This window comes from Peromyscus maniculatus, chromosome 1 (assembly GCF_049852395.1).
Source record: "Peromyscus maniculatus bairdii isolate BWxNUB_F1_BW_parent chromosome 1, HU_Pman_BW_mat_3.1, whole genome shotgun sequence".
Lineage (NCBI taxonomy): Eukaryota > Metazoa > Chordata > Mammalia > Rodentia > Cricetidae > Peromyscus > Peromyscus maniculatus.
This window is the reverse complement of record NC_134852.1, coordinates 96,178,010-96,245,979: the sequence shown is the minus strand read 5'-3', so window position 1 is coordinate 96,245,979 and position 67,970 is coordinate 96,178,010. Positions and strand designations below refer to the sequence as shown.

The 67,970-nt window shown below is 38.5% G+C and overlaps 2 protein-coding genes and 1 pseudogene across 2 annotated transcripts; 2 read left to right on the top strand and 1 right to left on the bottom strand.

Moving 5' to 3' along the window:
- Positions 1–39,361: 39,361 nt before the first annotated feature.
- LOC102917367 (vomeronasal type-2 receptor 116-like) lies at positions 39,362–54,340 on the top strand. Its single transcript, XM_006990771.2, has 6 exons — positions 39,362–39,819; positions 46,836–47,115; positions 48,027–48,824; positions 50,737–50,961; positions 51,329–51,452; positions 53,439–54,340. The coding sequence occupies exons 1-6, from the start codon at positions 39,581–39,583 to the stop codon at positions 54,338–54,340; spliced, it is 2,568 nt and encodes an 855-aa protein (XP_006990833.2). The 5' UTR covers positions 39,362–39,580.
- Positions 45,160–46,032, top strand: LOC107402928 (small ribosomal subunit protein uS2 pseudogene; annotated as a pseudogene).
- Positions 54,341–65,858: 11,518 nt separating the features above from the next.
- LOC102915811 (olfactory receptor 5V1-like) lies at positions 65,859–66,903 on the bottom strand. The gene has a single exon (XM_006990769.4). It carries the CDS (start codon positions 66,890–66,892, stop codon positions 65,945–65,947), a length of 948 nt encoding a protein of 315 aa, XP_006990831.3. The 5' UTR covers positions 66,893–66,903; the 3' UTR covers positions 65,859–65,944.
- Between the last annotated feature and the right edge of the window lie 1,067 nt (positions 66,904–67,970).

Below are 67,970 nucleotides of genomic sequence, written 5' to 3'. Positions count from 1 at the left end.
CCTTCTGTTCAACTAGAATCCTGAAACTCGGCCCAGTGCTTGACTGTGGATCTCTGTATTTGCTTCCATCAGTTACTGGATGAAGTTTCTATCATGACAATTAGGATAGTCACCAATCTGATTACAGGAAAAGGCTAGTTCAGGCATCTTCTCCACTATTGCTAGGAGTCATAGCTGGAGTCATCCTTGTGGATTCCTGGGAGTTTTCCTGGCACCAGGTTTCTACCTAACCCCATAATGGCTGCCTCTACCATGATATCTCTTTTGTTGCCCTCCCCCAACTTGACTATCCTGATCTCTCATGTTCACATTCCTCACCCCCTTTTTCTACCCCTCCACCCCCAGTTTACCCAGGAGGTCTCATTTATTTCTTCTTCCCAGAGTGATCCATGCACCCCTTTTAGTGTTCTCCTTGTAACCTAGCTTCCCTAAGGCTGTGCGTTGTAGCCTGGTTATCCTTTGCTTTACATCTACTATCCACCTATGAGTGAATATGTTTATGTTTCTGATTATCAGTTACCTCACTCAGGATGATTTTTTTTACAGTTCCATTCATTTGCCTTCAAATTTCATGATGACATTGTTTTTTTTTAACCACTGAGTAATACTCCATTGTGTAAGTGTATTACATTTTCTTTTTCCATTCTTTGGTTGAGGGGCATTTGGGTTGTTTCCAGGTAATGGCTATTAGGAATGATGCTGCTATGAACATAGATGACCAAGTTGCCTTGTGGTATGATTGAGCATTCCTTGGGTATATGCCCAACAGTGGTATCATTGGGTCTTGAGGTACATTGATTCTCAATTTTCGGAGAAACAGCCATATTGACTTCCATAGTGGCTGTAGAAGTTTGCACTACCACCAGCAGTGGAGGATTGTTCTCCTTATTCCACATGCTTTCCAACATAAGCTGTCATCAGTGGTTTTGATCTTAGCCACTCTGACAGGTATAAACTGGTATCTCAGAGTTGTTTTGATTTGCATTTCCCAGATAGCTAAGGATGTTAAGCAATTCTTTAAATGTGTTTTGACCATATGAAATTCTTCTATTGAGAATTCTCTGTTTAGATCTGTAGCCCATTTTTAATTGGATTATTTGGTGTTTTGATGTCTAGTTTCGTAAGTTCTTTATATATTTTGGAGATCAGCCCCCTGACAGATGTGAGATTGAAGAAGATATTTTCCCATTCTGTAGGATGCCATTTTGTCTTATTGAACATGTTCTTTGCCTTACACAAGATTTTCAGTTTTTATTAATTGTTATTAATTGTTGCTCTCAGTGACTGTACTACTAGTCTCATATTCAGGAAGTAGTGTCCTGTGCCAATGTGGTCAAGGCTGCTTCCCACTTACTCTTCTATCAAGTTCAGTGTAATTGGAGATCATTCCATTTTCTGATATCTTCAATTTTTCCTTCAAAGACTTAGAGTTCTTGTCATACATGTCTTTTACTTGCTTGCTTCGATTTATCTCAAGATATTTTATGTTATTTGTGGCTATTATAAAGGATGTTACCTCTCTGATTTCTTTCTTAGGCCATTTATCATTTGTATATAGGTAAGCTACTGATTTTTTTGAATTAATCTTTTATCCTGCCACATTACTGAAGGTGTTTATCAGCTGTAGGAGTTCCCTGGTCAAATTTTTGGGGACACTGATGTACAATATCATATCATCTGCAAATAGTGAAAGTTTGACTTCTTCCTTTTCAATTTGTATCCCCTTGTTCTCCTTTTGCTATCTTATTGCTCTGGCTAGAACTTCAAGTACTATATTGAATAAATATGGGAGGAGGGACAGCCTTGTCTTGTTCCTGATTTTAGTGGAATCACTTTGAGTTTCTCTCCACTTAATTTGATGTTGGCTGTTGACTTGCTGTAAATTGCCTTTATTATGTTTAGGTATGTTCCTTGCATTCTTGATCTCTCCCAAGACCTTTATCATGAAGGGGTGTTGGGTTTTGTCAAAGGCTTTTTCAGCATATAATGAGATGATCATGTAGGTTTTCTTTTCTTTCAGTTTGTTTTAGCTGCTGTCGTGAAAAGATAGGACTAAAAGTGAGCTTAGAAGCCTCCTGAGCCTGTAGGAAGGCTGCTGCTAGTGCCCATAAGGAAGGATCCCATCCCCAAAGTGTTATATATAGCTGTCTGGAAATGTAGGCCACAAAGACAAATGTGGGTCCTCTCATTTGTTCCAAAACCCCTTGAGGCATTCCCTATTTTTCAGTAGTATACAGAATAAAGAGTTGATCAAGGTCAAGAGGAGTCAGAGCAGGGGCCTGTAGGAGTGCATCTTTGAGGCAAGAGAAAGCATGCATGACAAGCTTAGTAAGATCTAGAGGCTCAGTAAGAGGGCCCTTAACTACTTCAGATAGGGGGTGAGAAAGAAGAGCACAGTTAGGAATCTAGGCTCTAAGGCACCCCACCAGGCCAAAGAAAGGGAGAATCTCCTCCTTGATGGTTAGAAGTGTGAGGAACCGGGGTGGAAAGGGGGAGAATAGGGGAACCTGTGGCTGATATGTAGACCTGAATGGTATTGTAAAATAAAATAAATAAAATTTTTAAAAAATGGCAATTTTACCAAAAAAAAAGAAGTGTGAGGGACCACAGGTACTATCTGTAGTTAAGAGTGGGTTCACAGCTGTTAGTGGATAGCAGAAAGCCTGAGTATTTGACATGAGAGACAGAAAGTTGAGCTTTGGAGGGGAGTATGTATCCTTTGTGTCCTAGAAAGTTAAGAAGCTGAACAGTACACTGTTGTGACAGCAAGAATGAGAGGCTGCAGAGTAGAAGTTCATCTACATATTAGATTAAGGAGCTGGGAACAGGTCTAGGGAGAAGAGATCAGTGGCCAGTGTCTAGCCAAATAATAGGGACTGTCTCAGAACCCCTGGTGAAGGACAGTCCAAGTAAGCTGGGATGCTGTACCAATGCCAGGATCTTTCTAGGTGAAAGCAAAGAGATTGTGTGAATCTGAGTATAAAGGAATCATGAAGAAAGCATCCTTAAAATCTAGGCCTTAGTTTTAAAGTCTTTGTACTTCAGCTATGTTTGAAGATTCGGGACTTGCTGTTGTAGGACAACTTGGCTCTGGTGGTGACATGTTGATCTGGCTGTTATTGACTATGTTCTTAAGCTGGTATCTAGGTATCTGGGTTTGGGATGATTATAGGTCTAGATGCTGATTTCTGGGTTTGTCTTGGTCGAAGTGTGTTTTGTTCCTTGGTTTTAATTTCCTCTCTGAATTTTCAGAGAGTGTGCTGGCTGATTGCTGCCTTTTCTGGTATGCTAGGCTGGTGTGTTCATGGGAAATGTTTGCTGGTGTTGTAGGCTGAGGAAGGGGAGGCCAGGGGTGATGATCCAAGATATCCACAGGAGGTATGTAGAGGGTTTCAGAAAAACTGCTCCTGGTTGTAGTTGGTTCTTTTTTTTTTACTCTTTGTTCTTTGCTCTTAGTTCTTTGGGGGCCTACCACCCAGCTTCCAAATAATCACATGGAGACTTATTCTTTCTTGAAAATGCTTGGCCTTATTTTGGCTTGTTTCTAGTCATCTTTTTTATAAATATTTTTTATTTTATAATTAATTTAATTCTACATATCAGCCATGGATTCCCCTGTCCTCCCTCCTCCCACTCCCCAGCCTTCCCCCCAAAGCACCCCCCATTCCCACCTCCTCCAAGGCAAGGTCTCCCCTGGGGATTCAGCCCAGCCTGATAGATTCAGTTGAGGCATATCCAGTCCTCTCCTCCCTGCACCAAGGCTGAGCAAAGTGTCTTAGCATAGGCCCTAGGTTCCAAAAAGCCAGCTCATACAACAAAGACAGGTCTCAGTCCCACTGCCTGGAGGCCTCCTAAACTGTTCAAGCTCATCAACTGTCTCACTTAACCAAAGGGCCTGGTCCAGTTCCATGGGAGCTCCTCAGTTATTAGTTCAAAGTTCATGTGTTTCTGCCAGTTTGGCTATTTGTCCCTGTGCTTTTTCCATCATGGTCTTGATATCTCTTGCTCATATAATCCCTCCTCTCTCTTGCCGATTGGACTCCTGGAGCTCCACCTGGGGCTTGGCCATGGATCGCTGCATCTGCTTTCACCAATCACTGGATGAGAGTTCTATCATGTCAGTTAGGGTGTTCGGCCATCCAATCACCAGAGTAGGTCAGCTCAGGCACTCTCTTGACCATTGACAGTAGTCTATAGTGGAGGTATCTTTGTGGGTTTCTCGGGACCTCTCTAGCACTCTGCTTCTTCCTATTCCCATGGGGTCTTCATTTATCATGGTGTCTCTTTCCTTGTTCTCCCACTATGTTCCTGATCCAGCTTGGATCTTCGCTCCCCTAAGCTCTCTTTTCCCCGACCCTTGCCCTCTATTAACCCCCCTCACCCCCAGTTTGCTCATGTAGATCTCATCCATTTCTTTGTCACTGGGTGATCCCTGTGTCTTTCTTAGGGTCCTCTTTACTTGGTAGCCTGCCTAGAGTTGTGAGTTGCAATCTGGTTATCCTTTTCTTTACATCTAGTATCCACTTATGAGTACATACCATGCTTTTTTTAACTTAAATTATAACTTTTGCCTTTGGGCTTTTACCTTCTTTCTATTTCTGTATATCTTTTCTTCTTATTCTGTGTCTGGCTGTGTTGTTATGTGGCTGCCCCTGTCATCCTCCTCTTCTCCTTTTCTTGTTCATTCTACTTATTCTCTCTGCATGTCAGCCCCACCTATTCCTATCTCCTGTCTAGCTATTGGCCATTCAGATCTTTATTAGGTGCTTTAGGCAGGCAAAATAACACAGCTTCACAGAGTTAAAAAAATGCAACATAAAAGAATGTAACACATCTTTGCATCATTAAACAAATATTCCAGAGTATAAACAAATGTAACACATCATCAACTAATAATCCACAACACCTGGTATTCTGTTTCAGTGTAAGAGGTCACCCTGAAATTTGTGTCTCAGGTAACAGAGAGAGAGGAAAGGTCTATGGACAGTCTAACTGGTCCCCCAGCAGGAATGGCCTGTGGTTAAGGAAAGGCTATTGGCCCAAGTTGGTGGCTGGGACAGAGAGATGAGGCAGAAAGGGAAAGGCAACAGGGGTGGTCTGTGGAATCCACAGACCTTGAAAATTGGTTCTGGGTTAGCAAAGCATGGGGAAAGTCTATAGGCAGCATACCTGGTCTTCTGGAAAGCATTGCTTGTGGTTGAGCAGGGGTTGTACCTCTTATGCATACTTATAAAAGCTTGAAAATACAGCTTTTTATAACTTAATTTTTAACTGGATAGAAGAAATTGAAGTATTTGAATAGTTCTAATCACCAGTTTAGATAACACTGTTCAGCAAAAGCAGAATATAAAAACTGAAACAATATACATCCTTCAATGGAGAGACTTAGTACTTGGAAGACATTATCACTTCTCAGTTTGACCCATTGGCTCAGTGCATTTGAAAGAAAACAATATATTGTTGTATAAATTACAAAAAAACAGGTGGAAGGAAGTCTTCAGCGTCATCCAGTGCTATCTTTGAAAATTATGTCCTTGAAATATGGAACATTACCTTGAGTATCATGTTTCTCAATGAATACTAAACTGAAAGCATTGGGCACTAGAATCTTACAGAAATTGTAATTGGCAAATGATATACCCCACCAGAATACATACATTGAAACATAAACCAAAGGTGATATTTTTGACATGTAGAGAAATTGGGTGGTAATTTGTTCAAATTGTCTCTACTTTCCATGACATTATTAGTGCTTTTTATTTGCTTGTGTGGTTTTTTTTAATTATAACACAAATAATTCTTTTCCTCTTTCCTTATTCTTCCTTGAAATTTTCCCATATACCCCTCCTTGCTCTTTTTCAAATCCATGGCTTCTTTTCTTATCAATTGCTGTTACATGCAAATAGTTTGTATATATATATATATATATATATATATATATATATATATATATATATATATATGTGTGTGTGTGTGTGTGTGTGTGTGTGTGTGTGTGTGTGTGTGTGTGTGTGTGTTGTGTAGATAGATAGATAGATAGATAGATAGATAGATAGATAGATAGATAGATATCACCTGTTCATGTAATATATCAAGTAATGTATGTTTTCATGATTGACCATTTTGTTACCCAAAGATAATCAGTTGGTGTGCACTTATCTGGAGGAGACAAGTTCTCACATTCTTGATATTCCTTAGTTGTCTACAGTTCTCTGTGTAGGGTTGCTTCCTGATGGTCTTTTAGTCATTGACTTTGCAATGTCTATTGTTTTTGTTCTTGTTCAGTTCATGTTTAAGCAGTCATTTGGTGAAATTTTATGGATATTGCTAGTGACTTTCCTAGGAGATGCAGACTCATATTAAACTCCCTAATCCTATAACTCTTACAGTCTTTAAACCTCCTCTTCTGCAATTTTCTGAGCCTTAACTGAGGGGTTGGTTTTGTAGATGTATCCATATGACACGGATCTAAAAATTCTAAAATTTCATTGGTTGTGGTTTTCCCTAATTGTCTGTGTGTTTCAAAGATAAGTTTCCCTAGTGATGGTGGAGAACCTGTATATGTAAGGACACATATCGAGAATGGAGCTAGGGATTATACTGGTTGAGTAAAGTTTTGGTTGTAGGTTCTCTTCCAAATATGGAGTGGGTGGAGTTTATATGTCCAAGGACCCATATGAGGCCATATGTGTGACCAAACTTGTGACTGACTAATAGACCATAAGATGCAAGGAAGCAGCTCATTCTTAGTTCTTGTTCTGCATAATATACAAAACCAGGAAAAACAAAAGTGTGCTTCCATGAATGATCCAATCCAAGTTATGCTGTTGTGGAAACCTGAATATTATGTGGCAGTACACTATTGTTTTTGAAAAATACTAAACAGTTTATAAGTACATAAAATAAATATGAACAAGGGCTTTCATAAAAATTATAAGCATTGGGAACTTGGATTAAATCCTGTGAATCAACCACACTTAAATTCCCATATACCACAAGAGGTAAGGCTAATCTAACTAAGATTTTTCCAATGCATTAATTTAAATTAGATAGTAAATAATAGAGAAAATCTGATAATAATGCTTTCCTTCCTAGATATGAGTGAATGTGAGAAGTGTCCACATGATCAGTCTACCTACACAGATCAAACTCACTGCTTCAAAAAAGTTGTGACCTTGCTGACTTATGAAGATCCTTTAGGATTGTCTCTGGCCTACTTGACTCTGTGCTTCTTTGCTCTTACAGACGTTGTATTGTGTCTTCTTGAAGCACCAAGATATTTCCACAGTCAAGGCCAATAACTGAACTCTCAGCTATTTCCTGTTCATTCCCTCATCTTTTGCTTTCTCTGTTCCTTGCTCACAATGGCCATACCCACATAGCCAGCTGCATCCTGCAACAGAGCACAATTGCAATTACATTCACTGTGGCTGCCTCTACTGTCTGGCCAAGACAATTACTGAAATACAGGCATTCAAGGTCACTGTTTCAGGGAGGATGAGGTGGCTACTGATGTCAGGGGCACCTATCTTTATCATTCCAATATGCACCACAATCCAACTGATTCTCTGTAGAATTTGACTGGGAACTCCTCTTCCATTTGTTGATGCTGATGTTTATATGGTACATGGCCACATCGTTGCTGTTTGCAACAAAGATTGTGTTATTACCTTCTGCTGTGTCCTAGGATACATGGGCTCTGTTGCCTTAGTAAGTTTCATTGAGGCTTTCTTGGCCAGGAATCTGCCTGACACATTCAATGAAGCCAAGCTACTGATATTAAGTATAATGGTGTTTTGCAATGTCTAGATCACTTTCCTGCCTACCATACCACGAAAGACAAAACTATGGTTGCTGTGGAAGTCTTCAGCATCTTGCCCTCAGGTGTGGGGCTTCTTCTTTGTATCTTTTCCCCAAAGCGCTACATTATTTTGTGAAGACCACAGGTAAATACTTTTCACAAGTTCAGGAATGCACATGCTAAAGCTAAAAATATTCATTAAACTTAACAACTGATTTAATTTACCAAACATATCCACAAGATCACAAAACTGCTTTCTACTCATCAAATATTATGTCAAAATATGAGGCATTTACCATGAAAAATGTAGAAAATAAGCTGTATAATATAGTTCTAACACATGAACCGACCTTAATTCTATTGGATCAAACCTTGTGAACAGGCACTTTTGTACCTCTAGTGCTGGTTTGTTTTTACTGTTGAATCATGTGGTATCTGAACATGGGCACTGGCCTTTATAAATTATTTCATTTGATATCAGTTTCCCAGTATAATTTGTGTGTTACTGTTATATTTCAGAAAAAAATATAGCCATAGAGAGAGTATATACAGATAACATTAATAATAAAACCCTTTATATTGATCTAAGACTGCAAAGAAAGCTACAAAAAAAGGTAATGAAATCATTCTCTGTGTGAGGTGATATACAAGACCTTGGGATGATGCAAATAATTATGCTATGAGATAACTAAAAGCTTTCTAGTTTCATTTGAAGACTGTTCAACAGGAAGATATTTCATGCTTTATATTGTAATGCTATTGAAAAATCTCATGGCTGAGGATAGAAGAGACCATAATATAAAATGCTGTTCTTATTTTGCTAAGTGGTCATAGTATCAACTGTCTTTCTAAATATTTATGCATACTCTATGACATAGGCTGTTTTCAAACTTAGTCATAAAAGATTACCTATGCAGTAGAAAGAAGCCAGTGGATAAATGGATAATGATTTGAAGTACTGAGCATAACAGACCAAGTGCTCCACCCTAAATAGGAATTCTCATCATTGTGGTTTAGAGAACATCTTAGAACATGAGACAGAAGAATGTAAGAGCCAGCAACTAGGAAGTGCTATGAAATATTATCTTTATGACATGATGTTGCTATTGCAGTTCTGATTACTTGACAAAATTCCCATAACAAACTCAAAGAAAAAAAAACATGATCATCTCACTAGATGCAGAAAAGGCATTTGACAAAATCCAACACCCCTTCATGATAAAATTCTTGGAGCGATCAGTAATACAGCAAACATACCTAAACATAATAAAAGCAATTTACAGCAAGCCAACAGCCAACATCAAATTAAATGGAGAGAAACTCAAAGCAATTCCACTAAAATCAGGAACAAGGCAAGGCTGTCTGCTCTCCCCATACTTATTCAATATACTACTTGAAGTTCTAGCCAGAGCAATAAGACAACATAAGGAGATTAAGGGGATACAAATTGGAAAGGAAGAAATTAAGCTTTCCCTATTTGCAAAGGACATGATAGTATACTTGAGTGACCCCAAAGATTCAACCAAGGAACTGATACAGCTTATAAACACCTTCAGCAACATAGCAGGATACAAGATCAACTCAAAAAAATCAGTAGCCCTCCTATATACAATGGACAAAGAAGCTGAGAAGAAAATTAGAGAAACATTACCCTTTACAATAGCCACAAATAATATAAAATACCTTGGGATAGCACTAATTAAGCAAGTGAAGGACCTATATGACGAGAACTTTAAGTCCCTGAAAAAAGAAATTGAAGAAGATGTCAGAAAATGGAAAGATCTCTTGTAGCTAGAAAGTTTTCACTCCAGGTCCCACCAATCCCCGACAGTCCGACAGCCCACTTATAAAATAAACACACAGACACTTATATTGTTTAAACTGTTTTGCCTAATGGCTCAGGCTTCTTGCTAACTATTCTTATATCTTAAATCAACCCATTTCTATTAATCTATAAGTTCCCACATGGCTTGTGGCTTCCCGGTATCTTTTCAAGTTGCTTGTCACGGCAGCGGCTGTCAGCATCTCTCCCCCCTTCCTGTTCTCTCAATTCTCCTCTCTGTTACTCCTGCCTATACTTCCTGCCTGGCTATTGGCCAATCAGTGTTTTATTTATTGAACAATCAGAGCAACACATGTGACATACAGACCATCCCATAGCACTTCCCCTTTTCTTTTATTTTAAAGGAAGTTTTTAACTGTTACATAGTAAAATTACAGATAACAAAACATATATCAAGCAAGAATTACAGTTACAATATCTAGTCTATTTATAATATCTAGTTTATTTGTATTTGGCAAAATTAAAGAAGATATCCTATCTGTCCTATAATTGTGAGTCTAAGGTTTTATATCTAACTTATCTTTTATCATAACTAAGGAAAATTATAACTATCTAGTATTCAACTACATCAAAGACCTCAGAAAGTTATAATATTACCTGAGAAATGGGAGAAGGATGCAAGCAACTTTCGAGAGTCTTGTGAGAGTAGACAGAGACAACGGGCAGCCTGGACAGTCATCCAAAGTTCCTTTGTAAAGTTGGGGCACCTGTCTTCAGCCCACAGACCTAGAGTCTCTCAGTCACTTTTCTCAGTGTCCTGTAGAAAGTCTGACACTTTCCTCTCCAAAACAGGAACCTCAAGGACCATTTCGCAAAGCAAAGTTCAGTGGTCACCTTCCCATGGGTCCTGAATGTCCAGTTGATCAAGCAGTCCAGGCAAGAACAGTTTCTTGCCCAAATGGCTATTTTTGCCAAGAAGAAGATAAACTCCATATAGAGTGTCTTCGATGCCCATCCTCCTCTTCGAAGTAAATCAGTGCTGCCAGGAGCAGACATGTCTCATTGTCTAGAAAGTCTACATTTTTTAAAACATTTTAAAAGCCATATTCTGTAGGTCTTTGAAGTGATTGAAGATTACCTATCTGAATTATATCTATGTATACCTAGAAACTTAACATGACTATAAGTTTGACTATCATAGAAGACTAATTGTTCTGTATTTTTAAATTATCTACTACAATCTAAATCTCTTACATAAACATAATACCTCAAAAGAGAGTAGAAATATACACAGTATAACAAAATTAAGTTTAAACTTGTATCAATAAACAAAAATCCATACCAATGTAATACATTTCAAACAGTTGTTGCTCTTTAAAAGTAGGTTCATTAATCTACCCTTTCATCCTATCATATCTAAACTATCTCCTTTTGTTCTTTTGAAAGAGATTGCATTTATAATCAACGTGTTTTAAATAAAAATATTGTTTTTCTCTGTCCTACACCAGAGGGCTCTTCTGATTTGGGACACAAGAATCCCTTAACCTTTTCTTTTAGCAATATGCCTGGGTTTATAGAAGGGGTGAGCCAATTCCATCTCCAAAGCCAGCTTGGTATTATTTGGGAATTTGGGAGTAGATTCTCTTACTATTTCCTTCTGGAAGGGGGCGCTGTATCTTATGGGGACACAAAGAAAATTTTAGAATTATGGAGTAGGATGTGAGGGTGTATCGTCTGAGCCAGTTGCCTTGAAACAATTCTGGATGTTGGATCATCTGGGCCATGGTGTCATCAAGACCTTTCAGGTGGTCTTGATTGGTCAAACCTGATGTATCTTAATCTGGAACAAAACCATAGCCTCTTGCTTTCTGTGAAAAGAAAAACAGAGGCTCCTTTCCAAAGCAACATATCCTTACATCCAAATTTTGAAGTCAAGGTACCTTTAAAATATCCATATTGGTTTAATTCAGCAGCTTTTATGATCAAATGTTTTTCTGCAGTTAAAAATCCCAAAGAGAACACAATCCAGATTCTCTGTGTAATATCGATCTTTACATGGCTTATTTTTTATACTACATTTACTGTCTCTTTAAAAACTTTATTTAAAAAAAAAACTATGTATTTCTTTATATAAATGTATATATTCTTTTTCTCTCTCTTCCAAGCCTACGTACATTTTTATACACATTGTAAAGCATTTAAAGTATTGTTTCATCTGAATCTGCCTTATTGTGTAACTATTGCTTTATACTGCAGCATTTGTGTGACCAAAATGGCCACTGTGGCTGGTAGCTCCACCCACCTCAGTTTCCCAACATGGTGGTGGTACAGTTTACTGCCAGCTCTGGGAGTCAACTCTCAGAAGCAGCATGTAGCCCAGAAACCTTTTTTTTTCTTGTACTAGAAAAGGCTAAGTCCACCACACAACAGTAGGATAATGTGCCACGTGCCTCATTCCCGCCACACTGCTGGTCAAGCAAGCACATCAGGAACCCGCCATATAGTAGCTCAGACCCAAGGGCTGCAGCTGACTTGAGAGAGATAACTAGGAAGCTGTTTTTAGCTCCATTTTAGAATCTTCTTTTTGTGCTTCCTTGGGTTTTAAGTGGAAATTCTTGCCAACCCATTGGGCGCCATTTGTAGCTAGAGAGTTTTCTCTCCAGGTCCTCCTAAGCCCCAGCAGTCTGACAGCCCACTTATAAAACAAACTCACAGACACTTACATTATTTAAACTGTTTGGCCTAATGGCTCAGGCTTCTTGTTAACTGTTCTTATATCTTAAATTAACACATTTCTATTAATCTATAAGTTCCCACATGGCTTGTGGCTTACCGATATCTTTACATGTTGCTTGTCATAGCAGCAGCTGTCAGCATCTCTCCCCGCCTTCCTGTTCTCTCAATTCTCCTCTCTGTTAGTCCCACCTATACTTCCTGACTGGCTACTGGCCAATCAGTGTTTTATTTATTGAACGATCAGAGCAACACATTTGACATATAGACCATCCCACAGCAATCTCCCATGCTCATGGATAGGCAGGATTAACATAGTAAAAATGGCAATCTTACCAAAAGCAATCTACAGATTCAATGCAATCCCCATCAAAATACCAACACAATTCTTCACAGACCTGGAAAGAATAATACTCAACTTCATATGGAAAAACAAAAAACCCAGGATAGCCAAAAGAATCCTGTACAATAAAACAACCTTTATCGTACAATAAAACGATCCCTGACCTCAAGCTCTACTATAGAGCTACAATAATAAAAACAGCTTGGAACTGGCATAAAAAAAACCGACGTGTGGACCAATGGAATCAAATTGAAGACCCTGACATTAATCCGCACACCTATGAACATATAATTTTTGACAAAGAAGTCAAAACTGTACAATGGAAAAAAGAAAGCATCTTCAACAAATGGTGCTAGCATAACTGGATATCAATATGGAGAAGGCTACAAATAGATTCATATCTGTCACAGTGCACAAAACTTAAGTCCAAATAGATCAAAGACTTCATAAATCCAGTTACTCTGAACCTAATAGAAGAGAAAGTAGGAAGTAGTCTTGAATGCCTTGGCATAGGAGATCACTTCCTAAATATAACACCAGTAGCACAGACACTGAGACAAACAATCAATAAATGGGACCTCTTAAAACTGAGAAACTTTTGTAGAGCAAAGGATACGGTCAACAAGGCAAAGCGACAGCCTACAGAATGGGAAAAGGTCTTCACCAACTCCTCTTCTGACAGAAGGCTGATATCCAGAATATATAAAGAATTCAAGAAATTAGACATCAAAATGCCCAACAGTCCAATTAAGAAATGGGCTTTAGAACTAAACAGAGAATTCTCAACAGAAAAAATTCAAATGGCTTAAAGACATTTAAGGAATTGCTCAACATCCCTAATTATCAGGGAAATGCAAATCAAAATGACTCTGAGATACCACTTTACGCCTGTCAGAGTGGCTAAGATCAAAAACACTGAAGACACTTTATGCTGGAGAGGATGTTGAACTAGGGGAATTCTCCTTCATTGCTGGTGAGAATGCAAGCTTGTACAACCCCTTTGGAAATCAATGTGGCACTTTCTCAGAAAATTGGGAATCAATCTCCCCCAAGATCCAGCTATACCACTCTTGGGCATATACCCAAGGAATGTTCAATCATACCACAAGAGCACTTGCTCAGCTATGTTCATAGCAGCATTATTTGTAATAGCCAGAACCTGGAAAAAACCTAGATGCCCTTCAACTGAAGAATGGATAAATAAAATGTGGGACATATACACAATGGAATACTACTCAGCAGAGAAAAACAATGACATCATGAGGCTTGCGGGCAAATGGATGAATCTAAAAAAAAAAATCACCCTGAGTGAGGTAACCCAGACTCAGAAAGTCAAACATGGTGTGTACTCACTCATAGGAGGATACTAGTTATAAAACAAAGATGACTAGACTGTTACTCACAACTCCAGGGAGGCTACCTAGAAAACAGGATCCTAAGAAAGACACAGAGATCGCCCAATGACAGAGAAATGGATGAGATCTACATGAACAACATGGGTGTGAGTGGGGGTAATGAAGGGCAAGGGTTGAGGGAAAAAGAGCTTAGGGGAGCGAGAGATCCCAGCTGGATCAAGAACAGTGAAGGAGAACAAGGAAAAAGAGAGCATGATAAGTAGAGACCACATGAGAATGGGAAGATGCAAAGTGCTAGAGAGGTCCCCAGAAATCCACAAATACACCTCCACAATAGACTACTGGCAATGGGTGAGAGAAAGCCCGAACTGACCTACTCTGGTGATAGGATGGCCAAACATCCTAAATGTCATGCTAGAAATTTCATCCAATGACTGAGGGAACCAGATGCAGAGATCCATGGTCAGGCCCCAGGTGGAATTCCAGGAGTCCAGTTGATGAGAAAGAGGATGGTTTGTATGAGCAAGAATTGTTGAGACCAAGGTTGGAAAAAGCACAGGGACAAATAGCCAAACTGATGGAAACACATGTATTATGAACCAATAGCTGAGGAGCCCCCAACTGGATCAGGCCCTCTGGATAAGTGAGACAGTTGATTAGCTTGAACTGTTTGGGAGGCACCCAGGTAGTGGGACCAGGACCTGTCCTCAGTGCATGAGCTGGCTGTTTGGAACCTGGGGTTTATGCAGGGACACTTTGCTCAGCCTGGGAGGAGGGGACTGAACCTGCCTGGACTGAATCTACCAGGTTGAACTCAACCCCCAGGGGAGTCTTTGCCCTAGAGGAGATGGGAATGGGGGGTGGGCCAGGGAGAAGGGGGAGCGAATGGGGGAGGAAAAGGGAATCCATAGCTGATATGTAAAATTAAATCAAATTATAAAATAAAAAGAAAAAATGCCATAAGAACAAATAAGTAAAAATCCTGGCACAGACTCAGGAGATCTCCTTGAATACCCTCCAAAATACTAATAAGCTATAGGCAGTAGAGAGTACCTATGGGAGGAAAACTCATTCTTTTTTGAGGGTGTGGTTTTTATTAGGAATATCAGTCTCTTGTAGATGCCCCAAATCAATGCACAGTTTAGCATCACATACTGAGTTATCAAAAACCAAAGCCAATAAGTTGGGAGAAGGGTGTGTTAAGATGTGGGGAAGTTGCATGAGGAAACAATAGATATGACTGTGTTACATTGATTAATACATGAAATTCACAAAAAAAAAAAAAAAACGTGTTTAAGTTTAAAATGTTGTCTAGGCTATAATTCACCTGTCATGTATATATTGAATCTGACTATTCCCCGTATTAAATTTAAGGAAACATAGGCCTTCCATAAAGCTTTGTGTTAAATGTTGGGGCATTCTAGAAATTCTTAAGATCAGATACTCTAGATGATCTATTACATGATTTGAATGGAAAGACCCTGCTTCTCAAATGTTAATAGGAACTGGGGGTACAGTTTTAAAAGAGGCAAAATGAGGGATGATTAAGGAATAAAATTTAAATGAGGTAGTACTTTACTCATCTTTCTAAACAACATGTAAGGTTAACAACTACAGTGTAGGCTGGGACCATTGTATCATTTACAATCCTCCAAGATAGTTCTATAAGCTTATTGTGTCATTTTCATGGAAAAGATATGGGTTGGTCATGAATTGTTCAATGGGTGTATTAGCTAATAGTCTATAATTTACTAAGAGTTTGTAAGTCTTTTCTCAATTTATGATTTAAAGGATACTGGGCCTTTAAAGAAAGCCACTGGTTTCCTTAAAGGATATTGTGACAGGAATAACTATTAGTGAAATCTCAGACATGGTAATATCCCTTTGGAGATGATAGTTTTAGAAAATTTGTTCGGCAACATATGTGTATATTGCACATTATAAGAAAGACCTGTTTCTCTAGTTCTAGAACTTTACAGAATGGAATAAATAATGTTAAAAATATGATAGGGTGGGGCTGGTGGGATGGCTTGGTGCACTGGCTGTTCTTCTAGATGTCCTGAGTTCAATTCCCAACAACCACATGGTGGCTCAAAACCATCTATAATGAGATCTGGTGCCATCTTCTGGTATATAGGCATACATGGCAGCAGAAAACTGTATGCATAATAAATAAATAAATCTTTTTTTAAAAAAAAAAGAACATGATAAGGTTTGAAGTTTCAAAATGCTTATATGTGGTCCTGAATTTTGGTGTGTGATAAAACTTTACCCAGGTAGGAGTAACATACATGTCTACTCACCTCAGATAGGGAACCCACAACAAAACAAAGTATAGACACCACATAAGTCCAATTTGGTGAACCAACAAGTTTTATTGGGGTTGCTTACTAGAATATTGGTGAAGGGTTACATACAGAAACAGAAATAACTTACTAAAGCCCACCTCAGCATGGATGACATCTCACAAAGCCAGGAATCTGTAGTATACTGCACAGCCTGCAAGATGCTCAAATATTCAAGGAGTATCCTTTCCAAATCGCTCTGGTCTAAAACTCTTCCAGGTAGCTTTGCTGGTTTCTGCTTCTTGCAGGCAGCTGGTCTGGTCTCAGAGTCTTCTTTGCAACTGAGAGTCTTCTTTGCAGCTCAGCTTCTTTTTGTCTGAGAGGGGCTCTCAGCTTTTATTACTTACTCTGCCATGGAGGGGTCTAGTGAATCTGGTCAGTTTCAGGGACTACTTGAAGATATTCTTTTTATTATTTACTCTTCTGCTTAAGGAACTTCCTATAGGTTGGAAAGTTTAAATCTGAGGGAAAGCAGTAGACAACATTCCAACCATTCCTCTGGCTCTTACTTTCTTAACACCCCCTTTTCTGCAATGATTCCTGAACCTTGGAGGGGTGACTATAGATGTCCACCAATGTCTAAGTCATAGACCCTCATTTCACAGTAACAGACACTTGTTGTCAGTAGCTTCACCATTAGTTATGAGTTGAGGCTGACAACCAGAGTGATTGATGGGTGTAAGCATACACATTTAAAAGGCAGTTTGACAGGCATATCACATCTGTCTAGAAAAACCATAGAAGTAGCTGCCCTAGCCACAGGTTTTTGCTCTGGCTTAGAGCATCAGACTTGAACTCCCTTTTGTTGAGCAGGCCTTAAGTCCATTTGGAAGACTATTGGTCTTATCCATGATAAACAGGCCACTATTGCACAAGCAGGCATATCCTGCCAGGCATGTTGGTGTTATAGCATGCAGGGTTCATAGCCAAGCAAGAATGTTGGTGAGAGTTCTTTACCAGTAGCCTCCATATCCCTCCTCTCCTTGAAAATGTAAAAGCCAGCCAGCAAGGTTGGAGTTCCCTGTCTACTCCCAGCTTAATTTCTCCATGTCCTACAGTCAAAGTATGCAAATGTGGTGTCTTTAGCCACAGTGTCTTACCCTTTAGTCCTGAAATACAACCAAGAGCAGTAGAAATAGCTTTTATAATTTGTGAGGCCTTGGGAACATCCCTGGTCAAAAACTCAAAGGAAGGTAGCCCAGTCTTAGCACTGAAGTTTTTATTCTATAACTTACAACTTCTGGAAGTGTCATATACTGAGTAGTCATACAGCATACCATTTGTGGTTTTTTTATTTTAATTAACCTAGTCCCCATAGGGTTGCAAGATATTTGGAAGTACTACTGTACTTGGTTGTCTTTATGATGGCATTCCAAAACTGCAAAAAAAAAAATCAGTAGTTAGCATTAGGTCATCTATATGATAAAGCCTTTTCCAAAGGATAGGTAGCAAAAAGCAACATCCCAAACCACCATCCCATAACAAATAGTGGGGTTACAAAGACAAACTTCATGAAGCACTCTGAAAGTTTTTGCCTTCTGTTCTCAGCGAGTGTCAGGTGATCTCAGAAGGTCACAACTAAAAAGATATTATAGTTGAACATAAGTCTGGTCTGATACAGCATGGAAAGATTCTGTCCATATGTGTCAATTGCTTCCTCAAAAATCAAGTACTAACTTAGTTTTCTGTAATCCTCAGATGACCAACTTAGTAAGCCAAACTTAAGCATCCCAGGTCTACCGATGGCCAAAGGTAAACATGGTCCTGATCTCCACATAGTACCTGCTTGCTCCCTGGATCAGAGTGACACTGGGGTGGCACTGTGACTGAGGCTATTGTCTCTCCATTCACCACCACACAATGGCAGAGCAAAGTATCTCCATCCCTAGTATAACTTTTTGTTAGAGTAATGTACCCTTTTCATACTGGGGGGATAATTACCCAACTCTGGCAGAGGCTTGATCATTTTATCTATATTGTTCTATCACAGATAGCTTATGGGAATAGTTCCTTCTGCTTTAATTCCTTCCAGAAGCTTCTTAGCACACAACTTGGCTTTTTATCAATTTTTACTCTTAGAAACTCCAGTTCAACACAAATCTTTCCACATTTGCCATTGAGTAAACCAGACAGACCTCTTCTTCTGCATTATAAGCATATTATATCCACCAGATTGCTTTCTTTCCTTTTATGAACTCTAAGATACCTAAGATCAGTCAAAGCCTTTACTACTTTAAAAAGACCTTTCCCTACCAAAGGGCTCAGCAAAGCTACTAAAATTCCATACTAGTTTCAAGGTCCTGGCTGGGTCAGTCTTTTCTTTAACTCCTCTGTAAACATAGTTCAATCTGACCAATGAACCAGGCTTCAAACACACAATTCCCACTTCTCAGTTCCTTCAATAGCATCTATACCTTCTAAATGGTCCTCTAGCCACTGTTATTTGTGGGGACTTCAGATGGAGATAACGAAGTATTTCTAATGTCTTTGATGAGCTACTCCACTAGGGACTGATTGCCCTGACAGTGTTGCAGGTTATTCAGCCTTTGTATTAAGGAGAGATGGAAAATTATTACCCAGTATTTCAGCCTCCACAGCAATTGGACTGATACTATCCACCCCCATGTCACACACCCTCACTGGTCATGCTCTTTCATTGCTTATTTAAAGGCCTTCTTTAATACAAAGAGAATATCACAACATAATCAAACTCATAAACAACACAAAATTAAATGGAGAGAAGCTCAAAGCAATTCTACTAAAATCAGGAACAGGATATTGTTGCCCACTCTCTCCATTCCTATTCAACATAGTACTTAACAAGGCAACTGAAGGAAATCAGAGGAATATAAACTAGAAAAGAAGAAATCAAAATATCTTAGTTTGTAGATGATGTAGAGGTGTGTGTGTGTGTGTGTGTGTGTGTGTGTGTTGTAGCAAGCTATCTTGTTGTACTATCTTTGGATCACCAGCCCCCAAATAACAACACAAAGACCTGTTATAAATTATGAAAGCTTGGCCTTTATCCTAGGCATGTCCACAACTAGCTCTTATAACTCAAATTAGCCTGCTTATATTTGTACCCTGAACCCTAATTGGTCTTAATAAAAACCCAGAGCCAGATATTGTGTAAATGCTGAAAGATCAGAGGGACTAAGAAAAAAGCCACAGCCACGTCTCACCTTACCAACTCCCCAGCCAAAAAGACTGAGCTCCTGTGTCCTCCCACTTTACATTCCTTTCCTGCACCCAGCCATATCTCCTTCTGTCTCAACCTCCCTATTGCTGGGATTAAAGGCATATGTGCCACTAAGTGCTAGGAGTGAAGGCATGAGATCCCAAGTGCTGGGATTAAAGGTGTGTGCCACCACTGCCTGGCCTCTATGGCTAACCAGTGGCTGGCATTGTCCTCTGATCATCAGGCAAGTTTTATTTGTTAGAGCATACACAGAATATTACTACATATATTAATCTATGTTCTGCCATGTGGCATTTATCTTTCCTCAGTGCAACATATACTACTAGCTCCAAGCCTGCTAGTGAATCCCTGCATCTCTTCTCCCCAGAGTTCTCTCTTTCACCAGAAATCCCACCTCTTCTCTTCTACCAAGCCATTATGCATTCAGCTCTTTATTAAACCAATCACATCTTTACATGGTGTAAACAAATATTCCACAACATTTCTCCCTTTTGTCTAAGTAGAAAAGAGAGGGTTTAACTCTAGCACTGTAAAACAATATATAATAAGAACAATTATTGAGGTAAGAATTACATTACAATGTCAAGTCCATTCATATTTGGCCATTTTTTAGAAAATACTCTATTATCTCTCTTATTTTGATGAATCCAAAGTTTTGTACCTAAATGATTTTTGTCATAAATTGTGTTACCAACCCAAAAATATCTTTTTAGACCTTAAAACATTTTTTAGATAAACAACTTAAGCTTTTATGTCTTTCAACCTTTACAAACTTTACATTTCTTTTGTAGTTTTTAAATTTGGTAACAAAAACAGTTTAACTTTTGAGTCTTCAACCCTATCAGAGACCAAAGAAGGATAAAATATTACCTTAATAAACAGGAAATGCAGAGCAAGAAACTCCCAAAATTATAGAAATTACAAAAAGAGATCTGGCTACCTAGACAATCATACAAGTTTCCTCTGCAACATTGGGGCAGCCATCTTCAGCTTATAGACTTATAATATCTGACAAAAATTATTGTGAAGCAGGAAATTTTGAAGGACTGTCCTACCTTGACTTGGCAAAGTTTGGCAGTTGCCTTCTTTTGTGTTCTACTTGTCCAATTTGGACAGCATACTGTCAGCAGTCAAAGCAAAGGCAGGTTCTTGGCCAAATGACTAACATTGAAAGAAATCTCCATATGGAGGTTCTTCAATGTCTACCATCCATTTTTAAGTAAATTGGTGCTGCCAGGAGCACACATTTCTCACTGTCATGAAAAATCCTTATGCTATTAAAACATCTTAAATGCCATATTCTGTAGATCTCTAAAGTGCTGAAGACCATCTGACTATCTAAAATAAATCTCTGTTTGACCTTGAAACATGACTACAAGTTTGATTGTTATTGATGACTAACTACTAACATACATTTCTTAATTATCCTAAACAGTTTGTAATAATAACCTGTAGAAGTAACCGTCTTATTCAATAAGAAACAGAACCAATGCAAAGAAGAAAGCCCAACAGGTCAGAGCTAAGAGCCTTACCCTTCACTCTGCAGCTATCCTCTTCAGCCAAGAGAACTACTTTCTGTGTGTTTGTCTTTATAAAGACTTTTTGTTCTGCCTTCTCATTGGTTGTAAACCAAACCACATGACCACCTTGTCACTGCCTGTCTGTACAGACCTCTAGGTCTTCTATGGTTGGTATTGAGATTAAAGGCATGTGTCTCCATGCTGACTGTATCCTTGAACACACAGAGATCTGCCTAGCTCTGCCTCCCAAAAGCTGGGATTAAAGGCATACAACACCACCACCCAGCTTCTGCAATGGCTTGCTATTAGCTCTGACCCCCAGGCAACTTTATTTATTAACATACAAATAAAATCACATTTCAGTACAATAAAATATCACCATAATAGTATATAGTCCTTACTCTTCATCCAGTAACTAATGGAAGCAGGTACAGAGATACATAACTAAGCATTGGGCCAAACTCCTGGAGTCCTGTTGAAGAAAGGGAGGAGGGATTGTGTGTGCAAGGAGGATCAAGATCATAATGGGGAAATCTACAGAGACAGCAGACCTGAGCTAGTGGGAGTTCACAGACTCTGGCCTCACTGACAGCTGGGGAGCTTGAGTAGGACTGAAGTAGGCCCTCTGAAAGTGGATGACAGTTGAGTGGCTTGTGTGGTTTGTTGGTCCCCTAACAGTAGGACCATGATTTGTCACTAGTGCATGAAATAGCTCTTTGGAGCCCATTCTCTATGGAGGGATACCTTGCTCAGCCTTGATGTAGGGTGGAGGGGCTTGGTCCTGCCTCAACTTGATCAGCCAGACTTTGTTGACTCCCCATGGGAGGCCTTACCCTCTCTGAGGAGTAAATGGGGGTGAAGTGAAGAGGAGATGGGGAAACAGGAGGTTTGAGCTGGAACAAGAACAGAGTGAGAGAGCAAGGAAAGAGATACCATGATAAATGAAGACCCCATAGGAACAGGGAGAAGCATGGTGCTAGGGAGGTTCCCAGGAATGTACAAGGATGACTCCACCCTAGACTACTGGCAATTGTTGAGAGGGTGCCTGAGCTGACCTACTTTGGTGATCAGAGGGCTGAATAGCCTAACTGTCATCATAGAACCCTTATCCAGTGACTGATGGAACCAGATGCAGAGATCCACAGCCGCCTCCCAGGCAAAGCTCCAGGAGTCCAATCGATGAGAGAGAGGAGGGATTCCATGAGCAAGGGATATCAAGACCATGACTTGAAAAAATACAGAGACAACTAGCCAAAGTAGTGGAAACACATGAACCGTGGACCAATAGCTGAGGAGCCCCCATGGTACTGGACTAGGCACTCTGAATAAGCAAGACAGTTATTGAGCTTGAACTGTATAGGGAGCCCCCAAGCAGTGGGATTGGGCCCTGTCCCTAGAGCATGAAACAGTTTTTGGAGCCTAGTGCCTATGGTGAGACACTTTGCACAGCCTTGGTGCAAGAAGGAGCAGCTTGGACCTGCCTCAACTGAATGTTGAGGCTCTGCTGACTCCCCATTGGAGACCTTGCCTCGGAAGAGGTGGGAATGGGGAGGTAGGTTGGAGGTGAAGCCTGGAGGGGAGGAGGGAGGACAGGGGAATCTGTGGTTAATATGTAGAATGAATATAAAATCTCTTAATTAAAAAAAGAAAAAAGAAAAGAAAATACTGTTAGTATTGTAAAGTGGTTTGGCCACTATAGGAACTACTATGAAGATTCCATAAGAAACTTAAATAGAACTACCATGCGATCCAGTTATATGCTTCCATATTAAATAACTGAAGAAATATAAGTCAGCTCATATCAAATACACATGCATAGCTATTGCTATACTATTCACAATAAGCAAGTAGAGGTACCACTTTACATATCCAATAACTGAATAATAGATAAAAAAGGGTACTAGAGATACCTTATAAGATTTATTTAATGTAAAGATTAATCAAACTATTAGATTATCAAGAAAATAGACAGAACTACATATCATTACATCAAGTGAACTAAACCAAACCCAAAATGAGAAATATAATGCTTTCTCTCAAATGCAAAATCTATATTTAAATATATATACATATATGCTAAGGGGCGCGATGATAAGAGGAAAATGAGAATCGAAGGTAATGCAAGGTATGGTAGAGGGGCTGCTGATGAGAGAATAATAGAATATCTGAGTCATGGAAGATGCAGGATAAACTTTGGGAGGGAAGAAAAGGACCTGCAAGAAGAGAATGGCAAGGTGAGATTGGAGTTTGCATCATATAAAAACTAAATATATTGATATGTTGCTATGAAAATGTTCCAGTGATCATTTCTTTATATTGGGACTAGAAGTTGTTATTTTTAAAGAAAGAATCCCATAAATACCTGAATCAACATGTCAGCTCATCTGACTATCTTCCTAATCAGAATTTCTGTGGTTGAGCAAAGGAACTTTCTTGGTGGCTTCAGTAATTCACTTTAATTTGGAGTTTGAATGGGAGGTAAAAATAAAAGATGTCTGTGATAAATATGTGATATTTCTACATATCCAGCCTTGCTGTAGTTTGGGTGTGAGGGCCATTCAAACACTTACACACTAAATTATTTTATCTTCATGTTAGTGCTGTCTGTATGTGGTATACTTAGTAGGTTTAAGATATTGGTAGTGTATACCCTGTAATGGGATTATAGGATCCCAATTTTCCCTATTATTTTCTTTTTCGGAATCCCAGCAATGAATGAAGCAATGAAGACCATAATTGATGTGTGGTGGTGTTGTGAGACCATAGCAATAAATCAAACAACATTCTGATTGAGGGAAATCTCCAAACTCTGAATCTAAGTAACCGATTTTCATTTGGAAGCTCATTACCTTGACACATTTGTTGCAATAGAATAAAACTGACAATCATAGGTGTGGTGGTATTGTGTTCCCCAAAATATTGTGTACCTTAATAAACTTACCTGGGGTCAGAGAACAGACAAGCCACTAGTTAGGCAGTGATAGCACACTCCTTTAATCCTAGCATTCCAGAGATAGAAGTCCCTCTGGATCTCTGTGAGTTCAAGGCCACATTGGAAATAGCCAGGCATGGTGACACACACCTTTAATCCCAGAAAGCCAGCCTTTAATCCCAGGGAGTGGTGGTAGAAAGGAGAAAGATATATAAGGCGTGAGGACCAGAAATTAGAAGATTTTGGCTGGTTGAGCATTCAGGCTTTTGAGCAGTAATTCAGCTGAGACCCATTCCGGATGAGGACTCAGAGGCCTCCAGTCTGAGGAGACAAGACCAGCTGAGGATCTGGCGAGATGAGATAGCTGTGGCTTGTTCTGTCTCTCTGATCTACCAGCAATGACCCCAATAACTGGCCTCGGGTTTGATTTTGTTAATAAGAACTTTTAAGATTCCTGCTACACATAGGTATAATATTTGACTTCTCTATTAGTTGTGTATGTCTATTTGGATTTGAACTTGCATTTAATAAATTATACAATGAGTTAATTATTAATCATTTCTGCATTAAATGTTGTGGGCAAATAACACTGAAAGAATTCTACACATTATTATATTTCACTTACATTTATTTCTCTTTCTTATTTTGGAGTAATTATTGCCATGATTTAATTTTGCAATTACTTTGGCCTTCATCAATAAATTTTGGATGGGGATTTTATGTATGAATATTCAGAAAATAATTTAATGATTAGTTACATACAGCATTTTCTGAGTAAATACATTAAATATGTCCTATAATCATGTCACTGATTGTTGTGTCCAACCTTAACGTTTTGTGTTTTCTACAAACTCACAGAATTCAATTTCTAATAAAGGATGTAAATATATTATAAATGATACAGAATCTTTGTAGCTGTTGTAATTGATTTATTTACCCTATATGTTAACTGTCTTAGTCACTGTTCCATTGATGTGGAGAGGTATAATCAAAGCAGTTCTGATAAAAGAAAGCATTTAATTAGGGGCTTGCTTACACTTAGCAGTTTAATCCATTATCATCTTGATGGGGAGCATGGCTGCAGGTATTTTAGGCATGGTGCTGGAGAAGTATTTGAGAGTTACATATTGATCTGTAGGCCCAAAGACATTAGACTTGGCATGGACTTTTGAAACCTCAAATCTCAAACCTGGTGACAGACTTTCTGCAACAAGATCACACCACCTAATCCTTCTATTCCTTCAAAATAGTGCCACTCCCTGGTGACTGAGGATTCAAAAATATCAACCTACAGGGATCATTTTTATTCAAACTAGCACATTCTACACCCTGGCCCCCATAGACTTTTAGCCATATCATAATGTAAAAATGCAATCAGTTCAACCTCAAAAGTACCTATATTCTATCACAGTGACAACATAAGTTCAAAGTTCAAAGTTTCTTCTGAAACTCAAGACAGTCTCTAAATTCAACCCCATGTAAAATAAAAATAAAAATAGATCACATACTTTCAATATACAATGGCATGGTATATACATTATCATTCTGAAAGGAGGAAAGGGACCATAGTGAGGAACTCCTGGACCAAAGAAACCCCCAAAAAAAAAACAGCTGGGAGAACTCCAATTCTGCATCTCCTTGTGTGATGTCAAAGCACTCTTCAGTTTTCCAACTCCTTTCAATTTTGTTGACTGAAACATACTTCTCTCTGCATCTGGTTCCATGTGATCTGCAGCTTTCCTTAGCAGGTATCCAATAACTCTGGCATTTCCAATATCTTGGAGTCTCCAACACAGTCCAGGCTTTGCCTTTACTTTCATGCAATGATATCCCTGGGCCTTCATGCAGGGATACCCCTTACACACACTTGGCCTCAGGAGATTTCCTCAACTGCATAGCAAGATTCCACAACCATTTTCTTGTATTCTTAATTCTAAAGCAAGAACTATGTGGCCAAATCTGCCAAGTTCTACTGTTTGCTGGGACTAGAACTAGGCTCCCTACTTCAACTACATTTGCATCAGCGTTCTTTTGTTGATGGTTCCATTCCCTGCATAACTTTCCTTTATTTTCACAAGTTGGAAGTTTAGATGAGTTGGGTCTTGACCTAAGGTTACCACTCCCTTTATTCCAATTAATATCAAGCTTTTTTAAAAAAACATTTTATCTCTTTGAGAACTGAACTTAGACACTTACTGGTGCTACTTTATTCCTCAAACTGTACATTTTGTATTTCTTTTTGTCCAGCTTGCTCCTTTCTATTATAGATATGCATAAATAATTACTAACAGCCACACAAAAAATACTAGGAAGTCTTGAAGTCTCCTCTGCCAAAACCATTAACCCAAAACTTTGAGTTAGCCTCAGGCAAAATTTTAGGACAAGGGCAAAAAGCATCTCATTCTCTGACAAATTATCACAAGAAGGACCTCTAGGACACTTACTGATATTCTTCCCCTCTGAAAATGAGGGGGGAACTAAAAAAAAGAGGCCATGAACTTGAAAGAGAGCAAGGAGAGGTATGAAGGAGGGTCTGGAAGAAGAAAAGGAGAAGGAAAGAAGGAAATGATATGATTATATTATAATTTCAAAAATTAAAGAAATGGCTTTTATTAAAGTTAATAAAAGCATATTGTCAAATCTTTAATAATAATAACAACAACCACTGAGTTATAAGTATACAGCAGTATACATTTGATTTTTATTTATGATCTTGCAAAAGTTCCTTCACCACTGGTCACAGGCCATTCTGTGATGGCCAAAGTTACATTTTAAGTTTTAATTAATATGCCTAAGAGATCCATGAAACAAAAATGCCTCTGTTCTAAAAGCCACTTGTCTAATGACAAATAGTTCCTGAAATTCTGGAGGCTATTGTTAATGAGAGTTAACAAGTCACATGTTTTCATTCCCCTAAACAAGTTTGTTTGACCCAACTACACCAGATGTGCTTGATCACATGTGGATTGAGATTCATAGGCAGTAAGTACATCAGGATGCATGCTTGTTCCTGATTGGATATTGGCAAAGATACATCAGGATGTATATCTGCCCATGATTGGATCTAATGGGAAATATGAATTGTGGGTTTGGCCTTCCTAAGTCCCTGCAAACTGTGACTAGGGGCCATTTTCTGGAAACCCAAAGATGGACCTGGACAAAGAGTCCATCCACCTGGCCAATATTTAAATAAAGCTTGTTTCAAATTTGATTTTAAAATACAGTGTTGGTCTCATTCTTTACCAATGGAATTAACAATTTCTAGAGCCCCGCCCCCTGAGATTCAGACAACCCAACCAAATTCTGAAGCTGGATGGTCACTTGGTAACTCCAGGGCTGATGGGCTGTTTCAGGAGGCATAGGCTTTGAGACATTCCAAGGCTCTGAGACAGCCTTCAGTTCATGGACTATTGGAGTGAATTGACATGCTGATAAATGCAGCAAGCAGCTATGGAGACTTCCTGGTGAGTCATCAGCTGGTTCTGTTTTGTGGGATCCCTATCTGGGATATGGAAGGGGCTTGACAGGACTCCAATATTCTCCCATCCAGGGAAAATAGAGAGATATCACCAAAGTGCCTGGTTCTGGTTGATTGGAAAGTTTGGTCTGCTTCCTGCAGAAAGTTTTGTCTGTCTTCTTGGGAATTTTCTTCTGCCTATTTTTCAAGAAAGTTTGTTTGCTTGTTTTGTTGAAAAGTTTTGTCTGTCTGTTTTCTGGTGTATCTGTAAGTTTTATTGCAAGCATGGAGCTGAGACAGAAATGAGTCAGATATTTTTGCTGTCTCTGCTGCCACCAGCCACCTCTATCCACAGCTGCAATGAAAGCCTTTATGACTGGGATTCAGAATTTATCTCTGAGCTCTCTGGTCACAGGATTCAGGTTAGCAGGAGTTCAGATACCTTTTGGTTGTGGATAAGATTAAAGTTGTCTTATGCTATTCTATTTTTATTAGAAAGCTGGTTCTGGAGTTGGGTTTTGGTTCTTCCTTCTCTAGATCCATGCATATTTAAACATTTTCTATATGTCCTGTATCAGTTGATCTCCCTGACACTATGACAGGGAAAAGAAAGCAAATTAGAACAGCCAAAATATTAGATGTGGTTTATGTGAACATTCTGTAACTCAAATCTACAAGTTTATTATGTTGGATATGGTTAAATATATGTAAAATCTGTTAAAAAAAATTAATGTAACACTGGGAGTTGATAGCTAAGAATATATTTATAGGTAATCATAAAGGAAACATATAGTATGGTTGCATTTTAGGATATAAACAACACATGGATTGGCACCATCTTAAGGCAGCTACAAGGATGATAGCCATCTTTGCTAGGATTGGAGACAGCAGATGTCATGTGACATTTCTATTAAAGGTGACAATGTGGTGTGGGCCTATCAAAAAGGCAACAATAGGTCTCCAAGATATTTTGAATAAAGACGGATTTTCATATGATAAATCCTGTCATATCCTGAAAACAAGGTTTATGAAAGCTGGGATTTAAAAACAATGCTTATTATAATAAGTTATTAAAACTGAATATCCATGCATTCATATGCAAGAATATATCTTGCCCTGGTAGCCAAACTTTGTAATTTGTCACCCATGTGGATCCTACCCCGGACCTTACATCTGGACAAGAGGTGAGTGCCTGGGCTCAACCTAGATCCCATTCCTGGGCACCAGCCATTTCAAGGAAGACCTGCCCAACTTGGCCCCAGGTTCTGGCCATCAGGCAGGATCCCCTCCATCCCCACAGGGAAGACTCCCCTTCTCCAAGACCCCTGGCAGACCCTGCAATCTCCATGCCCTGCCCCCATGCCATCTGCTCAAAACTCCAGCCACTTCCTGAGACTTAGAGACCAGCCCCTAGCTGCCATCCTGCCCTGGAGCTCCCATCTGGACAAAAGACAGAGACTTCCTGAATTTGTCAGCTCTGTCTGGACAAAGTATGCTGATAAGACCATGAAACCACAAGGAGAAGGGCAGACATCAAGGCAGAAGTACATACAACAAAATGAAAAGCAATACAGCATCACCAGAACCTAGCCCTCCTCCAATATCTAGACCTGTACATCAAAAAATTGAAGAAGCAGAAGAAACCAGCCTTATGAATAACATCATGAAGAAGGTATAAGCTTATATAGAAGGAATCACAAATGAAATTGAGGAAAAGACAAAAAAATGGGAAGAAGGCTATAAAAAAAAACACTAGAGGAAAGGACAAATAAAGCCGAAGAAAACAATAAAGCCCTGGAAGAAAACAATAAAGACCTAGAAGAAAACAATAAAGCCCTAAAAGAAAACCATGAAGAATCAATGGCACAGATGAAGGAAACAGTCCAAAACCTGAAAAGGGAAATAGAAAAAATGAAGAAGACACAAACAGAGGGAATGCTAGAAATAGAAAATCTGAGTAAACGAATGGACACCAGATGCAAGTAAAACTAACAGAATGCAGGAGATGGAAGAGAAGCTCTCTGGCGTTGAAATTACAGTAGAAGAAATAGATTCATCATTCAAAGAAAACACTAAAGCCAATAAAGTCATGACAAAAAAGTCCAAGAAATTTAGGACACCATGAAAAGACCAAACCGATGAATAATAGGGATAGAGAAAGGAGAGGAATACCAACTCAAAGGAACAGAAAATATATTCAACAAGATCATAGAAGAAAACTTTTCTAACTTAAAGAAGGAAATATCTATGAAGACACAAGAAGCCTATAGAACACCAAACAGACTAGACCCCAAAAAAAAGTCCCCTCACCACATAATAATTAAACAACTAAATGTACAGAATATAGAAAGAATAATAAGAGTAGCAAAGGAAAAAAGCCAAGTGATTTATAAAGGCAAAACCATCAGAATAACACCCGATTTCTCAATGGAGACTTTGAAAGCCAGAAGGACCTGGACAGATGTAATGCAGACACTAAGAGACCATGGATGCCAGCCTAGACTAATATGACCAGCAAAATTTTCAATCATCATAGACGGAGTGAACAAGATATTCCAAGACAAAGCCAGATTTAAACAATATTTATCCACAAATCCAGCCCTACAGAAAGCACTAGAAGGAACATTCCAACCTAAGGAAATAAGAAACACCCTCGAAAACACAGGTAATAGATAAGGCCACAGCAGTAAACCCCTAAAGAAGAGAAGTACACATACACGCTATCACCAAAAAATAACAGGAATGAACGAACAATCACTGGTCATTAATATCCCTTAATATCAATGGACTTAATTCACCTATAAAAAGACACAGGCTTACAGAATGGATATGAAAGCAGGACCCATCTTTCTGCTGCATACAAAACACACACCTCAAATTCAAAGATAGGCACTACCTAAAAATAAAAGGCTGGGAAAAGACTTTCCAATCAAATGGTCTTAAGAAGCAAGCAGGTGTAGCCATCCAAATATCCAGCAAAATAGACTTCAAACTAAAATCAATCAAAAGAGATCAAGAAGGGCATTACATACTCATCACAGGAAAGACCACCAAGATGAAGTTTCAATTTGAACATTTATGCCCCAAACACAAGGGCACCCACATATGTAAAAGAAACATTACTAAAGCTTAAACCACATATAAAACCCCACACATTTAACTGGGAGACTTCAACACCCCACTTTCACCGCTGGACAGATCTCCCAAATGGAAACTTAACAGAGAAATAAAGTACTTAACTGATGTTATGACTCAAAGGGGCCTAATCTATATCTACAGAATATTTCATCCTAACAAAAAAGAATATACCTTCTTCTCAGCACCCTATGGAACCTTCTCTAAAATCGACCACATACTTGGCCACAAAGCAAATCTCAACAGATACAAAACAATTGGAATAACTTCCTGTGTTTTATCAGACCACCATGGTTTAAAGTTAGATTTCAACAACAACAAAAACTACAGAAAACCTACAATCTCATGGAAACTGAATAATGCTCAACTGAATCACCAATGGGTTAAGGGAGAAATAAAGAAAGAAATTAAAGACTTCCTAGAGATCAATGAAAATGAAGACACCACCTACCCAAACTTATGGGACACTATGAAAGCAGTGCTAAGAGGAAAATTCATAGCACTAAATGCCCACATGAAGAAGTTGGAGAAATCTTACACTAGTGACTTAACAGCACACCTGAAAGCTCTAGAACAAGAAGAAGCAAAGTCTCCCAGGAAGAATAGATGCCAGGAAATTATCAAAGTGAGAGCTGAAAACAATAAAATAGAAACAAGGAGAACAATACAAAAAAATTAATGAAACAAAGAGTTGGGTCTTTGAGAAAATAAACAAGATAGACAAGCCCTTATCCAAACTAACCAAAAGACAGAGAGAGAACATCCAAATTAACAAAATCAGAAATGAATAGGGGGACATAACAACAGACATTGAGGAAATCCAGAGAATCATCAAGTCATACTTCAAAAACCTCTACTCCACAAAACTGGAAAATCTATAAGAAATGGATAATTTTCTGGATAGGTACCACATACCTAAATTAAATCAAGACCAGATAAACTATTTAAATAGTCCAATAACCCCTAAGGAAATAGAAAGAGTCATTACAATTCTCCCAACCAAAAAAAGCCCAGGACCAGATGGTTTCAGTGCAGAATTCTACCAGATCTTCAAAGAAGAGTTAATACCAATATTCTTTAAATTGTTCCACATAATAGAAACAGAAGGAACATTACCAAACTACTTCTATGAGGCTACAATCACCCTGATTCCTAAACCAAACAAAGAAAGAGAACTACAGACCAATCTCCCTCATGAACATTGATGCAAAAATACTCAATAAAATACTGGCAAACAGACTCCAAGAGCACATCAAAACAATTATCCACTATGATCAAGTGGGCTCCGTTGCAGGGATGGAAGGGTGGTTCAACATACAAATGTTCGTCAATGTAATACACCATATAAACAAACTCAAAGAAAAAAACCACATGATCATCTCACTAGATGCAGAAAAAGCATTTGATAAAATCCAACACCCCTTCATGATAAAGGTCTTAGAGTGATCAGGAATACAGGGAACATACCTAAACATAATAAAGGCAATTTACAGCAAGCAAACAGCCAACATCAAATTAAATGGAGAGAAACTCAAAGCAATTCCACTAAAATTAGGAATGAGGCAAGGCTGTCCACTCTCCCCATACTTATCCAATTTGGTACTTGAAGTTCCAGCCAGAGCAATAAGACAAGATAAGGAGATTAAGGAGATACAAATTAGAAAGGAAGAAGTCAAGCTTTCCCTATTTGCAAAGGACATGATAGTATACTTGAGTGACCCCAAAGATTAAACCAAGGAACTGATACAGCTTATAAACACCTTCAGCAACATAGCAGGATACAAGATCAATCAATAGCCCTCCTATATACAATTGACAAACAGGCTGATAAGGAAATCAGAGATACATCACCCTTTACAATAGCTACAAATGATGTAAAATACCATGGGGTAACACTAGCAAGCAAGTGAAGGACCTATATGACAAGAACTTTAAGTCCCTAAAAAAAAGAAATTGAAGAAGATGTCAGAAAATGGAAAGATCTCCCATGCTCATGGATAGGCAGGGTTAACATAGTAAAAATGGCAATCTTACGAAAAGCAATCTACAGATGCAATGCAATCTCCATCGAAATACCTACATAATTCTTCACAGACTTGGAAAGAATAATACTCAACTTCATATGAAAAAAGAAAAAACCCAGGATAGCCAAAAGAATCCTGTACAATAAAACAACCTCTGGAGGCATCATGATCCCTGACATCAAGCTCCACTATAGAGCTACAGTAATAAAAACAGCTTGGTACTTGCATAAAAACCAACATGTGGGCCAATGGAATCGAATTGAAGACCCTGACATTAATCCACACACCTATGAACATAATTTTTGACAAAGAAGCCAAAAGTGTACAATGGAAAAAAGACAGCATCTTCAACAAATGGTGCTAGCATAACTGGATATCAATGTGTAGAAGGCTGCAAATAGATCCATATCTCTCACCATGCACAAAACTTAGGTCCAAGTGGAGAAAGACCTCAATATAAATCCAGCTACACTGAACCTGATAAAAGAGAAAGTAGGAAGTAGTCTTGAACTCATTGGCATAGGAGATCACTTCCTAAATATAACACCAGTAGCACAGACACTGATAGAAACAATCAATCAATGGGACTTCTTGAAACTGAGAAGCTTTTGTAGAGCAAAGGACACTGTCAACCCCACATCTGACAGAGGACTCATATCTAGAATATATAAAGAACTCAAGAAATTAGACATCAAAATGCCCAACAGTCCAATTAAGAAATGGGCTAGAGAACTAAACAGAGAATTCTCAACAGAGGAAACTCAAATGGCTAAAAGACATTTAAGGAATTGCTCAACATCCCTAATCATCAGGGAAATGCAAATCAAAATGACTCTGAGATAAAACCTTATGCCTGTCAGAGAAGCTAAGATCAAAAACACTGAAGACACCTTATCCTGGAGAGGTTGTGGAGCAAGGGAACTCTCCTCCACTTCTGGTGGGAATGCAAGCTTGTACAACCACTTTGGAAATCAATATGGTGCTTTCTTAGAACATTGGGAATTAATCTCCCCCAAGATCCAGCTATACCACTCTTGGGCATATACCCAAGGAATTCTCAATCATACCACAAGGGCACTTGTTCAGCTATGTTCATATCAGCATTGTTTGTAATAGCCAGAACCTGGAAAAAACCTAGATGCCCTTCAACTGAAGAATGGATAAATAAAATGTGGGACATATACACAATGGAATACTACTCAGCAGAGAAAAACAATGACATCATGAGGTTTGCAGGCAAATGAATGAATCTAGAAAAAATCATCCTGAGTGAGGTAACACAGACTCAGAAAGAAAGCATAGTATGTACTCACTCATAGGAGGATACTAGATGTAAAACAAAGATAACTAGACTGCTACTCACAACTCCAGGGAAGCTACCTAGAAAACAGGACCCTAAGAAAGACATAGGAATCACCCAATGACAGAGAAATGGATGAGATCTACATGATCAACTTGGATGTGAGTGGGGGTAATGAAGGGCAAGGGTCAAGCGAAAGAGAGCTTGGGGGAGTGGGAGATCCCAGCTGGATCAGGAACAAAGAAGGAGAACAAGGAATAAAAGACCATGATGGATGAAGACCACATGAGAATTAGAAAGAAGCAGAGTGCTAGAGAGGCCTACAGAAATCCACAAAGATACCCCCACAATAGACCACTGGCAATGGTCGAGAGACAGCCTGAACTGACCTACTCTGGTGATAGGATGGCCAAACACCCTAATTGCCATGCTAGAAACCCCATCCAATGACTGAGGGAACCGGATGCAGAGATCCATGGCCAGGCCCTGGGTGGAGCTCCAGGAGTCCAATTGGCTAGAAAGAGGAGCATTTGTATGAGCGAGAATTGTTGAGACCAAGGTTGGATAAAGCACAGGGACAAATAGCCAAACGAATGGAGACACATGAACTATGAACCAATGGCTGAGAAGCCCCCAACTGGATCAGGCCCTCTGGATAAGTGAGACAGTTGATTGTCTTGATCTGTTTGGGAGGCATCCAGACAGTGGGACCAGGTCCTCTCCTCAGTGCATGAGTTGGCTGTTTGAAACCTGGGGATTATACAGGGACACTTGGCTCAGCCTGGGAGAAGGGGACTGGACCTGCCTGGACTGAATCTACCAGGTTGAACTCAATCCTCGGGATTTTTTGCCCTGGAGGAGATGGAAATGGGGGGTAGGTTCGGGGGAAGGTGGGGGGGGCTGGAAGGGGGAAATAAGGGAATCCGTGGCTGATATGTAAAATTAAATTAAATTATAAAATAAAATAAAAAGTTTATATTGTAAACTGATAAAGATAATTAAGACATGCAAGGTAATTATCATCATATAAATGATCAAATTCTTTAATGTGTTCAGAACTATACTTCTAGTTATGCTAAGTACTAATGTAATTAATTACCAAATTTATGAATTATGAAAGCTATGTGTAGAGTAAAAGGGCCAGCCATGGAAACACACTCTGATCCTGAAAATGGAGCCCATCAAAGACACATTTTTTGGCCCTGAAACCAGAGGAAAACGCATGCCTGGACCCTGAAACCAAAGTCAAATAAACACAAGTTGTTTCTGAATCCAGAACCAGTTATAGAAACACCCTGACCCTGAAGTCAGACCAAAAATGTTAAAAGGGGAGAGGGTCTGGAGAGATGGCTCAATGGTTAAGAGCACTGGCGGCTTTTCCAGAGGACCTGAGGACCTGAGTTCAATAACCAGATGGCTCACAACCATCTGTAAGAGAATCTGATGCCCTCTTCAGTCATGCAGGCATACATGTAGAAAACTCATACATAAAATATAAATAATAAATAAATAAATAAATAAATAAATAAATAAATAAATAAATAAATAAATAAGCCATGCAGGCATACATGTAGAACACTCATATATAAAATATGAATAATAAATAAATAAATAATAAAAAATAAATAATTAAATAAATAAATAAAAAGTTAAAAGGGGCCAGTGAAAGAAACACACGTTAGACCTGAAACCAGAACCAAAGAAACACTCTGCCCTTGACCAACAACTATGCACAAAACCAACCAATCTCTGAGTTTGAAACCCACCAATTCCTGAGTATAAAATCCAGCCAGTTTTTGAGTTTGTTCAAGCCCTGTGCCTGTGAAGGTGGGAGCTGCCTTTTTCCACCCTTGGAAAGGCAGCCAGTTTCCTGGATTCCTTCCTCCTAAATAAATCTCTTGAATGTGTTTTAAGTGGAGACCTTTAATTGAAGGAAATAAGAAACTCACTATTGGATTGGATCATAGAAGCAATGGACACCTCTGCTGGCAAACTCTGTTACAAAGTAGTAGAGTACAACAGCTTTTCATCGGGCTCTGTTAATACTTCTGCAGCAATTTCCCCCTTACTTGAGTGAATCATAGAAGTAAGTTTTTGGCTGGAGCTGAGAGAAAATGGACATCTCTGCTGGAAACACCCTAGTAGAGCAAAGAAGAGAAACATGTGATAGCTCTGCTGAGAATCTCCCTCAAAGGAGTGGAGCAGAGCAGCAATGGGCATATCTCCTGGTAAACTCTCTTAGCAGAGTGGTACAGAGCCCAGTTGTAAGGTCTCCCTTTTAGAGAGAAGCCAAATTATGATATTCTATGGGGAGACAATTCCCCCTGAAACACAGGTTCAGGTATATCCTGACTTCATGATAGACAGGGAACCTTTTGCCTCTCAGCAGTAGTATCCAGGATATCTCCATTCACAGATGAAGGTAGATCCTGACATCCAACAGTCAGTGTTCCTTTCTCTTCCAAGCTATAAGTATCTAGGATACCTTCCTTTCACAGCTCTAAGTATAGCCTGACTTCTGATAGTCTGGTTACCTATCCCTCTAGAGCTGTAAAACTTGCCCAATAAATTTAAATGATAATGAAACTCTTTTAGATTTTGTACTTGTCTTAAATTGCAATAAATACCTAATTCAGGTATAAAACTTTTAAAAAAGGATATTTCCAGGCATAGGGGACAAAATAGTTACCTATAGTGCCCATTGGCATACCAGGAAAGGGACCTGTTAAGGGCAGATAGACCAAGACCTATCAACAGGTAGATTTATTGGCTGAAATAATTCTATAATATGATGGGGCAGTAACCTACTCTATGTAAAACAGAGAGGTTATGATACAGCTTTAAAACAGAATTGTTGTTTATGCATATCTCAGTAATCATTAGAAATAATCTGGCTGTACTCAAAAAAAAATCTTTGCAAAATAGGGGACCTGAGATGAAGTAAGTAACTGGTATCTGTTCTCATTTCCAGGTTTGTTTTAGATAGTAACTCTGATGCCAACCATCAGAGGGCCTTTGCCCCTTCTACTTCTGCTAATTGCTGTTGGCTCTTGCATCATCGATGCCTTAACTAAATGATAATTCCTGTCTGGGTACCATTAAGCTGATGGGCATTAAATCCGAATATAAACAGGTACCCAACACAGAGTCAGGATGTGACTCAAACAGAGTCAGGATGTGACTCAAGATACAGCTCAAGGGGGGAATGTGAGAGCCAAAGTTACATCATAAGTTTTAACTATTATGCCCCAAAAGATCCATGAAAAAAAATGCCTCTGATCTGAAAGCCCTTGCCAAAGAACAGATAGTTCCTGAAATGCTGGAGGATATTGTTTATGCGAGATAACAAGTCACATGTTTTCACTCTCCTAAACAAATTTCACTCTCCTAAACAAATTCTCCTAAACCCAACTACACCAGATATACATGACCATATGCGAGCCAGAGATTCATGGGCAGGAAATATATCAGGCTGTATGCTTGCTCCTGATTGGAAATTATAGGAAATGTGAATTGTGGGTTTGGCATTCCTAAGACCCTGAAAACTGTGACTCAGAGCCATTTTCTAGAAACAAGAGATGGACCTGGCCAAAGAATCCACCCACCTGGCCAGCATTTAATTAATGCTTGCTTCAAATTTGACTTTAAACTGTAGTGGTGGTCTTATTCTTGACTGGTAGGAATAACAATTCCTCCTACCTAGTATCTAAGTACATTTCATACATAATAAGACCTTGAAGAAAAAGTTACCACAGAATAGAAATAAATAAAACTGCTCATTATTGACTTTAAAATGATAATCCAAACCAAGGTTAATCCAAGACTGTGTCTAACAATATGATAAAAATTTCTTATATTCTAAGAGGCTATAACTTTTGATGGACTTCACAGTCAGAGTTAATATTACACCTTGTGGCCACCTTAGAATTAAAGACTCCTACTATGTACTTAGCCTGTTTGTCTAACCTACCTTTAAGAGAACAATGTAACAGTGTAACAACAAACCTTATTTGCCTTGCCATTTCCATGTAATCAACTAATTCCCATAATTTCCATCTTAACAAATACATAGCTGTAGTCTTAAGTTATGTACTCTTCCATGTCCCTGACTCATAAAAATGTATGTATATATGTGTGTTATGGAAACAATAACTTTTGCTGAAAGTGGTCTTAAAAAACAAGTGTCCACAAAAGATACTGGAAGCAGCATTTGGATATTGCTTGATAATATTTGGGTTTTTGTTTGTTTGTTACCTTGTTCAGTTTTAAGTCAATGACTTGATCCCTTGGAAGATTCTGTTAAAGATTTCTGTAAGGTATCCCTCATTCCCTCTTGATGTGATGCTTCCTGTGCTATTCAATAAGTGCAGACCAAAGTCCTTTGTTAGAGACAGACACTGTCAGATACAAATACAAACAGAGGGACATATACTCAAGAGAACTTTGGGGTAGGCACAGGCATACTTATAAACAGACATGGATGACAAAAGACACTTGGAAAATGAAGTAGAAAATTCAAACCTTGATTATTTTACACAAATGTAAAGTGCTTTCAATCTTTTTTTTAATGTGACACCAATACATTATTGGTGATTGTACTTATTATTAGTGTGTTCAAACCTATGAACAAGACCTGGGTGCATCACTGAAAATTCTGGGATAAATCACCTCTCAACAAAATAGATTGCTTTGAATTAATGCAACTTTCTAATAACTTTCATATCAATGCCAGAAAGATGCTTGTTTTCAACCCATCTGTACAAATGTATTACCCTTGGTAATACATAATCTAGAATACAATTATAACACACAATTTCTTACTGAGAATGTAGAATACTCAGAAGTTATTTATAAGTTATAGGGTCAGTTATCAGCTATCACACTATTCAAATGTAAGCATAAAAATGGACGCAAGTGATATTGCAGATATAGAAATGGCTGATCAAAATATACAACAATGGGACCAAAGCCTAAGTCCTGTTTTACCACTCTAAAGTGCAGTTTAGTTTCTACTCTGATATGAAAATACTGATAGGTATTTTGAGAGTCAGGATGATTATTGACTCGTTATGTAACATATGAACACTAGGGGGTTCTGCACGGTAGCAGGCACTCAGATGTGTATGAGTCACATGGGTTCATGCACTCTGGTTCTCTGGACACTGAATATGTGAGGATGTTACTCCCTATCATAGGTACTCCTGGACAAGACACACATGTGTCTGTATTGAGCTATGCATATGATAAGCTGTTTCTGAAACTTCCACTCAAAATTCGTTTTGGAATTTCTAATGGAATCTACTTCAACACGTTCAAATGGTGATGAAAAAACAGTTTGCTGAACTAAACACGTTAGCAAATTTTCTTAAGAGGACTCATGTCTGGGGCCTTCATGTCCACTGACATGAATGGAATCATCAGGGGTAGGGAGGGGATGGATGATCATTAAACAAAATTATCATTTGCCACCTGGGCACAGACACTCAGGTGCAGAGCCACAGGCCAAAAAGTACTCAAGAATTCCCCAGAAGAGAAAAACAGCCTGAAAAATACTGAGGGTCATAAATGCTTTTCTCGGTAGTAATCACAGTAATAAAAAGAGACACATGGGCAACTCCAACACATTAATACACAAGCTTCTGCCTGACTGTTCATGCTGCACTTTGCTCAGGCTCACAGTGTAGGTGATGTGATAAAGATGCTGTCTTTGGTGTTTGTCGTCTTGATCCTGGAGGATTTTTTGCTTTTAAGTGTGACAGATCATAGGTGCTTTTGGAGAATAAAACAAAGTGACAATGGGGATGAAGATGTGGAGGACGATTGTTTTTTTTACATTTACACAAAACAGGGTCCACTGGTGAATGATCATTTCAGTGGAAATCTACATGCTCAGTAAGTACCTCTTTCATTTATTTATGTTTATCATAGTAAATAATGTGTACTAAGGCTATAGATAGGTTGACCAAAATTCTCGCTGTCTATTCTCCCTGTTTCTCACCCACACCATGAAGACTAAACAAAAATTTATTTTGTGTTTTGCTGCTGATTATTTCCCTGGTTCTGGATTAGGGGTTATTTTGTTACTTATCTCTTTAGAGTGACATTTTTGGGCTGAATGACATACATTTTCTACCTTGTTCCTAGAGGGGTATAATTATTAGGTACAGTTCTCACTTGGTGGGGCCATGCATTGTCCCCCAAAAACACAGTGCAAAGCACTACCCGAGTTCCCTTTTTAGGGGCTACAATAAAGTGGTCTTTCAATGGTCTACTACCATTCCTTCCATTGGTATGGAAAGCCCAATTCCTGTACAGAGATGATCTTGATCTTTCTGATCTGCTTTATGGGTAAATTTCTTATGGAGATATTTATCCTTTGTTCAAATAATCTACGTATCATCATTTTCTACCTGCCTGGCTATGACTTATAGCTGCAATAAAGATTAGGAACAAAATGTCACTATGAATATTTTATTCTTCCCTTTCAATTATGTTTCATTTGATCATATGCATAGCCAGAGATTGGCTGCATTAACAATGCTATGTCTTTATTAAAGTTCTAGGTTAGAAATTTATGTAGCAGCTATTTACATTATTTGAGTAAAGAATTTCATTCATCTGTTACAAGGGAAGATGTCACTTCAAGTACTAACCTGCTATTTCCCTTCTCATGTGCAAGAATGAAAGCTATTTCCTGCAGTACCTGTCAATATCTGAGAGAGGGTTATTAAGATTACAAATTTGGTCACATTCCCCACTATTGAAGATTGTTGAATTCATACTTCCACATCATGATTTTGCTTGCTACTTTAACATTTTGGACACTTACTCTACATTTATGTCTCTATTTCCTCTTTCCCTAGTGACACAAGATGTATTTAAATATTATAGCAATATACATGATATATTCCTTGACTTGTATGGTAGACTATCACTTTTGTCGTTAATGAGATGTGTAGAATTTGGCATTTGAGTTTGGGAAATCATGCCAAATATCCCCTGGATCATGCTAAGGAAATTGTCACAAATAAAACATTTTTTGTAACAAATACTCTTTAATATGGGATATTGTTATATCTATGAGGTCCAGCACAGTGGAGTTTAAGAGCTTGGGACAAATATTTTATCCAGTTATTTATAGCTTATGCATGAATTAAATTCAAAGCAGAGGAGGATGTTTTGAGACTGTGGATCAGATGAGAGAAATGTTCTAAGAAGAAATGGAAGTAAGGGGGAAGTTTAATGAAACCAAATGAATATAGTGTGTGATGATCACTAGCCTGGATATCAAATACATGGTTATGGGTAATGGATGATGAGAAACATTCTAAGAGTGATGATGTAAGGAATTAGTGTTCACAGTAAAAGTAGAGCATGGCAGTGATTGTCCCAAAGTCCAGAAGATAAGTCACAATTGAGAAAGACCTGAGGGGAAAGTCAGTGAAATTTGAAAAATAAAATCAAGAATGAGGCTGAATTGTGCACTGTGCCCCATCAGCCTCTAGCACACAGAATTTGGAGGGGAACTTCATCTTCTTAGAAGTTAAGGTGAGAGCATTTGTACTTCCTTTTATCATTCACTCTCCAACCTCATCATCTGATGGACCAACATGCCTGAGTAATGGAGTAATATGATATCTCTTGATAATGATGCTGAGAATTTTATGTCTGTAAAACAAATAGTTGAAATTAAAGGTCCTTTTCATATCCAGGCTTACATACTTACATGGTATAAGATAAGAGAAGTCTAAAAGAATGTTTTAAACTTTCTGAAGTTATGAGAGATAAAAGAGCATAACACAACATATGTTTTCATATCTAGATGCCTGACTTTACCTTTTTACAAATGAGAAATCTAAGTTCAGTATTTGTTAATGTAAGAGATGGCTCATGTAGGCATAAATGCCTCAGGTATGTAAATACTGTTATGTGGCTTGATCATTCAGACTTACATCCTTTGCAATGCCATGATGCAAACTGATAACTAGTTATGCAATAATTTTGGTAATGCACTTGTCTTTGTATGATATGGAGGTGCTTGAGAATTTTTGTGATAAATAAAAATATTTAAACTTAAGTAAATCATGGTGTAGCTATACAATGGCATAGATTGTATATAAAAGCTGTTCAATAAATCATTGAAATCATATTTTGATAATACAATAATGAAATCAAAATTATTAACTATCATTTAGTGACTATTCACCATATGGCAATCACTATCTAAGGACTTTACATATATTAACTTAGTCCTGGTGGACCTAGAAAAGAAGGTACTACTGTGGTCTCTTTTTTTCTAACCTTTTTATCTCTTTTATTATTTAAAACAATTACTAATTTAAATATATATTAATCATGGTCTTTCCATCACACAAGTTCTTCCAGATCCTCTCCCCTTCCCTATTCACCCAATTTAAAGTTCTTTCTCAAAAAACCGAAAAAACCCAAACAAGAAAACAAATAAAACATCACCCAAAAAGAAACAAAAATGCAACCATAAAAGGATGTGGCAATGAAAGTCCTTCATAATTTAACTGTACACCTATCAGATAAAGACACACTGAGGCTACAAAACAAGGATGGCTCAAAGAGTGATGCATGGTTTTGCCTGTGAAAAGGAAATAAAAGAGATCTCCTGGGTAAACTGGGGACAGGGGTGGTGGGATGGAAGGATGGGAACTTGAAGGAGTGGATTGGGTGGACTGAGTATGAGGAGTGCAGGCTGAGAAGGAAATCAGAGATACATCACCCTTTACAATAACCACAAATGATATAAAATACCTTGGGGTAACACTAAACAAGCAAGTGAAGGACCTATATGACAAGAACTTTAAGTACCTGAAAAAAGAATTTGAAGAAGATGTCAGAAAATGGAAAGATCTCCCATGCTCATGGATAGGCAGGATTAACCTAGTAAAAATGGCAATCTGACCAAAAGCAATCTACAGATTCAATGCATTCCCCATCAAAATACCAACACAATTCTTCACAGACCTGGGAAGAATAATACTCAACTTCATATAGAAAAACAAAAAACCCAGGATAGCCAAAAGAATCCTGTACAATAAAACAACCTCTGGAGGCATCATGATCTCTGACTTCAAGCTCTACTATAGAACTACAGTAATAAAAAAAAAACAGCTTGGTACTGGCATAAAAACCGACATGTGAACCAATGGAATCGAACTGAAGACCCTTACAATAATCCACACACCTATAAACATATAATTTTTGACAAAGAAGCCAAAAGTGTACAATGGAAAGCAGAAAGCATCTTCAATAAATGATGCTGGCATAACAGAATGTCAACGTGTAGAAGATTGCAAATAGATCCATATCTGTCACCATGCACAAATCTTAAGTCCAAGTGGATCAAAGACCTCAAGATAAATCCAGTTACTCTGAACCTGATAGAAGGGAAAGTAGGAAGTAGTCTTGAATGCATTTGCATAGGAGATCACTTCCTAAATATAACACCAGTAGCACAGACACTGAGAGAAACAATCAATCAATGGTCAGTTTCAACCTCTTCAAACTGAGAAGCTTTTGTAGAGCAAAGGACACGGTCAACAAGGCAAAGCGACAGCCTACAGAATGGGAAAAGGTCTTCACCAACCCTACATCTGACAGAGGACTGATATCCAGAATATATAAAGAACTCAAGAAATGAGACATCAAAATGCCCAACAGACCAACTAAGAAATGGGCTATAGATCTAAACAGAGAATTCTCAACAGAGGAAATTCAAATGGCTGAAAGACATTTAAGGAATTGCTCAACATCCCTAATCATCAGGGAAATGCAAATCAAAATGACTCTGAGATACCACCTTACACCTTTCAGAATGGCTAAGATCAAAAACACTAAAGACAGCTCATGCTGGAGAGGATGTGGAGCTAGGAAAACTCTCCACCACTGTTGGTGGGAATGCAAGCTTGTACAACCACTTTGGAAATCAATATGGTGCTTTCTTAGAAAATTGGGAATCAATCTCCCCCAAGACCCAGCTATACCCATCCTGGGCATATACCCAAGGAATGCTGAATCATACCACAAGGGCACTTGTTCAGCTATGTTCATATCAGCATTGTTTATAATAGCCAGAACCTGGAAACAACCTAGATGCCTTTCAACTGAAGAATGGATAAATAAAATGTGGGACATATACACAATGGAATACTACTCAGCAGAGAAAAACAATGACATCATGAGGTTTGCAGGCAAATGGATGGATCTAGAAAAAAATCATTCTGAGTGAGGTAACACAGACTCAGAAAGACAAGCATGGTATGTACTCACTCATAGGAGGATAATAGATGTAAAACAAAGATGACTAGACTGTTACTCACAACTCCAGGGAGGCTACCTAGAAAACAGGACCCTAAGAAAGACACAGAGATCGCCCAATGATAGAGAAATGGATGAGATCTACATGAACAACATGGGCGTGAGTGGGGGTAATGAAGGGCAAGGGTCGAGGGAAAGAGAGCTTGGGGGAGTGGGAGATCCCAGCTGGATCAGGAACAGTGAGGGAGAACAAGGAAAAAGAGACCATGATAGATGAATAGCACATGAGAATAGAAAGAAACAGAGTGCTTGAGAAGTCCACAGAAATCCACAAAGATACCTCCACAATAGACTACTGGCAATGGGTGAGAGAAAGCCCAAACTGACCTACTCTGGTGATAGGATGGCCAAACACCCTAACTGTTGTGTTAGAAATCTCATCCAATGACTGAGGGAACCGGATGCAGAGATCCATGGCCAGGCCCAGGTGGAGCTCCAGGAGTCCAATTGATGAGAAAGAGGAGGGTTTGTATGAGTGAGAATTGTTGAGACCAAGATTGGAAAAAGCACAGGGACAAATAGCCAAAGGAATGGAAACACATGAAGTATGAAACAATAGCTAAGGAGCCCCCAACTGGATCAGGCCCTCTGGATAGGTGAGACAGTTGATTAGCTTGAACTGTTTGGGAGGCCTCCAGGCAGTGGGACCATTTTCTGATATCTTCTTCAATTTCTTTCTTCAGAGACATAAAGTTCTTGTCATACAGGTCTTTCACTTGCTTAGTTAGAGTTACCCCAAGGTATTCTATATTATTTGTGGCTTTTGTAAAGGGTGATGTTTCTCTGACTTCTTTCTTGGCCCATTTATCATTTGTATATAGAAAGGATACTGATTTTTTTAGTTAATTTTAAACTTAATCTTAAACCTAAAGGGAAACTTACACAATGTACAGAGCCCATGATGTCCTGCAAATGAAGGAGGAGGGTGTCCTCAAATTTCTTGTCACAGGAACCCACTTAGGTGGCACCAACCATGACTTTCAAATGGAGCAGTACATTTACAAAAGAAAAAGTGATTATATCTACATCACAAATCTGAAGAAGGCCCAGGGGAAACTGTTGCTTGCAGCCTAGGCTACCATTGCCATTAAGAACCGTGCTGATATCAGCGTCATCTCCTCCAGGAACACTGGCCAGTGAGCAGTGCTGAAGCTTGCTGCTGGCACTGGAGCCATTCCAATTCCTGGCTGCTTCATGCCTGAGTCCTTCACTAATCAGATCCAAGCAGCCTTTAGGGAGCCATAGTTTCTAGTGGTGGCTTTCCCAGGGCTAACCTCACAGAGGCATCTTACGTCAACTACCACTGCTCTGTGTAACACAGACTCTCCTCTGTACTACATGGGTATTATCAACCAATACAACAACAAGGAAGCTCATTCAATGTTTCTGATGTGGTGAATGCTGGCCCAGGAAGTATTCTGCCTCTGTGGCACTATCTCCCATGGCCACCCATGGAGGATATGCCTGATCTGTATTTCTATAGAGACCCAGAGGCGACTGAGGAGGGGGAAAGGCTGCTGTTGGGAAGGCTGTGATAAAGCACAAATGGACTGCACCATCTCCTGAGTTCACTGCTTCTCAGCCAGAGGTGTAAGACTTGTCAGAGGCCATACAGGTATCCTCTGTACCCATTCAGCAGTTCCTAATGATGACTAGAGTGTCTAGCCATCCACCAATGATAGGTCAGCAGATCCCACAAAGCAGGACACTGAATGGGTTGGAGCCACCATTGAGTGTCCAGGGCTGCTCTGCAGATAGCAGGGCAAAGGAGCAAAACAGTGAATGAATATAAAGTTCCTAAAAGCTTGAAAAAACCAACAACATAGATCAGGGTCTATATATCTGTGTTCAATTAAGTAAGTATAAAATGCATTGTTTGTCATCCAAGGGCCCCTGTGAAGTAAAGGGAGCTCACTCCTCATAAAGAAACAGTCATTGTTATACTCAGCCTTTTATCACTCAAGATTGGACAACCTCAGAAAATTAAAAGGAGAAAATTCTATGGAATGGAGAGGAAAAAATAAGAAATGTTATGTTATTTGTGTTAACTATAAATTCAATGGCCTCCTAAGATCTGTTTATTCTGGTAGATAGATTTTACTAACCATTTCTCATTTACTAAGTTATTGTCTTATTTATTCTTTATGGGGGAAAAATATCAGAATCAAGGTAGGTGACAGAACTCATTCATTTTCTGTGTACAGTAAATATATGAAGATAAAGCCATAAACACTTTCAGTATTGGCTATCACCTACTTTCTGGTCCATGGACAGTCCACAGGCTTCTTGCCATGTTCACAGACAACAGAGGTAAACTATATGAATTTTCAAAAATAACAGAGTCCCATTTGAGTGAAATCTATCTCCCAAAAAAAATCTTTTAAATGTTCTTAAATTCTTTCACAGATCTCAGGTTCTCACATACCACAGCAATGGGACCTATATCTACATTGAAATGGGTCAGGTAAACAGCATTCAGTACGTAATCAGTAGAGTGACTATAGTCTAAGATTATCATGTTTAGAGCCTAAACTCAAGTGATCATCATGTTCTGTTTTCAGATTGACAGCCAAGAATATCCACTTGATTTTGTCTCTATTTTTTGCCATCAAACAAATAAACAGGAACATTCATGTTTTACCCAATATTTCTCTGATGGTTAAAGTCAGCTGTGACAAAAAGAAAGATCTGCAAACAATCAGTGTATTCTCAAATAAAGATGCAATTATTCCTAATTACAACTGTAGACATGAAAGAAGATTGTTCAGTGTACTTATCGGACCAAGGTGGTTCTCATCCGTCACACTTGGGCCCCTCCTGTACATTTTCACAGTACCACAGGTGAGGTTAGGTAGGGCTTGTGATGAAACCCTGTCTCCATTTCTGCCACCTTTCTGAGCACCAAGACAGATTGGAATCCATAACTGGCTTTATGTCTATTCTGATTCACAGTTTGAAGCATAAATACTCACTTTTGGGCATGGACATGGCAGATTAATTGGAAATAGATCTGAAAGAGTGGAGATGTGAGGTGTTTTGATGTAAGATAGAGTCTTTTTTTTTTCAGAGCCATAGAGACATTTATTTCCCTTTTGAAAAATCCATAAATTCTGCTTCTGTGATTGGTGAATGAATTTGATAAGACATTTCCCATATGTTGGTGTATACCCTCCATCTGGGGTTTGACTATCTAGTCTTTCTTTTTCTTTCTTTCTTTCTTTTCTTCTTCTTTCTTCCTTCCTTTCTTTCTTTTTTTTTTTTTTTGGCTCTGTTCTGCTACATCCTTTTGCATCCAGTAACTAACTCATCTGAGGTCTGGTTCCTGCACCAGCCTTGACACTCGAGCAGGATGGAGGTAAATGCCCATCCTTAAGAGGTCTCTGTCAGCTTCTTAAAAGAGAATCTTGTTTTTAAAAGGTAACCAAAATGTTTGTCGACATGATTAAACTTGCTTTTTTAACAAGTGTTCTTAAAAATAAACTACATAGAGGACAAGTTTTGAGCCTTGATACCTTATGTAGGATGAGCAAAAAGAAGTCAGAAAGCCCAGCCCTCAGCTGTGGTCCTTCCTGCTCCTGAAGCTGTTGTAAGATAGAGTCTTATCAATAGTTTTTGAGAAAAATCGCCAAAAAATGTAATAACTAGATAAACAATTCATACTTCCTAACAATCCCAGATTTTTTTAGAATGCTTAGAAAGACTGAGACGTATGTATTTATCTTCTTCATATTGTTTATGTTTATGTTCTTTAGCTTTATTATGGGTCATTTCATCCTCTCCTGAGTGACCGTGAACGTTTTCCTTACCTGTACCAGATATCTCGAAAGCACACATTTCTGTCCTTGGCCATGATGGCTTTGATGATTCATTTTGGCTGGAACTGGGTGGGACTAGTAATTCCAGATGATGACCCAGGCATTCAATTTCTCTCTGAATTGAGAGAAGAGATGCACAAACACAGAGTCTGTTTGGCCTTTGTGAATGTGATCACAGAAAATAGAGACCAGAAAAGAACTGAAACATACTATAACCAGATCATGACATCATCAGCAAAAGTAATTATCATCTATGGGGACACAGACTCTGCTCTAACTCTACACTTTAGACTATGGCAACATTTAGGCACTCAGAGACTCTGGATCACCACCTCATTGTGGGATATGACCACAAGTAAAGGGGAGTTCCCCAAAAAATACTTCCATGGGACTCTCATTTTATCACATCACCATTCTGAGATTTCTGGTTTTAAAAAATTCATTCAGACTGTGCAACCTTCCAACTACAGTAGAAATATTTCCCTTGGTAGGTTGTGGTGGATGTATTTTAACTGTTCATTGCCATCTCATTGTAACACATTGAAAAACTGTTCAACCAAAATCCTACTAGAATGGTTATCCAGGAACCAATTTGAAGTGTCCATGAGAGAGACAAGTTACAACCTATACAATGCTGTCTATACTGTGGCCTATGCACTTCATGAAATGCTTGTTGAACAAATAGTTACATCACCAGAGAATACTGGGAAAAAACTGGAATTTTACCCCTGGCAGGTAATAAGTCTTCCACTGAATAATATGAATTGTCAAAGACATGGCTTAAAATTTACCATAGATTCTAAACACATGTTTTCTACAAATCTTTCTCCCAAGTAGATGGATTTCTGTACTCTTTTGCTGCATATGACATAAACCTTGTTAGTGGTATAAATTAACATCAAGAGACAACAATATACAGGAAACATCAGAATTAATGCTATTGGTTATCCTCCACAATGTGACAATAAGACCCTATTGCTGAAGATACCACATAGTAATGACATAGAATATGGAACAATTGAACTGGTGCTCAACCAAAAAGTTCACCACTACATACTAGATAGTGTTCATAGTGCTGAAAGGTGCTGTTCTCACTACTGAAGCAAAAGAGGAATCATCAATTTCTACAAGTATCAAACCCTGAAAGTTATAAAAATGACATTCCTACATGATGGTAGCACAATTATTAGGGGGCTACCCAATCTAAATCCAACTTTCTGATTGGGTTTAAGACTCATTCTATGAGAAGGTATCCATATCTGACACTGTTAATGAAACCAATAATCTGAATATAGATAGGTCATGGACCCAAGGAAAAACCTACTGCTACTATTCTGCCAAATGAGCATACAATAACACAACTCTTAATAATATGCTTCTATATCTATAGATGAGGACATCACCCAAATCTTATTAAAGAAGTTTCTTCCTGCAGTAGATAGTAACTAACAGAGACCCACAACTGGACAATATGCAGAAAGTGAGATGCTGTGGAAGACTCATCCCTAAATGGGAGGTCTCTATCACACCACTGCCCTCAGGATCAGGGACCTATACCAAAGAATGGATAGGAAAAAAATCTAAGAGCCAGAGTGTCTGATGATGTAGAGCACATTAGTTTACAGGCACACAGGGTAGATGCACATATGAACTCACAAAGACCTGCACAAGCACAAGCCAGACAAAATCCCAGCACAAAGGAGAAGCAGGCACAAATTCATACCTTGGCCAAAGTAGCTGTTTGCAATTGATATTTTTCTAGAGAGGGAAAATAAATTTTCTTCAATGGAATGATGCTGGATATATCAGCCACACTTCAGGGCAGGCCCCATGCTCAAGAGCAGCTGGTCAACACAAATTGAACTTCATGCTTTTTTATTATTTTATTATTATTTTATTATTTAATTTAATTTTACATATCAGCCACGGATTCCCTTGTTCTCCCCGCTCCCGGACCCACCCCGCCTTCCCCCCAGCCCACCCCCCATTCCCATCTCCTCCAGGGCAGAACTCCATGCTTTTAATGGCTATATTTTTTTGTTTTTTATTAAGAGAGAAAGAACATGATGTTGGGAGGATAGAAAAGAAGGGAGGGTATGGGAGGTACTGGGAGACAGGAAAGAATATGAGTACCTATACTGTAAGAAAATTCTCAAAGAATTTAAGTTGATTTTGACCAGCATATTTCCAATACATACCCATTATTATATTTTCAATATTTGAAACAAAATTATTATATGGCAGCAATAAGCATAACACACCCTTTAAATGATCAAGAATTACTTTATTGCTATAACAAAGTTTATTAACTTGTGTTAAGTAATTATGCAACTGTATTTATGTACTGAGGACCTCCACTCACTAGCTGAGGGTCTGATAATATTGATAAAGGAAAAGAAGTTAAGAATATCTCACTCTCCATGAGTATTACTCAGGTGTGCATGTTGTAGGCCGTTAATTTCATTAAGTAACTATTTCCAGGGTATAATGATATTTAATTCTGGATATATCTTCTTTTCGTCTATTATATTGAGGACTTCTAATAATGCCATATTTTAGGATAGATAAATGAAAATTAAGAGCATTCATATTTTCAGATTATCTGTCCTAATGTGATAGTCCAAACTAAACAGTAAATGTATTTCAGATGGCCCCTTTCCTGGAGAACAACCAATTTATAAATCCTGGAGAACAAATCAACATGAATCACAAAGGAAAACTGGATACAGAATACGACATTCTCTACATTATGAATTTTCTACCAGGTCTTGGACTTAAGGTGAAAATAGGAAAGTTTTCAAAACATTTTCTACATGGTCAGCAATTGTTTATGGCTGAAGACATGATAGAGTGGACCATGGACATTAGACAGGTGAGCTGGACTTAACTATGATCCTTTACGTGTGACATAGTACCAAAGGTCTCAAGGTGGGCATGTGCTTCCTCACACAGGGTAGTGCAGTACAGCATTGGGTAATCTATTGACTCATTTTCTACCTTCCTCAATTTTCTTATATTAAATATATGACACATTTGACTCCATTTTTGCATTTATTCATTGATAATATGTATCATAAAGCATATGTTTCTAATATTATTTAAAAACACAACAAAATGTCACTCTTTGATTTGTTGTACTTGTTTATGAATGAAGCATTTCAGTGATCTGACTGTAATCACAGTCTCTACTGTGGAGTAGGTCAAATCCTTTTTATTAACATGTATCTTATTTTTGTTAGACACCACCTTCAGTTTGCAGTATGCCTTGCAGAGTAGGATTCAGAAAATCCCTTCAGAAAGGAAAGGCTGTCTGCTGTTTTGATTGTACACCATGTCCAGAGAATGAAATTTCCAATACGACAGGTAATTACATGCCTTACCAAATTAGTAGGTTGTATTTTCAAATCTTCTCTACTCACAGGTGAGTTTGGCAGCCAACAAATAGATGTGTGCTTTCAAGGATCTAATATAACACTGAAACACATAATTATACATAGATACTAAAGTGGTGGCATTTGCCTTGCCTCAAGAGTCCCAGGGAAATTTTGAAAATGATGTAATTGGTGGTAAATCAGGTAACTGACACATAAAAATAATTATTGGAGTGAGTAGTAATAGATAAAAAATAAAATTAAACTTTAATATCAAGATCAGTGTGTAAACAGTTCAATATAATTTCAATATGAGCAAAGTGGAGATGGATGTAGTTTACAGACTACAGAAATTTTTCATTAAAACGTTCAGCACTAAACCAGGCAGTAGTGGTGCATGACTTTAATCCCCACACTCCAGATGCAGAGGCAGACAGATCTCTGTGAGGTCAACGACAGCCTGGTCTACAAAATGAGTCAGAGGACAACTGGAGCTACACAGAGAAACCCTGTCTAAAAACTCAAAACAAACAAAAACAACAACAAAAAGAATGGTCAGCATTTTTAGCTACAAAATATAGTGAGTAATGCAAGATAAAAAGTTGAAATGAATGATATACTGAAATTGGTAATAAAAATTATGTTTGGTCAAATGACACTATGGTATAAGTATAAAATCCAAAGTAATGAGTTAAATGCATTTACTTTGTATGTTGAACACAGAATAAATCTCTACATTGCACCTCATTTAACTTTCTAGTTACATGTATTTAGAAAACCTTAAAATCATAACGTAACATTTTTATTACATTTAGTAATGATAAAGTAGTTAGAAAAAATTGAAAAGAATAAGCCAGTGGTTCTCCACCTTCCTAATGCTGCGACCCTTTAATACACCTCATGTTGTGGTAACCCCCCAACCATAAAATTACTTTCATTAATACTTTATAACTGCAATTTTGCTACTGTTATAAATCATGGTGTAAAGATCTGTGTTTTCCAATGGTCCTAGGTGACCCCTTTGAAAGGGTTTGGGGTCACAACCCACAGGTTGAGAACTGCTGGAATAAATGCTTTTACCCACATGCTTAGATATCAGTTTAGGAAAATAAGATGAAACTTAAAATTACTGAATAACAATGTATGATCCTGATCAGAAGACTGGTATTAGAAAGATTGGATGCAACTGGATGTGGTTTTCCATTCACTGAAATTTTAAAATTAAATGTACTGTAGTGTAAATTCCAAGTGTGGAAAGAGGTTCTTATATCCAACTGGTATTGAGATGGAAAACATTCTTACAGTGATATTTTCCAAATAAGTATTGTCATTTGAGTTCACTAACACTAAAATCTAGTACAGAAAATAGAGAAAATGTGAAATACTCTCGCCTACTAAAATTCTCCAATTGAAACATAAAACAAGAAGATTTTGAAGATGTAATGACATTAGGTGCTGATTACTTCACAGAGTTTCACCTTCCTAATTAATACTAGTTATGACTTTTTAAACAAGATTTGGGGGAGTATGTATGTCAAAGAAACTATGTGAGAACACTGACATGTGGAATTTATTTGAGGCTCATGGGAAGGTTCATAACACGCATGGTGGCAGGTGGCTCTGTGTTCCTTTACTGTCCTTGCTACAGAACAATGAATACATATATTTATATATATGCTTCTATGAATTGCCCACTGTAAAGTATTTTATTGAGCCATGCTGAGTCTATATTTGTTTTCATTCAAGATACTAAAAAGTCACAAATATGTATTATGGATAATAACAGTTTTTTAAACATGCGTAAGTTTGACGAAGATTAGGTTTGACAGTGATAGAAATATACTACAACATTAATTGAACTGCTATCTACAGTAACAAATAATGCCAATTTGGTTAAATCTTTCCAATACATTAGTTTAACATGTTTGTGAATAACAGAGTGAAATTAAAACTGATGATGTTTATCTTCATATATTAGACACAGATCAATGTGTGAAGTGTCCACATGATCAGTATGCCAACACAGAACAAATTCACTGCCTCAAAAAAGTCGTGACCTTCTTGGCTTATGAAGACCCCTTGGGAATGGCTCTGGCATGTTTGGCTCTTTGCTTCTCTGCACTCACAGCTGTTATACTTGGTGTCTTTTTGAAGCATCAAGATACTCCCATTGTCAAGGCCAATAACCGAGTTCTCAGCTATGTCCTGCTCATCTCCCTCATATTTTGTTTTCTCTGTCCCTTGCTCTATATTGGCCATCCTCATATGGCCACCTGCATTCTGCAGCAGACCACATTTGCAATTGTGTTCACTGTAGCTGTTTCTACTATTCTGGCTAAAACAATTACTGTAGTAATGGCCTTCAAGATCACAGATCCAAGAAAAAAGATGAGATGGCTGTTACTATCAGGAACACCTAACTATATCATTCCCATCTGCACCATGATCCAACTGATTCTCTGTGGAATCTGGCTGGGAACATTTCCTCCATTTGTTGACATGGATCCACACTTTGAATATGGCCACATCATCATTGTCTGCAACAAGGGTTCAGTTATTGCCTTCTACTGTGTCCTGGGATACTTGGGTTTACTAGCCCTAGGGACTTTCACTGTAGCTTTCCTGGCCAGGAATCTACCTGACACATTCAATGAAGCCAAGTTCCTGATATTCAGCATGCTGGTGTTCTGTAGTGTGTGGGTCACTTTTCTCCCTGTCTACCACAGCACCAAGGGGAAAGCAATGGTGGTTGTGGAGATCTTTTCTATCTTGGCCTCCAATGCGGGGCTGCTTGTTTGTATCTTTGCCCCAAAGTGCTTCTCAATTTTATTAAGACCAGAAAAAAAAATTGTACCAAAGTTTCAGGGGCATGTGTTCTAAAATTGATAATATCCCTTAAATTTTACTAATGTCTTAAGTCTTCACACCTATGGAAACTTGTTTTTTTTACAAATAGGTCAAAAGCACACACCAGAGAAAGAAACATCAACTTCAACAAATGGTGCTGGTCAGACCGAATGAATGAATGAATGTATAAAACTGCAAATATATCCATGTATCAGCCTGCACAAAACTCAACTCCAAATGGATTAAGGACTTCAACATAAGACCAGATATCCTGAATCTGATAGAAGAGACTGTAGGGAATAGTCTTGAACTCATTGGTACAGGAAAAAGGCTTTTTGTAAAGGACACTAATATCACAGGCACTAGGACAAGTAATTAAAAGATAGGTCTTCATGAAACTGAAAGGGTTCTATAGAGCAAAAGACATCATCATTCAAACAAAACATCAGGACACAAAATGAGAAAAGATCTTTACCAATTACACAGCTAATAGAGGATTGGTATCTAAAATATATAAAGAACTAAAAGATGGACATTAAGAAAACAAATGACTCAATTTTAAAATGAGGTACAGATCTAAACAGAGAATTCTCAAAAGAAGAAATAAAATGGTTAAGAAGTGCTTCAAGGAACGTTCAACACCCTTAGTCCTCAGAAAAAGGCAAATCAAAACTACTTTGAGATTGTTATCTTATACCAGATAAAATGCCAAGATCAATATAACAAATGGCAGCTCATGCTGGCAAGCATGTGGAATAAGAGGAACACTCACCCATTGTAGGTAGTAATGAAAACTTGTACAGCCACTATGGAAATCAATGTGGCAGGTTCTAGTGGAATCTGGAAATAGATCTACCCCAAGATACAGCCATACTTCTTGTTCTAATTTGAGTTACTATTCTTATGATGAAACACCATGACAAAAATGTTAGAGGAAAGAGTTTATTTGGCTTACAGTTTTACATTGCAGTCTGTCACTGGAGGAAATCAGAATAGGAACTCAAGTAGGGCAGGAACCTGGAGGCACAGACTCAGAGAGTACTGACTACTAGCTTTCTCATCCTGCTTTATTCTATAACCCAGGATCTCCAGCTCCAGAGTGGCATCACCCAAAAATAGGCTGGCCTCTCCCCCATCAGTCCCTGATTAAGAAAATGCCCTACAGCTGGATCTTATGGGGACATTTTCTCAATTGAGGTAACCTCCTTTCAGATGGCTCTAGCTTTTGACAAGCTGACACATTAGGCATCATGATGCCGAACTTAGTGTGGACACCTGATCAGCATGGTGCACTACAGCCCAGAACTTGTGGACTCAAGTGATACTCCTGCCTCGGCCTCCAGAGTAGCTGGGACTACAGGCATGCACGTAAGGAGAGGTGGGGCATGGTCCAACATGGTTCTCAGGAGAACTTTGCCTTGATCCACAACACCAGCATCAAAGACCATGAGGTAGCAAAGAGAAGAGAGAGTACATACATGAATCCCAGGTCTTAAGGGGTCCCCTTCCAAGCCACATCACGGGGTGGGGGGGCAGGTACCTAGCAACCACCTGCTGCCTCACGAGGGGTGGTGCTTCAGGGTAAGCACAGAAAACCACCCCTACAGCATCATACCACTCTTTGGTATATACCCAAAGGAATATACATCCTAATACAGAGACATGTGCTCCATCATGTTCATTGCTGCCCTACTTATAATAGCTAGAAATTGAAAAGACTGAAGAATGAATGATGAAAATGCAGCGCATGTATCAATAGAATATTATTTGGGTGTTAAAAAAAAGAAATCATGAAATTTGCAGCTCAATAGATGAAGAAAGGAAAACTCATCCTGAGTGAGGTAATCTGGACCCCAAAAGACAAATATTGTATGTTTTCTCCTATATGAAATATATGAATATTACCTTTAAGTCTTTGAGAAACATGCTGCAAAATACATAACAAAAGAGACTAGGTATCAATTAAGGTGGGAAGGAAGGATCCCATAAAGACTGAGAAAAATAAAATATAATTATGAAGAGATAAGGAGTGACTAGAATGGAATGATTAAATGAGGAAGGGAATGAATGAGAGGGAAAATAGGGAGGGGTAACTAACGTTAAGGGTCATATGGAAACCTACTACTGCATAAGCTACCTAAAATACATACATATATGAAAGAAATCTAAATAGAGTCACTAAATAACACAGGAAGACAGTGCTCCCAACTAGACATCTTTCACCACCAAGCAAAATCTCCAGTGGCATTGAGTAGCGGACCAAATGGGCCTCATGAAAACCCAAAAAGATCTCAAGCTATTTCCAACACCCTTGGCTGATAATAAGATCATATTGCTGAAGACTATACTTACATATCTCCCTGAACATGGAGAAGTCAAGGTCTTGCTGACGTAGAGACTTCACCCCTCTTGACTAGAGGTCATGGTACTGAAACTCTGTGTGCTACCAGAAAGACAAAGTAACCACCAACTCTGATACAAACCCTCCTATCTATAATGGTGACCTGCTTCCATAATATATCTATGAAATAATGGCACAAACATTTTGGAATAACCAAGCACTACCAGATTGGATTTAAGACCCATTCCATGAGGTTGAACCCATGCATGACACTGCTAGAATAGCCATGAACTCTTGACTTGATATGCCATGGACTTAGAGGAAAACCAAATGCTATTTTTCTGCTGAAGTAACATAGTAAACACTGTTTTCTAGTGACATTCTGCTATACCCATAAATTGGTGCCTCATTCATCCATCATCAGAGTATCCTCTACTTTCAAGGACTAACACAGAACCACAACTGAACAATGTGCAAACAGATTTTTGGAACATTCATTTTTAAATGGGATGTATCCATCAGACCCCTCCCATCTGGGGGCTCAGGAAGCTATGCAAAAGAGGCAGCAGAAAGACTGTAAGAGTCAGAGAAGGTAGATGGCTCCAAGGAAACAATCTCCCATACACAACAGAACTGGTGCACATATGAATTCAAAAACTGTGGTAGCATGCACAAGGCCTATACATATTCAAGCCGGACTGTATCCTAGTACTGAGAGGAAGAACTGTATGTGGGCTCCCACTGCTAAGCAAGAAGATATCTGCAACTGACACCCACTTTCAAAGGAAAAAAATAGTTTAGTCCAATGGAATCTTACTGAGTATATTAATCACAATTAAGAGTAGGCCTCATACCCAGCAGTAGACTGCCAACACAAAACACACACAATGGTACTTTTGTAGACTTTTTGTCTCACAGTTTTGTTTGTGCTTGTGTGTGTGTGTGTGTGTGTGTGTGTGTGTGTGTGTGTGTGTATTTCTTGTGGGTTTCTTATTCTGATTTGTTTGGGGATTTTTCTGCTTTGCCTCTTTGTTTCTTGCTAGAGAGAAAGAAAATGCATGGAGCTGGGTGTTTGGGTAGGTGGGGAGGATCTGGTAGGAATTGGCCAGGGAAATGAATATGATCAAAATATATTGTGGCCTTCCCCAGGATCCATCCTGTGGAGTCTCCCTGACCTCCCTACCCAGGTCTTCTCCCCATTATACTAGATCTTGTCAGTCTCAAATCAAGTACCCCTATCTAGTTTAGGCACTACTGACTCTGCCATAACCAGTTCCTAGGCTTTTGGCAGGAAATGTATTACCTGAACTACCCACAGTTTCTTTCTGCACCACATCCAACCTCTCCAGTGATCCAGATCTCCAAAATCCTTCTCCAGAGTCTAGCCCATTGAGTCTTCCTGAACCTCCCAATCTATGCCTTTTCCTCAACTCACCCAGTGTTGGTAGCCCAGGTCTAAAATCAAGTGCCATGACATTGTCTGGTGATTCTGGCCTGCTCTGTAAACAATTTTAAGGTCTGCCAGGACCTGTCCTTCTGCCATCACCACAGCAACTTCTATACCACATTCAACTCTCCGCTGACCAGATGTCCCACATCCTTCTCTAGAATCTACTCTGGTATGTCTTCCTGGTCCTCACCCCCAGATCTTCTCCCCAACTGGCCAGATCTAGTCTCAGTCCCACAAGCAGTGCCCCAGCCTAGTCTGGCATCACCTGCCTGTGCAACAACAAATCTATGGGCTTCTGTCAGGACTCTTCCTACTCATACCCCAACATACAGGCTCCCTCCCACACTGTATTTAACCTTACCACCCAGAAAAATCTACACATACATTCCAAGATTAGATAAAGAGTCAACCTGTACACCAACCCAGTACTCTCTGTCTACCTGATTTCATTTCATATAAGTCATATCCTAATTCTAGGCCCAAGCTTCCCATACTTTCTTTCATCTGCCCCAATATATTCTGTCTATATTAGAATTAGAACTAAGAAAAGAAAGTCACATTCTCAAATCCTATAGCAGAAGTACCAATATGAAAGACAAAACCAGCCGGGCGGTGGTGGTGCATGCCTTTAATCCCAGCACTTGGGAGGCAGAGCCAGGCGGATCTCTGTGAGTTCGAGGCCAGCCTGGGCTAGCAAGTGAGTTCCAGGAAAGGCACAAAGCTACACAGAGAAACCCTGTCTTGAAAAACCAAAAAAAAAAAAAAAGAAAGAAAGAAAAAGAAAAGAAAGACAAAGCCAGCATCTGCTGTCAAAAACCTACTAGAAATTTTTCCTGTAGAAATTTTTCCAATGAGAATTACCTAGATGAACCCAGGACACAGAATTTAAATGAACAATCATAAACTTCATCAGTGAATTCAAGGAGTTTAGAGTAGACACAAAGAAACAGCTCAATAAAATTAAAGAGAAAGAACTTGAAAATAAACAGTTGATGCCCAAGAAAACAAAACTATAAGGATGATGAACTGATGAAGACAATCCAAGACATAAAAACAGAATTCAAGAAACAGAAGACCCTGGAGGAGGTGGGAATGGGGGGTAGCCTGGGGGTAAGGGGAGGGGGTAGGAGGGGGGAGAATAGGAGAACCCATGGCTGATATGTAGAACTGAATGGTATTGTAAAATAAAAATAAAATAAAATAAAAATAAAAAAAGAAACAGAAGAAAGAAACACTTAAGGGACTGAAGCTGAAATGGAGATTTAATTGAAAACCCAATAACTCAATTAGAAAACTCAAAGGAAAGTTGAACAAATAGATTGAATAATGATGAAAATAGAATATTAGGATTTGAAGACTACATGGAGGATCTAGATCAAAGAAGCAAAGAAGATGAAAAAAATTAAACACAGGAAAAGAACAAACAAGAAATGTAGTAAAACATGGAAAAAAAAACATAACTTTACCGGCTGGTTTTAGGTGTCAACTTGACACAAATTAGAGTCCTCAGAGGAAGGAGCCTCAGTTGAGGAAACGCCTCAATGAGATCCAACAGTAAGACATTTTCTCAAACAGTGATCAATGAAGGAGAACTCAGCTCATGGTAGGTGGTACCATCCCTGGGCTGCTGGTCCTGGATTATATTAGAAGGTGGGCTGAGCAAATCTGGCGAAGCAAGCCAGTAAGCAACTCCCCTCCAAAGACTTTGCATAAGCTCCTGCTTTGGGGATCCTGCCCTTTTTTGAGTTCCTGTCCTGACTTCCTTTAGTGATGAACAGCAATTCTGAAGTATAAGCCTAATAAACCCTTTACTACCCAACTAGCCCTTTGGTCATGAAGTTTTGTCACAGCCGTAGAAACACTAGCTAAAACAATAACCTAGAACTTTAGGCATAGATGAGAGAAAAGAATCCCAAGTCAATGGCATAGACAAGATCTTCAACAAGAATCAGAGAAAACATTCCAAAACCAAGCAGAGACACACCCATACAAATACAAGGAGCACATAGAAGACCAAATAGATAAAATAAAATAAAAAATCTATGAGGCATGTCAGAGTAAAAACACAAAGTATACAGAACAAATAAAGTTTATTGAAATCTTCAAAAGAAAAATTATAAGTCATATATAGAGGAAAACATAATAATAAGAGGTGATTCCTCAATGGAAATGTTTAAAGCCAGAAGAGTATAGAACAATGCATTTCCCTGAGCCTAAAAGACTATGACAGCCAGCCTACACTAATATACACTGCAAAACTATCTGCCATAGTTAAATGAAAGGGAAACAGTATAAACAGCCTTTAAAATTTTTATATCCTCCTGATAGTTGTGATGTTTAATCCCATACTCAGGAGGCAGAGGAAGGTAGGTCTCTATGAGTCCGAGATGAGCCTAGACTACAGAGTGAGTTCCAGGATAGCCACGGCTACACAGAGAAACCCTGTCTTGAAAAAACTTATATTTAGCAAACCAAAAAGAAAAAAGAAAATACAGAAGCACTTTTGGGGCTGAAGAAAGGAAAGAGCATAGGCAAGAGACTGTGCAAAAAAATACAAAACCATAATGACTAAAATACAAAGTACCACTGAGAACACAACCACCACTACTGAAAATCAACAACACAATAACCACAATTAACACACACATTTCAATAGTAACTTTAAATAACAATGGCTCCAATTCTCCAAACAATGAACATACTGTGGCTAAACAGATCAAGAGAGAAAATTCTATCTGTAGTCTACAGGAAACATCTCAGATTTAAGGATAGACCCCACCTTAGAGTAGGGTTTGAATAAAAGTATTCCATTCAGAGTACCAGGAAACAAGCAGGGGATACTATACCAGTATCTGAGAAAGTAGAATTCAAACTTAAACTAATCAAAGAGGGACATGTCATTTTAATAAAGGGACCCATTAACCAAGAAGACATTAGTATCCTAAGCATTGATGCACTTAACTCTGGATCACTCAGTTTCATAAAACATCTGCTACTGAATTTACCTGGACATGAGTGAGAGTAATGAAGGGTGAGGATCGAGGGAAAGAGAGCCTGTGGGAGCAGGAGATCCCAGCTGGATCAAGAACAGAGAGGGAGAACAAGGAATAGGAGACCATGATAAATGAAGACCACATGAGAAAAGGAAGAAACAAAGTGCTAGAGAGGCCCACAGAAATCCACAAAGATACCCCCACAATAGACTGCTGGCAATGGTCGAGAGACAGCCCAAACTGACCTACTCTGGTGATGGGATGGCCAAACACCCTAATAGTCCTGCCAGAAATCCCATCCAAGGACTGAGGAATCTGGATGCAGAGATCCACAGCTAGGCCACGGGTGGAGCACTGGGAGTCCAATTGGCGAGAAAGAGGAGGGTTTATATGAGCGAGAATTGTTGAAATCAAGGTTGGATAAAGCACAGGGACAAATAGCCAAACGAATGGAAACATATGAACTATGAACCAAAGGCTGAGGGGCCCCCAACTGGATCAGGCCCTCTGAATAGGTGAGACAGTCGATTGGCTTGATCTGTTTGGGAGGCATCCAGGCATTGGTACTGGGTCCTGTGCTCATTGCATGAGTTGGCTGTTTGAAACCTGGGACTTATGCAGGTACGCTTGGCTCAGTCTGGGAGGAGGGGACTGGACCTGCCTGGACTGAGTCTACCAGGTTGATCTCAGTCCTCCTCGGGGGAGGCTTTGCCCTGGAGGAGGTGGGAATGGGAGGTGGGCTGGGGGGAAGGGGAGGGGGACAGGAGGGGGGAGAACAAGGGAATCCATGGCTGATATGTAGAACTGAATTGTATTGTAAAATAAAATAAAAGGAAAAAAAATAAAGACTGCCATAGAAAGTGATTTCAATACTTCATTCTTTCCAAGAGACAGATCATCTGAACAAAATAAACAGAGAAACATCAGAATTAAATGACATCATACTAACAGACTTATCAGAAATCTGTATAACAGTCAACACAAACACCAAAGTATATTTATTCTACAGAGCAACACAGGAAGGCTGAGTCAGGAGTTGCCAGACAGACACAGTTTTTTTCAAAATATGAAATTGATTTTGGAATGTATTTTCATGCTCCTTCTAGATGTAGCAGATAGGAATGAGTTTACTCAGATTACTTATTATTGCTTGAGATAATCATTCAATTAAATATTTAAAATATCCTTTATAGGCCTCTAAGGAAAAACATGTTTTTGCCACATGCAGCTTTTCCTTATGATTGTATGTGGCCTGAATATGAGAACTTTACTCATGTGGTTTTTCTTTAACCCTCAGAATATAAATTGTCTGATACTATAAAGTGGACTGTTGCATGAGGCTTTAGCCTGCTTCATTTATCAGGTCCATTCTCCCAGATCCCACCATCTCTAGAGTGGTGACATAGACCACTGATGCTTAGAGTTATCCTTCAGCCTTGTTTGTTGGTACTATTGATTTATTTATTTATTCATTTATTTATTCATTCATTTATTTATTTATTTATTTATTCATTTATTTATTTATTTGGTGTGGATTTTCTCCATCTCTTTTGATGTACTGGCCGGATATTATTTATTCCTTGTATTTTCTCGAGTTTAGTTATCCTCTCATGTTGAAGTTTTCCTTCTAATAGCTGGATTTGTAGATAGATACTGCTTAAATGTGCTTTATTATGGAATACTCCTTTTTCTCTATCTAATGTGATTGAAAGTTTTGCTAAATATTCTAGTTTGGACTGGCATCTGTGGTCTCTTCAAGTTTGTAGAACATCTGTCCAGACCCTTCTGGATTTTAGAGTCTCCACTGAGAATCATGTGTTATTTGAATAGGTCTGCTTTTATATGTTACTTGGTCTCTTTTCCTTGCAGCTTTTAATGTTCTCTTTGTTCTGCGTGAATAGTGTTTTGATTATTATGTGTTGTGGGAAATTTATTTTTCTGATCCATTCTCTTGGTTATTCTGTATGCTTCTTATACTTCAATACCTTCTTTAGGCTAAAGAAATTTTCTATTACTTTTGTCAAAGTCATTTTCTATGCCTTTGATCTGGGTTTCCTCTTTCTCTACCCCTATTATTCTTAGATGTCTTTTACAGTGTTCCAGATTTCCTAAATGTTTTGTGCATGGATTTCTTTAGATTTAGCATTTTCCTTAACAGAGATGTCTATTTCTTTTATGTTGTAGTCAATGCCTGGGATTCTTTCTTCTATGTTTTGTATTCTATTGGTGAGACTTTCCTCTGAGTTTTCTATTCAAGTTCCCAAATTTTCATTTCCACATTTCTCTCAGTTTGGATTTTCTTTATTGATTACATTTATATTTTCAGGTCTTGAATTGTTCTGCTCATTCCCCCTACACACACAGTTGTGTTTTTATAGATTTCTTGATGATATTCACAATAGCTATTTGGAAGTACTTAACTTGTGCTTCTGATGAATTGTATTTCTCAGGATATATATATATATATATAGATATATATATAGATATATACATATATAGATAGATAGATAGATAGATAGATAGATAGATAGATATAGATATAGATATACATAGATATGTACATATATGTTCTCATGGAGACATCATCCTGGCTGGTATTAACTGTGATTTTACACTGGCATCTAGGCATCTGGGATTGGGAAGATTTGTAATTTTAGTTGTTGATATCTGGTCTTGTCTTTTTGGAGTGAGTTTCCCATTCCTTGGTTTATATTTTATTCTCTAGATCTTAGGAGAATGTGGCAGCTGTGAATTTCCTCATAAGGAGTGCCTGTGAGATCCTGCCAGGTGTGACCACTAGGTGTCTAGAGTAGAACTTGTTTCTAGGTATTGGGAACTGAGAAAAATAGGGATTTGCTGGAAGTGTGGGAGGACAGATAAAGAAGGTAGGAATGTCCCCAAGGAATGGAGGAAGAAAAGGAATACAAGCCCCTACAGGTAGTCTGGTACAGGACTGGGAATGAGACTGGGGAGTTGGAATTGGAGGGTGGGAGGAGAATGCAGATTACCTACTCAATCCCCTGGTGAGTATTTCTAGTGGGCTTCCAGGGTGAGCATCCTCCACATGTTGGTGGTTGACATGAAGGGATGGTGTACTAGATAAGTTTATGTCACCTTGACACAGGTTTGAGTCATCTCAGAGTAGGAAACCATAACTGGAAAAATGCCTCTATAAGAGATTCCTTTCTTTTCTTTTCTTTTTTCTTTTCTTTTAATTATGAAAGTTTGGCCTTTAGCTTAAGTTTGTTCCCAATGAGTTCTTATTATTTTCTTAATTAATGACTGCTGTGGGAGAGCTCAGCCCTGGCCTGGTGGTCTTGGGTTCTATAAGAAACCAGGCTGAGCAAGCCATGGGGAGAAAGTCAGTATGCAGCACCCCTCCACGGTCTCTGCATCACCTGAGTCCAACTTCCTGCCCTGTTTGAGTTTCTGTCCTGACTTTTCTCAGGGACATTTGGCTCAGCCTGGGAGGGGTGGGGCTGGACCTGCCTGGACTGAGTCTACCAAGTTGAACTCAATCCTCAGGGGAGTCTTTGCCATGGAGAAGATGGGAATGGGGAGGACTAGGAGGAAGGCGGGGAGGGGGGGCAGGAGGGAGGAGAACAAGGGAATCCGTGGCTGATATGTAAAATTAAATTAAATTATAAAATAAAATTTTTTAAAAAAAATAAAATACAATAAATAAAAAAACTCTGATGAATACTAAGAATTTATGTATTTAAACAAAGTTCCAGGACTTTTCTCAATGAAATGTGTGTTTGACAGATGAATAGTAAAGATTCATTGACATAAATACATCATGGAATGGATTCTGCCATAAACATAGAAATATCATTTGTGACAGCATGAATGGATGCATGTGATTAAGCACAATGAAATAATATGATCACAAAGGAATCAAGACTGAAAGCTATAACTTACATATGGAATTAGAGGAAATTGAGCTAAAGAGAAAAATGGTCATTATAAAAAGGAAAGAGTGTAGAGACAACAGGAAATTGGTGACATGAGAGCACAGATATTCATGTTCTCAGGAGAAACAATATTTTTCTTCAATAAGATTTATTTCAAAGTATGTTCAGTACAGCACATAATAATATATGTATATCTCTTAGTTTAAAACATGTAGATCTCAAGAGTTCTCACTAGGAAAATGTTGTATTTCAGATGAGAAACATGTTGATTAGCTTTATTTAATTATATGGAGAGTGTTCATGAACAAAAACACTATGTTGTCTCCCTTAAGTATTTATAATTGTCAATTAAAATAAAGGTAGAACATTTTTCAAATGAATAGATGTAGATTACAAACACAAATAAAGAGGAACAGATAAAACAGATAAATGTAAATACAACTGTAGTCATGTATGTGCATACATATGTTGATATAGATAAAGCAGCAATAGATTTAAAGTTATTTCAGATAGCCTGCTGAATATAATCAATCTTCAAAATTTTGAATTTTGGATTACAATTTTTTTTTTTGCTTCTAGGACTGAACAGATGGTTTAAAGAACATTTGCTGTCCTCACAAAGGATGTAACTTCAGTTACCAGCATCCACATGACAGTTCACAAACATCTATAACTCCAGGTCCAGGAGATCCAACATCCCCTTAGAATCTCCACAGAACACAAGTGGTGTGCATACACATGTACAGGGAAAACAATCATGAAAATAGCGACAAAATAAATAAATCTTTAAAAAACAAATTTTCATTTCCAGTATATTCAGATGTGTGCACACTTATATTTGAAATTACATGTATATATCAATTCCTGTCTGTGCACATGTTCTATTTTATTATGTGCTCCTATACACTTGTTCTAGGGAGAGTGTGAGAAATTCTTATATCATGCTTTCTGTGAACATATCCTAAGATGTAAAACTTTCCTGAGTGCTGCTTTGACTTCTGTGTTTCTCAGGCTGTAGATAATAGGGTTTAACATCGGGGTAATGACACCATACAGCATAGAGATGAGTCTGTCTCTAGCAGGAGAGTGTTGACTGGAGGAGGGGCGGATATAGGTAAATATTGTTGTGCCATAGAACAAGAAGACTACAAGAAGATGGGAAGCACATGTGGAGAAAGCTTTGCGCTTCCCTTCCACTGATTGGATCTTGAGGATGGTGGAGACAATGTATATGTAGGAGATCAAAGTAATTAGAAATGCACCAACCCCAAAGATACTGCCCATCAATAAAATCAGCAGTTCTGCTATGAAGGTGGATGAGCATGACAGGGCCACCACAGGTGGGATATCACAGTAGTACTGGTTAACTCGGTTGGACTTGCAGAAAGATAAGCTGAAGGTTGCCATTGTATGCATGAATGAATTGAAAAACCCAGCTGCCCAGGTCCCAAACAACAGCTGCACACAGCGAACCTTGGTCATGATGAGAGAGTAACGCAGAGGGAAACATATGGCCACATACCGATCATAAGCCATCACAGCCAGCAAGAAAACTTCAGTCCCAGCTAGGGCCACCAGGAAATAGAGCTGCAAAGCACACCCAACAAAGGAAATGCTGTGATCCTCAGTCAAGAGATTCTTGAGCATCTTGGGGACAGTAGCTGACGGGCAGAATATGTCTAGCAGGGACAGATTTGCCAACAGGTAATACATGGGATTTTGAAGCTTTCTCTCAGTCACTATGGCCAAGAGGATGGCCCCGTTTCCCAGCAAAGTGATCTGATAGATGATGACAAAGGCCACGAAGAGAGGGTAACGCACCTCAGGGAGGTCAGAGAGCCCTATGAGGATGAATTGAGTCACTGTGGTAAGATTGTAGACATCCATCTTCTCTCTCTGAATGGGTGTTTCTAAGGGAAATGAAAGCAAAGAATGCAGATTGGAGTGACAAGGCAGAGAGCTCTGGGACAAGGGAAATATCAGGCTACTGGTGAATTATGATTATGTACATGATACTTCAGTTATGGATTTGAGTTCTTGAAACTTCTGCCCTAAGTGTTTGTGTAGTCATACTATTTCTTGAAATCCTCTTCTGCTCCTTATCACTAGAAAATCCCTTGAGACACTAATGAGAACTTGAAAGTTTATCTTCTTTATAGTCATTAGCAACCTTTAATTATGTGATTTTATTCATGAAAGTTAATAGATTTCTAACATCTCAATAGACATTGGCTTCATTTAGTCTTATATTAATATCCATAATTTTATGTAACCTTTCTAATTAAATTAATAGAACTTAAAATATGTAGTTCATGTATTCATTATGTATTTCATGTATTTTATATAATTATCATAATATATAAAGATTCCCTGATACATGAACATTAATAAATGTTAGGAATTAGTAGATGTGTGGGAAATCAAGTCAATAATAGGGTAAAGAATGTATATGAATGACATTTTACCTCCTCAAACTGAGTATCTATACTTAAGAAGAATAAATACAGAAATGTTCTTATGACTTTAAAACCATATGTTGAGGATACAAATATTGGCATTTAACTTAATTGGATATACAATAACCACGTTAAGCCAATTGTCTGGAAGAATCTAGCTGAACACATGGAAATCCACATTTTTGTCACTTTGAAAACAGTTTTTCCTTTTATTTTAGCCAGTTTTTACATGAGAATTTGAAAATTATCATGAAAAACCTGGTTAAAATAAAACAAAAAGGGACATTCTACTATCCTATGCAATTTTTTTACATAAAAACAATAAATATTTTCTTTGGTCAATTAAAATGCATATAGTAAATAATGCAAGTTATACATAATTATTTTTAGCCACAAACAGAATGAAAGTCTTCCCATCACTTTTTCCTCGGTAAGATACAAATAAGGAGTATTAAGATTCCTGAGTGTGCCTGATAAAGTGGTTATTGTGGTGTGAGGCTTTTAATTCT

What these genes read in the sequence shown, in the direction of transcription:
- LOC102917367 (XM_006990771.2), top strand. Translation starts at nt 39,581, where the DNA reads ATGCTGCACTTTGCTCAGGCTCACAGTGTAGGTGATGTGATAAAGATG. An exon ending in TGGAATTTTACCCCTGGCAG is followed by an intron (nt 48,825 to 50,736) that starts GTAATAAGTCTT and finishes AATGTATTTCAG; the next exon opens with ATGGCCCCTTTCCTGGAGAA. An exon ending in GGACCATGGACATTAGACAG is followed by an intron (nt 50,962 to 51,328) that starts GTGAGCTGGACT and finishes TATTTTTGTTAG; the next exon opens with ACACCACCTTCAGTTTGCAG.
- LOC102915811 (XM_006990769.4), bottom strand. Translation starts at nt 66,892, where the DNA reads ATGGATGTCTACAATCTTACCACAGTGACTCAATTCATCCTCATAGGG.